Below are 72,089 nucleotides of genomic sequence, written 5' to 3'. Positions count from 1 at the left end.
CAATGAGTTTTTATTCTTATATAGCGCTCTACTTTCTCATTTTTGACCAATGTAAGATTTAGACTTACACTTAAATTCCTATTAATCACAAAGTGAACATGATTAAACACTATATAATATATAAGTTTTAAAATAATAATAAAAAACAACGGTACTGCCATAATGTACCACAGGGATGGAGTGTTCAAAACCTGTTATAACTCTTTTCCCCCACAACCTCACTATTTATCTTGCATTCTTTGTCTAATAGTCTAAAACACAACATATTGACGAGAAGACATACAAGAATATCGAAAAACAGCTTTTCCTGTTAGGTATTAAGAACTACCTAGAACTCTGTCATGAGATCCTTGAATTTTTTAGTCAAGGCAATGTGGTTTCAAGGAAGGTTTGGATTGAATTTATAGGAATATTCAGAATAATAATAATATAAATTGAATTAAAATATATCAATTTTCAATTTTAATTTCTGTAATTTTATAATCCTTGTATTGAACATGCTTTTCACTTTTTTATTTAATATTTTTTGTATATACACGGGCCGTTACTCTTTTGCAAAATGACAGTGCTAACGTTATTTATATATATATATATATATATATATATATATATATTATATAACAAAAAGTTGATTTGAAAGCACATGACTTTAGGAAAGTAGAGGGAGAATCAAATCACGACCAATATAAAACTTGCTATACTTCCATGACTAATAAGGACTCCCCTGCTCCTGCTGCTTATATCTCCCATTACTCTAAGATGATTCGGTTCTAAGTGATGAGTGGCCAACGAAAGAGCTTTCTGTGAACTTGCTAGGCAGTGTTATGAATGCATTAACTGGATTCTAGATTAAGAATGGGAACCTCATTGGACATTGCATAGTCGGCTTCTAAGATAAATATATTGTACATGCAGATGAATTTTCATCATGAGCTTTTTATTTATTGTGTTGATTAGTGTACCAAATAATGCACATGAACCGGTGTAACATACATGCAGGAGCAAGACCCGTTGAATATTAATAACTAGCCAGTTGAGAAAAGGGACATCATTTTTCTAGTGACAGAAGATGACCATGAAAAAAGTTACAAAACTCAAATTATCAAAGAGGATTAAAGGACTATATTAGCTAAGAATGCCGCAATGCTATTTTTAAATTTGTGAAACAAGAAAGTGTGAAAAAATCACAACACCTTTGATAAAATCAAAAGGAAAGAATGACAAAAACAATTTTTTTCATATCCTAAAAAAAAAATACTTGGCTAGATGATTATTTGACACTAATAGTAGGAACAACACAATGAAGGAAAAAGAACATATTCACAAGCTTTTCATTTTCGTACATACAATAGATATAAGAAAAGGGCTCAGTTGATCAGTATTTTCTAGTACACTACAATTTAGAGGTTGAATTTATTTATTTATTTATATCATTTATATACAGAACTATTCTCATAACACTTCTTTTAACATGTTGAATCACAGAAAAATAAATCTCACTTTCAGCCGAAAGTAGCAATAAGGAAGGATTTATAAATACTCATGAACTTGGCCACAAATGTTGCTAATGTAAACAAAATAAAAACAAGGCGGTCAATAAGCAATTTTTTAAGGCCTATATTCACTTTGTAATTGTATAAAGGCATTGCTTTAACAAGTAGATATAGAGTCCATTAAATAAATATAAACAGGGCCAGTAAAAGAATTCATAATGGTCAACCATAAGATGCAATTGTCAATCTGACTACCACACTCTATCAATCAAAATACCTTCATGTGAAAGATTGACTTCTGTTCAAGACGCATCTGATGCTCCTTATTCAAGTCATAAAGCTTCCCTCAAACTTGAAACAACCTAAGGTAGATGAGACAGAGAGATGATCAGCTCCATGAGAACAGGCAGAGAGGGAACAATCATTGGCATAGAGAGATCCATAGTGATTGATGTCAATGAAGTCTATGTTGTCTTTTATGAGTCTCTTCTCCTTAGGAGAAAACACTGGCAATTGATTTCACGGTTGAGTACTTACCCAAAACCAGGGGATCTAAGACCCTTCATTTAAAAAAAAGAGCAGGAAAAAATTTAAAAATAAAACTAAAAGGATTGTGTGTTGCCAATTCTCTTCAATAACAATGCCAATGGTTCCACCTTGCTTTGCCTGGATTAACACTTCAAGTAGTGAGATGATAATATTTTCGTTGTTTAGAGCTCATTGGATTTGATCGGATGAAATCTAGTGAGAGAGGATAGTTTGCATATGATTCAAAGTTATAACATTGTAGACAAGAAGTGAACGCTACCAGTAAAATCATTAATTACCCATCCACTTGCTTGTGTTTTCAACACATGTTCTATTTGGATTTGGCAAGATTCATCAACTGAGAAAGGCATCGTAGTTAAATAATGAATATAATTATGATGGGTTGTGCTACTATTACGAGATGATAGTGGGCTTCATGATGATGGCTCACGTTGGCAGCTTTACTACCCTCTCAAACCCCAATTGGAAGTTGGGGAACGCCTACTCCCACTCATCTAATAACATCCAATTAAAACAATAATCTCCCACACACAAATTCAGCCACATAAAAGAACGTTTGGTATGGTGGTGCAGGGAAACAGCTAAGCTGACCTACTCCACCATCAACCACAACCCAATCCCTCCCTCAACTCTACCACCAACAGAACTTCTAGCACTTCCAAGTCCTCCCGACAAAAATCCAAAATCGTTCCCAATTTATTTGTTTCCAATTAACAAAGGAAAATAGATAGAAATAGAGGAAGACAAAGATCTATAACAAGTAAACACAATAGAAATTGTCTTACCGAATTAAGAGGACGATTGGAGACCTATTCTCTTCGATTTCGATCAATCCAACCTAGGTATTTAGAAACAGGAATTTTCAACCTACAAAGAACAAAGGAGGGTCAATGTAACAACAATACAAAATAGCGTAAAAGGAAACTTACTCCAAACTTCGATTTCTCACTCCAATGTTAAAATGAACTCCGATTTGGAAGAGAGCACAACACGAACGTGAGCGAGAGAGAGTACGACGCAAAGTGAGCAAGACGGTACAATGCGAACTTGAGCGAGAGAGATGACATGAAGATGTGTGTAGTGAAAATTACCATGAAAATGACCAGAAAAAATGAGCAGGGAAGATACGTTCTTTAATCGATGATACAACAAAATAGTATAAGCCACCGAGAGAGAAAAAGATGAGCAAAAAAGGTTTTTCAAAATTATACTTTTTTTAATAATAATTTTATTTAAATTTTATATGTAAACTAGTTTACTGACCTCGTGTTTATTTTGTATATTAAAATAATAAAATAGTAAAAATATTATGTAATAAAATATTATAAAAATTAAGTTATATTGTTGTAAATGTTGTTATTAAAGTAACAAAATAGTAAATCTAAGTGATGTAATCAGTTTTAAATATAATCAATAGAATTGATATTACAATATAATACAGTTAATTCATTTTACGAAATGATTATAATAGCCTATAATCTATGCGAACATTTTTTTGTTTTTTTTATTCTAAATTTTTTTAGAATAATAATATAATTGTTATTATATTTATTTAACCATTAAAAATACTAATAATAATATTAATATAAATTATAAATTATAAAAAATTAAAAGATTAAAACTCTATTTAGCAAAAATATTTAGTATAACAACATTTTCTATAATTTAAAAAAGCACACTCATAATAATAACACCATTATGAATAATAATAATAATAATAATAATAATAATAATAATAATAATAATAATAATAATAATAATAATAATAATAATAATAATAATAATAATAATAATAATAATAATAATGATACCAATAATAATAATAATATTTATGCTATAAATATTAATATTAATGCTAATATTAAGGCTAATGTCAACTATAATAATCTATAATTATATATAAAGATATACATTAACAACAAAACAAATAAAAATGACAAGTAATTTAAATACAATCTTGTAATAAATTAATTTAAGATGTGTGTCTAACTATAATAATAATAATAATAATAATAATAATAATAATGCCATTATAATAATATCTCGTAGTGATAATAATAATAACTACATATATAAAGATATATACATTTGTTGGGTCCTCTTTTGTTAAATTAAAATAATTATTCATAATAAAAATTATTTGTCCATTTTATCATTTTAATAATTTTAGTAACTATTTTTTTAATTCAAATAATTACACAGATAAAAAAACAAATTGAACAAGAAAACAAATAAAAAGTGCAAGTAATTGAGATATGATCCCATAGTAAATAAATGTAAAATGTGTGCTTAACTATAATAATAATAATAATAATTATTATTATAATAATAACAATAATAATAATAGATAATAATAATAATAATAACACTAAAATAATATCGCGTAGTGATAATAATAATAATAATAATAATAATAATAATAATAATAATAATAATAATAATACAACTACATATATAAAGAGATAAACATTTGGTGTCTTTTTCTGTTTTTTCAATTTTATCCTCTGAATTGTTATATTTTAAACTTAAATAATTATTTAAAATAAAAAATTTATTTTTCAATTTTATTATTTTACTAATTTTAGTAACTCTTTTTTTTGAATTTGATATAATTATTCAAATGTAAAATGGTCAAGTAATTGAAACATGATTCACAGATAGTAAGTAAAAGTAAAATGTGTATGTAACCATAATAATAAAAACAATAACAATAATAATAATAATAATAGTAATAAAAATAATAATAATAATAATAACTATTATAATAATTATAGTTTTAATTAATAATAACAGTAGTAATAATAAAAATAATAATAGTAATATAATAATAGAAATAATTATAGTTAATAATGATAATAATAATACTTATAGTTGGTAGTAATACTGATCATAATAATTATAGTTGATAACAACAATTATGGTTAATAATAATAATTATTATTATTATAATTAGAGCTGATAATAATAATAACAATAATTAGCGTTATAATTGATAATAATAACAATAATATAAAAATAAAATAATGAATATCATGAAAATTAAGTTATATTGTTGTAAATGTTATTATTAATGAAATGGAGTTGTAAATTCAATTTTAAATATATTAAATAAAATTAATATCATAATATGGTGCAGTTAATTGATTTTACAAAATAATTATAATAGTATATGACTTGTGTGTAAGGCCCACTTACTTTACTACCTTTATTTTAAAGGATTGCCCTCTGACCCATAAGGAACCAAAGCCCCTAAACCAGCTGAAACACTTTCATTCTTCTCACTTTTAGAAAAATAGCCTCCTTTCTCTTAGAACAGTAACGTTCCTCTGCTAGGGTTTGGGGATCATCCAAGTTCAATTGAGTTCAACCCATTTCTTTCACTCACGTAAGTTACTTCCGATGCATACTCTTCTTTTTTTAGTTTAATCTTCTTGCTTGCCGTTACGGTTCCTCGTAATAATCTCATGCTTCCTCTGTATTGAGATTTTCAGCTCTTAAATATGCTCTTGGAGTTGTCTTGCTCATTTGCTTAAGGGTCAGGGTCGTTTTGACTAGTTCTTTCCAGGTAAGGGAAGCTAGAGTTTATGTTTTTAAAGTTATTTTGTCGATTTTTGGTCTGTTATATGGTTGTGATGCTTGAATGAGGTTGTTGGTCAAATAAAAATGTATGGTGTGCAAGTATGTTTGATTGATGTGGCGCTACTCTTTTTCTACACTGCATATTTTTCGTAAAATGAAGATTTCTACTACGTTAACCGTTGGATCGAGCTGCAATTTTAACAGCTGATCCTTAACACACAATTCTTGACTTTGACCGGTCGGATCTTTAATCGGAGCTCTGTAGTGAGAGCAGTTTTTATCGCAAGGTCACTGAATTTGTGTTGTTGACAACACTGCACACTTTTCGTAAAATGAAAGTTACTACTTCGTTAACCGTTGGATTGAGCTGATATTTTAACAGCTGATCCTTAACACATAGCTTTTGACTTTGACTGGTCCGATCTTGAATCAGAGCTCTATAGTGAGAGCAGTTTTTATCACAAGATCATTGTAGTTTGGTTGTTTCTCTGATCTTGAATGGTTATTACTGGCTTGAATCTAATTGTTATATTAAAAGCATGTGATAAATGATTATGCATGAGTGATGTGATTCATGGATTATAGATGATGGGTTTGGTATGAACTTGGCATGTGATTTAAATGAGATGGTTGGTATCAAGGAGACATGGTATTGATATGAAATACAAATATATATTCACTGTTTGGGAAGGATGAGTTGGTATGGATTCAACATTTGGTTATGAATGAGAATGGGTTGTAAAGGTTGGCATGAGATATTGTGTATGGTAGACATTACTTGATTGATTGAACATGATTGGTCTGTGGTCAGTGCGTAATTCCTTGAAATCTCTAGGTGAGATTTCAGGGTCGTGCTTTAGTGGTCGGGACGTAATTCCATGGCCCCTGTTAATGGGTGTCCATGGTGGTGCCCCATCTATATAATTTGGTAAGGATTCAAGGTAAGGATTGCATCCTGACACTCTAAGGAGTCAGTTAGTCTCACTTCGAGCGGACTGACTCCTGTGGTGAGAGTAGCAGGAGGTCTGAAATTCATTAAGGGTTAACCTTGTGTGTGAGGGAATTGATTCATTATAACACTTGTAACACATAACTCGGGGGTGAGCAGAGGTATCCACCACAAGTGCGAGCATCCGCTGAATCTGACCAGATTATATGTATCCGGATGAGTCGAGTCGAGTCTTAGTATATTGATTGGGAGGTCATAACATGCTTAGATGATGTATGTATATTGGACTGTGAAAGTATATCTGATTGCATGATAAAATCTTTTTGGCTCTAGCTTACCCTTTTGCTTGTTTGATTGCCTTATGTTGTTCTTCTACCGTTGCAATGATCATCAATTTATTAATGGGAGCAGATGCGAGAGGTGCTCGAGGTCAACAGAGAAGGGATGGTTCTGCTGCACAGTCTACTCGTGCTGGACTTCATGTCTCTTTGAGCTTTTCTTTAGGGCGAAGGCCCATGTATTGTATTGCCCTAAGGTTTTATTTTGAATACTGGCTATCTCTTACTCCTTTTGGGTTGTAGGCATTGTAGTGAGCTTTAATATTTCCTTTTAAGTACCTTGGATAACTGTAAGGAGTGACTTTATACTCCGCAACTTGGCTATTTATATTATTCGGTGTAAGATTTCATTTAATTATGTTATTATTTAGATGAGACTTTACAGTGTGCACACACTTTTTTTATTTATTTTAAATATGTTTAGAATAATAATATAATTGTTATTATATTTATTTAACCATTAAAAATAATAGCAATAATATCAATATAAATTATAAATTATAAAATTTTTAAAAGATTAAAAATCTATTTAGAAAAGTATTTAGTATAATAACGTTTTTATAATTAAAATAAAAACACTTATACTAATAACATCACTATGAATAATAATAGTAATAAAAATAATAATGATACTAATAATAATAAACAAATGATAATAATAATAATAACAATAATAATGTTTATGCTATAAATATTAATGTCAATGCAAAATACCAAGGCTAATGTTGACATACTAATAATATATAATTATATATAAAAATATATACATCAACAACAAAACAATTAAGAAGGACAATTAATTGAAATATGATTTCGTAGTAAATAAAATTAAGATGTGTGTCTAACTATAATAAAAATAGTAATATCATCATAATCATAATAATAATAATAATAATAATAATATCTCGTAGTAATAATAATACCACTATAATAATATCCCGTAGTGATAATAATAATAATAATAATAATAATAATAATAATAATAATAATAATAATAATACACTAACTAAATAGATAAAGAGATAAACATCTTTGGTGTCTTTTTTATTTTTATCAATTTTATCTTCTTAATTATTATATTTTAAATTTAAATAATTATTTAAAATAAAAAAATATTTTTCAGTTTTATTATTTTACTAATTTTAGTAACTATTTTTTTTAAATTGAAATAATTGTTCAAATGGAAAGATAAATGAACAACAAAACAAATAAAAATGACAGGTAATTGAAACATGATTCCTACATAGTAAGTAAAAGTAAAATGTATATCTAACAATAATAATAATAACTATTATAATAATTATAGTTCTTAATAATAATAATAGTAATATAATAATATTAGTAATATAATAATAGAAATAATTATAATTAATAATAATGATAATAATTTTTATAGTTGATAGTAATAATGATTATTAATTATAGTTGATAATAATAACTCGTGACTGATATTGACCAATAATTTTGGAGGAGCCAAAATAATTTATAGTAAAAAATTTTGAACTCATCAATAATTTATTCGGAATAAAAATCTCCAGTTATTCTTTTTTGAATGTAAATAACCATATTGTGTTCAAGAAATTCATCTTTCATCTTATTCCGAATTTTGTTTTGATAATGTTCGTTGTAGAAAATGAAACATTAAGAGTTAAATAAAATGAATTAGATAATCAATCAAGTAAAATACCTTTAATTTATTTGTTTTTGTCAAAGATTGACATAATTCGACAATGGTCGACAAATCTTTCAAATTTAATGGGTATAAACATCAACAATGAAATATTGGAGTAAAATTTTAAACTATATATATTTATCAATATACCTTTTTTTTTAAGTTAAGACAAAAAAGTAATTTATCATAATCTAATAAAAATTGAGACGTAATTACTAACAAAAAATATATAATAGTAATAATATTATATATTACAAATAAGAGTAATAACTTTACTACTAATAATGTTAATAATACTAATAGTAATAATATATAATAGTAAGATATAATAATAATTACAATTATTATTATTATTATTATAATACTAATATTTGTTATATACTACTATCACTATAAATAATATTTATAATAATATTATTATTAATAATTAGAAATACTAATACTTATAAAAATACTACAAATAATAATATTATAGTTGAAATCATAAATAAATGAAAAAATAAAACAAATTGACTTTTGTAGGATTTGAACCCGGATCCTTTTGTACCAGAATTTTAAAATGACGAAAAAACTAATTTTTATGACATGTGTCGATAAAAGAAAATGAGTATTGTAGTAATTTTGATAGTATTTTCTTTTCTTGATATGTAATAGATTCCGTACAAAAGGTATATTTTTATTTAGATACATATTTACATACGAAAAAGAAGAAAAAAATTAATTTGTCGTTAGATATAAAAAAATTCGTATGTAACAAAATTTTACATACAAACAAAAATTTATATATATGTAAAACTTAATTTGTCTACGTATATGGGAAGAGTCGCATGACTCTAAACTACCATTTTAATCAAAAAGAAAGAAAAAGGCGTGTTTAATGTGCGTGCTACATATAACTAAGCAAGTCAAAATGATTTCTTGTCACTATTTTAATATACTTTCAATATTTTTATGTTTAATTTCACTTAACACGTCCAGCCCTAATTTATCTGTTTTGTTCTTTTATTTGTTAACGATAAAGATATTAGGTGATATTTTAATTTATTGCAGTATTTAAGATTTCAAAAAACATTTTTATTTCAAAAATTTAAGTTTTAGAATGGTTTCATCCTTTTGTACCCAATTATTTTAATCAGATTGAACTAATGAAATTTAATAAAAAAAATTCATGAACATTAAGAAATATAATTTGATTTAAATGAAAATTTTAACTGAACTAAACTCAATCTAGTTCATACAGTTTTATATTTTGTTCTTAGTAATCGATTTTCTGTTCTTATACATGTTGATCTTTTAATGTCAATGTCTGCTTTTGTAGTTAGACATGTCATTGTCACAAAACTTAACATGTAGAGTTTTCTCTAAAATTTAAAAATATGGTATTTGTATGGTGAAAGACCATGGTGTTGTGTGTAACATATACAAAATGAAATCAACTTTATTTTTCTAAATTGTTAATAGAAAAGATCGAAACCACAATTTTCTCTTACCTATGACTGAATGTATTCAAGTACCACATTAGTTTTGTTGACAACTTTTAGGTTAGAGTTCCATATATTTCAACAGTAATTACCTGCAAAGATCCCATTTATTCACATAATTTGAAGACATAATTTGATGTCAATCTATATTTTTTGTGTGGTTTTTCAGAATTTGTCGCCCTTTAAATATTCATAAAGACATGTTTAGAAACTAAATATCATATTATGAAAGGATACTAGAATTAACTAAAAGATATGTCGTTTCTTTTAAAAGATATATTAACTAAAATTGTGTTTTTTCATTGTTGAAGGTTATAGTGTTGCAAATTAGATTTTTTATTACTATGGACAATTTACTTTATATTAAGAAAAGACGAGTAAGTAATTAACAATTAATTTTAATTTGAACATTAGCAAGATTAATATGAGTTCAAACTGTTGTTGTGACTTTAAATACACTCATTTTAATATTTTAAAATATATTAAAATAATTAATATATCAAGATCTATATATTTTTAAAATATTAGCAGAAACACAAATTTAATTAGTGATGGCATTTTTTAAGTTTTAAGAAAAATAAAAATAAAAAGTAACAGTAAGAAGTACATGAGTATTAGCATTTAAATATTTTTATTATTTATATATAGTGATTAACCTAATTGTCAGGAAAATTAAATCGGTCTCACTGAATTTAACCTAATTGACAAAATGAATTTAATTTATATTTAATCTAATTAAAAAAATCGAAATCTAATTAATCTATTTAAAATTAATTTAAATTATAAATCCAATACATTTGTTAGATCTAGATTGGATCTAACCATGAATTTTTTAAAAATATAGTTCATGTACTTTATTAATAAAGCAAAAAACTCCGACACATTCCATCATATTTTGTATCTCTAAGTCTCGTTTGTTATCAATTCTTCTTTTTATTCGCATTTTCTTACCAATCATTAATTGAAACGGGAAAATAAGTATTGTAACCTTGTTTGTTCCATAACACACGTTAAAGAAATGCATCACTATAACTTCAATATTCAAGGATAGATCTCAATCAAAGACAAATATCCTGTCAAAGGAGATATTTTGTAGCTTTGAAATTCTGCTTCTACAAACAGTTTCTTCCATTCTTCTTCACTTCTCTCTTTCCCATTAAAAAGACATGACATTGTCACATCCATGAGGAGCTTTAGTCCAGTAAGTTCGTGCTCATCTTGGCCTTCGTTTATCACAATTTCTATCAAAATTACTTTTCCTCTCTTACCTTTACCAGAAATAGCTTCTTTGCAATTTTCTAATATCTTCTTACAATCATTGTCATTCCAATCATGCAAAATTCACTAAAAAAAATATTTATAAATTTGTTAATAACATACCTCATGTCAATCCTAATAACATGAATCGAATAGTAAATTCGTAAGAAATTTGCAGTGTGAAAGAAGTTTAGGAAACATTTGTTTACCTTGAGTAGAATTGCATCAGCCTTGGGAATAGATTCGAACATGTCCCCACCGACATATGTCAAATTGTTGGTTCCTGACAAGTTCTCCACAACCTGTGGACGGTCAAACACAATGCACTTCACGTTAGGAAATACATCACATATAGCCTTGGCTGTGGTTCCGGTTCCACCTCCCACATCCACAATGGACTCCACTCCTTCGAACACCCAATTGCAACCTTGTAATGCCAAGTTCATCATCTGAGAATCACTAGCCATTGACTCATTGAACAACTTGTTATTTTCTGGGTTTTTACCAAGAAAGTCCCATATATTTGATCCTAGGGAGACATCACTCAGTGTAAGATCATCCTCATAAGTCCACTTCTTCAACTGAAACCATACAAATAGTGCACGTGGGTTAGTTAAAAGCTCTACCATTGGCGCAAGACTAAGATCATTGCCTTTGAGAAGAAGTTGTGATGCAGCAGTTAGAGCATATGCTTCCTTTTCTTGTGTGTTGTGATGGACTCTTACAATCTGAAGGAATCCATTGTGTGCCAGGTAGCGTAGCAGACTCTTCACACCTCTAACTTTAGTTGGTGGAATTTGTAGAATGGATACCAACTCTGAAAGTGTAATGGGTTGATCATGGTTGTGAATTATGTCTGGTATCCCAAGATCAATCATCCATTTAAGACTCATACCATCTAGTGGACATGCATTCAAGTGTTTGTACAAGTGAACTTGACCTTCAAAGATCTCACTTGCTTTAAGGCCATTATTTGAAGCCATAAGTCTGTATTTTGTGGTGGTGTTTCAGACTTTGTTGCCCTTTACATAAAGATTCAAAAACCTAAATTTGTATTTTCGCTTTTAGTCTATTTAGATTTGAATCCATGTTGAATTGATTATTTTCATAAGTTATGATTCGTTGTTTATTTCATTAAGTTTCAACATCTCTATGTATTTTCAGAAATAAAATATACCACTCGTTTTAGGTGCTACTCCGCATCCACTTGTTTTGTTAAAACAATTAGAAAGCCCGTCAATTCAGTCGTTTTCGATTACTTAAAAAGAATAGCTCTAGAAAGTTATACAACAAAGGTCGTTAAGAGAAAACAAAGTAAAAATAATAATTAATGTCTTTCGTTACTAAGAAAACCTATTATACTTGAATTTATACTTTATTTATGTCTTATTTTTTTTGAATTGTCCATTTTACAATAATCACGTTAGTCACAATAAAAATTTCAATGAACTTAGTTTATAAAGATCTATCTCTATCTATATATGTACAATATTATTTTATGTACTAGGGGAGAAGTATACGGAATAAAAAAAACCCACATGGTTTCATATATATTACAGTTCAAAGTCATTGGTTTGACGAATAAAAGTATACACTGAAAATATGCAAGAAAATTAAAAGAAAAACACGAGAAGTATAAAAAGTTATCTAAAAATTTATAAGAAGATCATGGAGATAATTAGATAGATAGATTTATAGTATATAAATAAATAAATTATTTTACAGATAGATTTTGTAAAATTAAATAAAATGAGTTAAACATAAAATCTATTTTTTAAAAGAAATCTATATTTATTTTACTTAATTCAATTTTATGTTAAAATTTATCTATTTTATAATAGGCTTAAATACCTTTTTAGTCCTCATTTTCGTAGTGTTTGTTGCAAATGGTCCTTATTTTGAAAGAATGTTTAAGATGATCCTCATTTTTACCGAATATTTAAAATGGTCCTTATTTTCGCAATTCGTGTTTTATTTGGTCATTTTCTGTAACGCCGTTTAAATCATTAACGGAGTATTATACAGGTGTCACAGTGTGTAGTAGGGTGTGTTAAGTGTATTGTATAGGTGTGGTAATTAACGTTAATTTTTCAATTTATGGGAAATTTTGCAATTAGGGAAATTTCTTCATCTTCATCTTTCTTAAGCTCGAATTTACAGAGGAAGCAGCTAATATTTGTCATTTCATCATTGGATTGTAGTTGCGCTCTTTATTTCAATTTTACAGATTGGACTTTAAAAGATTACACACAATAACGTGAACCCTATTACTAATTGCAGCTTCTTCTCAGCAACCTTCAATGACTTCTCCAAATCATTAATCTGCCTCATTTGATTTGTGTTATGATGATGACATCCTTTTCATCAACACCACCATTTGAAAACATTGCAACCCACATTATTGGAACCACTACTCTGTAAATCAATAAACTAAAAATTAAAACCAATTTATTATTAACACAAAAATAAAAACCAGATTGTACCCAAAATTTTCTACCAATATTCTTTGGAGTTCTTGCCATCCTCAAAGCTGTCATCTCTCTGCAGCTACAAATCGGGGTTAATCCATTTCTCGTTGAACCACCAATAATGCACGAAGTGATACAACACGGTTGCCTCCAACGATTACAACCAAAGGTAAATGAAGAAGATTGGGACCGTAACATACCTATATAATAGGATTGCAGGAAGAAGAAGATTAACTCGAAAATTGAAATGAAGAGTGTAAATGCAATCCAATGATGAAATGACAATTATTAGCTGCTTTCTCTGCAAATAATCTGAGCTTAAGATAGACGAAGATGAAGAAATTTTCCTAATTGCAAAATTTTCCCTAAATTGAAAAATTAACGTTAATTAGCCATATGTACAGTAGTACAATACACATAACACACCCTAATACAAACGTGCCACCTGTACAATGCTCCGTTAATGATTTAAACGGTGTTACAGAGAAGGACTAAATAAAACACGAATTGCGAAAATGAGGACCATTTAAAACATTCAGTAAAAATGAGGACCATTTTAAACATCCTGTCAAAATGAGGACCATCCACAATAAACACTACGAAAATGATGACCAAAAAAGTATTTAAGCCTTTATAATAATATTGAATTGAGTCAAACGAAAACTAATCATTTTATATAATATTGTTATGTTAGGGTGCGTGTATTTATTATAGGCTTTCATACGAATTATTTTAAAATCGATACTTTCTGATAGATTGATTGGTTGTTAAAAGTTTAGTCCTTAAATAACTACTATTAAACTCGATACACCAAAATTGGAGAAGATATGTGCTAATATAGCTGGTTTACGTCAACTTCTGATTTTTCTATATATAACTTCAACAATGTATTTATAAGTCGTTGTTTAGTTGTTTAGTCTTAAAGGGTAAACTATTCTAACAATATGTCTTTTAGATCTTCTTGTCTAGGCTAAAACTTGCTCACTTGTTATTCAAGTTATGATATACTTTAATCAAGTAAGTTTGGGCTCACATACTTGTGCATGTAGGTTCAATTCCAACGGAGGTATTGTGGATTGTTTGCAGTTTGGTAACAGGTTGTGTAATAAGCATGTTGTAACTTACAGGGGTGCTGGAACATGGCTGTTAGGTAGCAGTTTTCAGGAAACAAGCATGAATGAAGCATCTATTGGTTGATACATGAAAGAAATCACTAGTAGTATGGGATCAAAAGCGCATGAGAATTTTATGTTCAATCTTTTTTTCATGTTTTTGTAGTAGGGCCTAGTATTTGCTCTTGTATTTTCTTAACCTTTGTGTTATTTGAGAATGTCAGGTTTATGCACAGTAGATCTAATATGGGAGAAGAAACCTTAAAACCTTTGTTATTTTCTTTTTATAATGTGTATACGGGTTGAAGTAACCTAATTATCTCATTAATTTAATTTATTTATTTTTGTCGATAAAAAAAAAAAAAACTTCATCAACTTGCGAGGAATCTGATTTAAAATATTGCATGTTTGTATCATACCATTTTTCGTCATCGTAGTAGAATAATTAATAATGCTTCAATGAAGTATTTTATTAGAAGTCAGATTAGACCGTTTCAATGTTTTGTAGCTCTAGTTAAATAACTAAACACACAAAGCAAAAATCATTAATAAATTAAATTTTTTATCCTTTGAAATCCGTTGTCTTAACCCTCATCAATATGCTTTCAAATTTGAGTTTTCAGATATTAATATGATGACTTTGAAATCCGTTGTCTTAAGAAAACTTTTTTCCAGGTGTCATTTTCGTCTTTCTCTACGTGTTTCATATGTTTCATATGCTATTTGATGACTATATATTGTTTATTTTGTGGAAAAAGACGAACTTACATTCACACAATTGAAGAGATTCACAAAATTCGAATCTCACGTTGTGAGCCATATGACTCTAAACTACCATTTTAATAAAAAAGAAAGAAAAAGGTGTTGTATGTGATGAATAAAAAGAAAATGTTATATGAGTAATATAATTAATTAAGAAAAACTTTACGATGTGACTTGAATGATAAGGTTTACTACAATTGCAGTGTTTTCCTTTTTTTTTTTTTTTCTGTAAGTTAGATGTTTTTATCCTAACTCTGAATATGCACGTGATGTACCGAGTTGCCAATGACTTCTATTTTGAGAAAATAACAAATGTCGTTAGAAGTGGGTTTTAAATCTCGCTAGGATAACTTTAACTTGACCCTCATACCATCTTAGAAATGAATTTTAAGTCTAACTGAATCTCACAAAATCGGTTTGTAAGGTGAGGTTTGAGATGTGTAACTTCCAACAAATGCTAAATATTCAAAAAAAGAAGTGTGAGATATATTAGAGAATGCATATAAAAGAGATGGAAAATAATGTTTTGACAAATTGTTTTTTGACAAAGTTGACAAAGTTACTATAAATGAAATTAAAATAGATTATCATTTTATTTTTTAACCAAAATAAAATAATAAAATAATACTTTTTTACTTAAATTAGTAATTTGTCAAAAACTTTGTTAAAAACTTTGTTAACCAATCACTTCCCAAAAGAGATAAGCGTGTGAAACAAGTCGGCTTCAAACTCTCGTAGGCGAGCTTCAATATTAGTGTGGCTATGGTCAGATTCTAGCAACGACTTTGTTTTACTCATAACTGAATGCAGTGATTGAGGTGGGGGAATAAGATTGCTAAGGTAATTGATTTTGGTCTTGCTAGTGGATTTAATACACGGTCAAACAGTTTCATCCTTTTTTTCTTAGTAATAGCTTTGAGATGTCCATGTTCATGTCTGTTGCCAATGTCAATCTTAGTAATGTGTCTGGTTTTCTTAGTTTAGATGAAGTCTTTTTGAGTGATTCAGAAGTGGACGTGAGTTCCTGAAGCACATTCAGAAGACTGAACGTCTTCAAGTACCACATTAGTTTTGTTTACAGTTCCATATATCTCAACAGTAATTAGTACCTACAAAGATCTCATTTACGCCCACAATTTGATGTGAATCTATATTTTTTGTGTGGTGTTTCAGAATCTGTCGCCCTTTATATAAAGATTCATAAAGCTAAATGATATGTTTAGAAACTAAATATCATATTATGAAAGGATACTAGATACAAATACTAAATTTTGTTGACTATTGATCGTGGGGCGATTGGAGTTAGTATCTGCAGTGGCTGAAGGCAGTATGTGAAACAGCTGAAGGTGGTGTTAAATAAAAAACCTTGAAACAGGAGAAATGAATCTGCGATAAAAAATCCTTTAAAAAAATTGCACAGATCAATATCTAATAAATAAAAGAAAAATTCTTTCCACTACACTATTTATGTACTCTTGATTACTTATTCTTGAGTGAGATTTTTTACTATACTATATGAAATATAGATATGTCGTTTCTTTTAAAGGATATATTAACTTGTTTTTTTTTTTTTTTATCATTGAAGGTTATAGTGTTGCAAATTAGATTTTTTATTCTAATATTGTAAATAAAAAAAACATTGTGAGACTAAGATACAAATCTATTAGAAACTTAATTAGTCATAATATTATTTTTCTTTATTTTGTTAGGTCAAAAAAAAATATTATGATTTCATTCACTAAAGAGTTGACATGTCAACAAGTACTTGAATCGTCAAAGTGAATGAAACTAAAACTCATAAATTATTGTAATAATGGACACTCATCTCTACATGAATGATGATCTTTAACTCTGTGTCTCAACCCAAATTCCTTTTAATCCTTTCATTCATTTAAAATTTTATTCTATATTGTTATTGTTTTGTTATAAGAATTATTTAGCTTCATCAATATATTCTTTTATCCATATTTTTATTATTATTATTATTATTATTATTATTATTATTATTTGTTAGGAATACTCCAAGTGTGAGTCAAAGTCGCACATTGAATATAATAGACAAAGTTAAACATTATATAAGATGAAAGGTCCATAACCACATTGCCTTAAGATTAGGGTAAAAGTAACGTCAAATGTCTTATATGTGTAAGACCAATGTCATATATATAAAATCACAATCTCTCAATAACTATAACCATACCTCATATGAAACATAATCCAACTATAATCATAACTCATATGTAGGGATGTCAAAAAAATCTATACCCGTGAGTATCCACGGATAAAACTCGCAACGGGTAAAAAACGAATATTAAAAATGGATACCCGCGGGTACGTGTATTTTTGATACCCGCACGTTAACAGGGTGGGTATGGATATCATAGTATCCGTACCTGGGGATACCTGTACCCGCTAAATTTTAATTCACAAAAATACTTTCATATATATATATATATATATATATATATATATATATATATATATATATATTAGTAAAAAACATTCTGACCTAATTTTTTCTAAGCTGCACATGTTGTCTTTTGTTTTCATTCTTCCAACTTCAAGTATGCACATCTTATTTTTTGTCTTCATTCTTCCAACTTCAAGTATTGATACGTTGTTTTCTTCCAGATACACCCCTTGACATCCTTTTCTTTCCTTTTTTTGAAATTGGACCAATACATCAAACCCTATATAGATAGTGATGGAGTCTTACAATCTGAAGGAATCCATTGTGTGCCAAGCAGCGTAGAGACTCTTCACACCTCTAACTTTAGTTGGCGGAATTTGTAGGATGGATACCAACTCTGTCAGTGTAATTGGTTGATCATGATTGTGGATTATGTCAGGTATGCCAAGCTCAATCATCCATCTAATACTCATAGCATGCAAGTGTTTGTACAAGTGAACTTGACCTTCATACATCTCATTTGCACTGCACCCATGATTTGAAGCCATGATGCGATTTGATGTGAATTTGTATTGTGGTGTGGTGTTTCACACTTTGTCGCCCTTTATATAAAGATTCATAAAGGTAAATGATATATTTGAAAGGTAATAATATATTTGAAAGAGTGAAATAGTTGAAAAACAAAATAAGTCATGAGTTCACATTGATTTTGATTAGGGGTTGGTTAATTTTTGATATTAGAGTGAGGTTCGACATAAAAAAGACATGCAATAACACTTGCGGGGCTAATTTAATCCTGAAGAAGGATAGTGATTGGTGTTGGGTGGTGGTTATGAGAATTGAAGTGAGGTCCTTATCAGAAGCAATAGGTAGGGGGAGATGTGCCCTAGGGAGTCCAGGGACTAGTTTATGAACTTGACAGAGAAATTAAGAGCTCGGGCCCCAAACAGAAGGGTATAGTGGAGTTATTGGGTAAACACTTCAGAGTCATAGGTGTTATGAGATTGGAGGAATCAAAACCAAAACCCAACCTCAATCCATTTCCTTTTTTATTTTCTTTACAAAAAAATTATGTTCAAGATATGTTTGTCTCATTATGAAATACTATAATTCTATCTTGGTCTTTAGTGTTTCAATTAACTAACAGTGAGAAAAAACAGTTTACAGAACATAAGAAAAGATGCTAAAGTTTCTACTAGATTTAACGGTGGTTGGTAGTGAATTGTTGGTTCTGCAAACTGGTAAGGTGTTGATACTGATACCATTCATGTGTGCTGTGGAATACACATCCTAACCTAAGAAAAAGGATGAATTGGAGTAGCATGGTCCTGTGGTACCCCACCAATAGTTAGTATTTGGTGTGAGCAGTCGACAGAGGATTTGAGAAAAGAAGGAAATAGTTGAAAAAAAAAATTAAAAGTGGGAAAGAAGATTACAAGAAATGGGGAAAAAATGGCATATATCAACATATAATTTTTATATTTTTAGGATTATTATTTACTATATATCAAGATTGATAATATTAAAATTATACGTAATATAAAAAATTACTTTCATATTTCTATTCTTATCCAACTTAAAATAATATAAATAACTATAAATAATTCAATAAAAATATTAAATATTATATTTTTTGAAGTGTATAATTAAATTAAATTAAATATTTCATATTTTTTAAATAAAATAATTACATGTAATTTAATTTTATTTATAATGTGTTATTAATAGTTTATTTAATATTGTCAATTTGATAAATACATTAACATATAAAAGAAATTACAATATAAAATATAATAATCTTTTAGTAAAATCAGTAAATTAATATTTTTTTATTTGATTTGGCTAATAAGCGGAATCAATTCTTCCCTTAATTTTGCGTACTTGTTTGGCCTTGTGTTAAATCACGACAACTGAAAGAATACACCCATGCATGAAAATAGGGAGAATCGATTCTGCGTGCTTTATCACAACCCCAACACATCTAGTCATTATTTCAATACCATATCTACTCATGTTTGCTAATAATCTAATTTATCCATAAAAACATATCTTTTAATCTATCATATTTTATAGGGGTGAACAAAAAATCTAATTTTTTTTATCCAATCCACTTTTATTCTGATCCAATCCATTTAAAATCCATTTTATTAAAAATCTAATCCATTTAAAATCTATTTTAATGGATCTGAATTTCAATCTAATATACATTTTATATATTTTATGGATTGGATATCCATTCTATAAATCAAGATTTCCAAATATGGATAATCCAAAAAATCAAATCCAAATTTTCAATTTAAATTTTTAGTTGCGTAAGAATAAAGGTTAAGATGGACTAGGCTAGATTCAAACTCAGATCGGCCTTGTTCGATAACCTGTACGGACCAGGAAAACCCAACGACCTTGAAGGGTCGGGCGAGCCTAAAGACATGAACAGGTTAGGCGGGCCTGACAAACCAGATGAGTCGATCGGGCCCAACGACACGAAAAAATCGGGTGAGCCCGGTGACCTAAACGGGCCAAGCGGGATTGATGACCCAAATGAGCTAGGTGGACCCGATGACCCGAACGGGCTTAGTGGGCCTGATGACCTGAACGGGCCAAGCGGGCCCGAAGATTCGAACGGGTCAGACAGGCCCAAAGACCCGAACGGGCCAGGCAATCCTGATGACCCGAACGGGCCAGTCGGGCCCGATGACCCGAACGGGCCAGTCGGGCCCGATGACCCGAACGGGCCTGTCGGGCTCGATGATCTGAATGGACCAATCAGGCTCGAAGACCCGAACAGGCTAGGCGGGACCGATGACCCGAATGGGCCAAACGGGACCGAAGATCCAAACGAGCCAGGCGGGATCCATGACCCGAAAGGCAGGCAGGCCTGAAGACCTAAACGAGCCAGGCGTGCTTGATGACCCGAACGAGCTAGGCGGTCTCGAGACTCAGATAGGTTGGAATGGGTCGACTCAACGACTCAGACGGGTCGTGCCCAATGACATGTATGGACTAGGTAGGCCCGACGACCCTAATGGACTGAGCGAGCCCGACGACTTGGACGGATCGTGCCAATCAACCCGTACGGAGCGGGCAGGCCCGATTACCGAACTAGCTAAGCATGCCCAAAGACCCAGATGGGTTGGGCCGAGCTAGGCTGACAATTTGGACGGGTCGTGCCCGACGACCTGTATGGACTGAGCAGACCCGAGACCCTGATGGGTTGAGCGAGCTAGACGACCCGAACAGGCTAAGTCGTGTTAGCCTTAAGGACACAAGTTTTATAAAATTCAATTTAAATTTCTTTTATAAAAAATGTATTCTAGATTTTGAACTTGATCCAAATATTTGGACTGAATTTAAATCTTGATCCAAATATTTGGATTTGGATTTTAAAAAAAATCCAAACTAGTTTTGCTGAAAAAATGAATTTGGGTCGAAAATCTAGTCAAATTATTTGGATCTATTATAGATGTAGATTGGATCATTAAAAATCCAATCCATGTCCACCCGTAATATTTTACCTCCATTATTATTATTATTTAATGAGTTACATTTTTCGTAAATTAAGAAAAGTAATAGGGATATTTATTGAGTTACATTTTCGTAAATTAAGAAAGATAGTAGAGATATTTAATCATTGACATTTTTGTAAATAAAAAAGGTAGTAAGGGTATTTAACGAGGAACATTTTCATAAATCAAAAAAGGTAGTAGGAATATTTAATGAGTGATATTTTCATAATCAAGAAATGTAGTAGAGGTATTTTGGGCAATCGAAAAATAGTTTTGGGTGAAAAATGACATAATAACCATTAAATGAAACACATGTCAGACTAAGGAGAGTTTTTTTTTTTAAGGTATAGGGTAATTTTCATATGTTATTTATAATTTTCTTTTTTGTTTATTTTTTATTTCTCATTTCTTACCACTCGAATTTATATAGAGCTAACAAATATTAGCATTAGCTTTACGATAAATTGAATGAAACATTAAATATTAATTTAGTAGAAGCACAAACAACATCTTTAATAGAGCAAACACTTGAACACATTCTATGAAATTTCAGATTTTTAGAATCTTGTTTTCTATTAATTCTCCTTTTTATTGGTATAAAAAAAGTAAACGCTGCAACCTTATTCGATCCATACATTCAAGGAAGAAACTACTAAATGCATCACTATAACTTCAGTATTCAAAGACAAATATCTTGTCAAAGGATATATTTTGTAGCTCTGAAATTCTGGTTCCATAAATAGTTTCTTCCATTCTTCTTCACTTCTCTCTTTTCCATTTAAAAGACATGTCATTCGCACATCCATGGCGAGCTTTAGTCTAGTAAGTCCATGCTCATCTTGGCCTTCATTTATCACAGTTTCTATCAAAATTACTTTTCCTCTTTTGCCTTTACCGAAAATAGCTTCTTTGCAATTTTCTAATATTTTATTACAATCCTCGTCATTCCAATCATGCAAAATCAACTAAAAAAAGATCTATAAATTTGTTAACAACATACCTCATGCCAATCCTAACAACATAAATCGAATAGTAAATTCATATTCTAATATACAAAAAATAAATTTGTTGTAGTGAAAGATGTTAAGGAAACATTTGTTTAGAGATGCCTACCTTGAGCAGAACTACATCAGCCTTGGGAATAGATTCCAACATGTCACCACCAACATATCTCAAATTATTGGTTCCCGACAAGTTCTCCACAACTTGTGGACGGTCAAACACAATGCACTTCACGTTTGGAAATGCATCAGAGACAGCCTTGGCTGTGGTTCTAGTTCCACCTCCGACATCCACAATGGGCTTCACTCCTTCAAACACTCAATTACAACCTCTTAATGTCAAGTTCATCATTTGAGAATCACTGGCCATTGACTCATTGAACAACTTGTTATTTTCTGGGTTTTTACCAAGAAAGTCCCACAAATTTGATCCTAGGGAGACATCAAACAATGTGAGTTCATCCTCATAAGTCCACTTCTTCCATTGAGACTAAAAATAAATTAATTTGCAAAAAGATATTAGAAGTCGCCACCATAGTTTATTTTGAAAAAGTATGGAAAATCATAAAAATAAAATAAAGTCTGCGAAAACCAAATATAGGGTCTGGGAGTCGGTTACGTGTAGGTATTAGCACCCTACAACGTTCGCCCAAAGGCGGTACCTTTAATTAAATTTGCAAAAGAGATGTGTTTATTTTATATATTTATTTTTTCAAAAAATAAGAAATTTGAACAAACATATATTTTGAGTGAAAAAGGACCCGACAAGGGTTAAAACCTTAGTCCTACGTATTCTCATTAAAAATGAGAAATCAAGGCTACGTAGTTCTTTATAAAACTATTTGAAAGTGATTTTGAAAACTTTTTGATTTTTGGGAAGTGAACCTGACAAGGACTTGCTCTGCTCCTACGTATCTCCATTCACAGTGGAGAATAAAGGATCACGTAGTTCTTGATAGAACTTGATTAGAATATTTAATTTTTAAAGTTATTTTTTTACATTATTTGAAAAAGAGTGTCGTGTGACGTGAGCGGTCAATTAGACACCAAAATATTTATCTGATGTTTTATATTTTTGAAAAGGAGTGTCGTGCGACGCGAGCGATTCGACACCAAAACTATTTTTATAATTTTTGTATTTTTTTAAAAAAAGAAGTGTCGTGCGACACGAATGGTCGATTAAATACCACAACAATTTTTTAAATTTTTTTATTAGAAAGAAGTGTCGACATGAGCAGTCAATTAGACATCAAAACAATTTTTATAATTTTTTTATTTTAAAAAGAAATGTCGTGCGACGCGAACGGTAGATTAGATACTAAAAGAAAAAAATAAAGAAAATAATTTCTAATTTTTATTTATTCTTATTTTTATCATTTTTGAAAACTATTTTAATTTAAAATATTTTTATTATTTTTGAAAATGATATAATTGAAATGTGATATTTTATTTAATTAGAAAAAAGTAAAATTGGAAATAGAAAATGAGAGTGCATAAGTGATTATGTGGGTGCAATGAGAAAAACTACCATATATAGAAAAGAGGTGCATAATAAGAAAAAACTTAGCTCATAAAGTAAACGCATCCTAGTATAAGAAAAGAAATTAAAGGAGTGGGATGTGCGCTTAGTGAAAACACAAATACATAAGGTAAAATAAGGGGTATTGGATTATTACATTGGAAAGTGCATAAAGTAAATAAATAACAAGAACCCAAATTAAAAACAGGGGTGTGCAAATTAAATTATGGAGGTGCGTGAAAAAAAAACTAATCTGCCAAATCAAAAAAGAATGAGAAGAAGGTGTGATAGTTAATTACGAGGGTGTGTGAAGAAAAATGAATCTGCCAAATAAGAAAAACAAGAAGAAGGTGTGATAGTTAATTATGGGGTGCGTGAAGAAAAAAATGGAATCTGCCAATCCCTAATCTAATTACCTTCCCAACACCTAATAATATAATTTCCCCCCAACTTCATCTTCTTCCTTCGGCTAAAGCACCAACGCCGCACCAACGCTGCCCACCAACGTTTGCTCTTTGCACGGCCACCGGCGACAGCGCCAACCACCATCGGAAGCCTTACCGCCGCCGGTACAACTCTTCACAGCGTCTAAGCCTTCCATGCTCGCGCGAAGTCGAAACACCGTGTCACAGTTACTGCCGATGACGCCACAACGCTCAAACAAAGTCGCCGTCAATGCCACTCGTGCGAAACACCTCAGCGTCGACCTCTAATGCCGTCACCATGCCAAACCGCCACCCACCGTGCCTCCTTGATCCATTGTCGGAATCACCACGCCAGCGTCAACAAACCTCTCGTTCTCCTCTATTCCAAACTTCTGATCTCAATACACCAGTAGATTATTTTTCACTATTGAATTTGATTCTTTGAATATCTTCTACTGCTCACTGTTGAATGACTATGGTCTTAATGAATTGAAGATGTGTAGATAAAGATGAGGATGAACCAAGATTGGAAGAAGTGTGTGTTGAATATCTATAAATCACGATATACAAAAGTTGAAGATGTATGGAAATGTGAAGTTTGATGATGGCGAGGGATGTTAGGAAGATGAAAGTCCTTGCACGTAATCAATCCCTCCAAAAATTCTCTCCCCTTTTAAAATAATAGTTCACTAATTTAATAAAAAACTGTCCGTGCAATTGTGAATTACGTGAGCGGCACTTGAAATCGTGAGAGAAGTTGAAACCATCGGAAAAAAACTGTTTTTGTGTTTTTTAAATTTTTTAAATTTTGAATTTAATTAATAAAAAAGGAAAAGTAATTAATAATAAATAATTTTTTTAATTTTTTAATTTTTATTAAATCTGATTTTTATTTTAATTAAACAAAACGAAAAATAATATTTTTTAATCTAAAAAAAACCTTATTTTATTAACTTAAAATTTAAAAACATAAATTAAAAAAACATTTTTAAATCCTTTTTATTATAAACAATTTTTTTATTATTTTTTAATTAACACTTATTTTTGGTTGTTTTTTTTTTAAATATTTTTATTCATCCGGACGAAATTGGGTATTGAGAAGACCATGCATGTTCTGCATGTGGTTTAGTTAAAAGTTCAACCATTGGCGCAAGACTAAGGTCACTGCCTTTTATAGCCCAAACATTATAATTAATTTTAAAGACCAATTTATAGTGACTAATTGTAATATTTTATTCATAATAGTGACTATTTGAGTGATCAATAATTTTTAGTTTTGTAAATTGGTATATAAATTGGTCACTATAGTTATTAATAATTATTGATTACTATAGTTAATAATAATTATTGGTCACTAAAATTCGTCACTATTTAAAAATTGTCTTGTAGTGGAAACTCGTGAAGTAGCACGTTTCAAATTGTTTTTGTTTTGATAGAAAACTGGCATAATTATTATTATTATTATTATAACCAATGAACACACATATGCTCTACATGCACATGTGTTCACTTTTTCTATAAAATAAATGTAATGAAATTATAATTATGAAAATAAATGTAAACAATTTTTACCATTCAATTTAGATAGTTTTATTTATTTTGTGAATAATTTTTATTTATTTAATTTTAAAAAAGGTACATAAATTAAAAAAAGCTATTAAATTTAAAAAATAATTAAATTTAAATAAAATAATAATAACTTGAAGAGTAAAAATGGAAAAAGAAAGTAGTAAACATGTTAAAGCGAGTCAAATCTATCACTCCGCCAAGAAAAGGACGGAACGAGTTGGATCCACTATTAGAATTTAAGTCTCTTTTACTTACAAATAAATTAGTATAACATAATTTCACTGTCAATCCTTTCATGTATCACTTTAATCTTATGCTCTAACAATTTCTCTAATTTTAATTTACAATTTCATAAGTCATAACAATGAAGTATATTTGAGTGTAAGCACCTACCATTAAAATAGATTTTGTCTGCATATCCCAAACTTGGGATGTAGATTTTACACAACCTCTACACTGCAAATGTTCAAGTGCAATTATTTTTGTTAATATTAGTTAGATAATTTATAGTTTTTTGCCTTTATAAGCTACGCAAAGCATTTGACATTTGCATCACCAAAACACTTATAAGAATCAACAACAACGAACAAAACCTCATTACCCTAATGGTGTGTTTGGATGAGGCAATTCAAGAGGGTGATTCATTTATTTGGAGAATTTGAAATTCTTTGCAATGAAATGCTTTGTTTGGATAAAGAAATTAAAAAGCATTTAAAATGCATGCATTTTTTTGAAGTATTTCAATTAGCTTAATTAGAAGAAATTCAAATACCCTAAAAAATGTGGAATTTGAAATTCTTCTCACTCAACCTCAAACGGACCCAGCAAAGCCGACAACCATGACAGGTTGGGTTGGCTAGACGACCAGACGTATCAGATTGACCTGATGACATAAACGAGTCGAGCAGGCTCGACAACCACGATGGGTGAGACGACCCGACAATCCAGATGGGTCAGACAGGCCCAATGACCTGGACGGGTTAGAGGGTCTGACGACCCAGATGGGCCAAACAAGCATGATGACCCAAACAGGTCAGGCGGGCCTGACGACCCAGACGAACGAAGGTGACTAGATGACACATATGGGTCGGGCGGGCTTGACAACTAAAATAGGTCAGTCAAGCCCGACAACCCACACCGCCCAGGTAGGCCCGACGACCAAGATGTGTCGGGCTGGCGCAGCGGCCCATACGGACCTCACTGGCCCTACGACATAAATGGATCTGGCGGGCCTAACAATCCAAACATGACTGACGATCCAAACGAGCCGAGTGGGCTTGAAGACAAAGACGGGTTAAACCGATCTGACAACCAAGACGAGTCAGCGGGTCCGATGGCCCAAGCAGGACGGGCGAGCTCAGCGACCCACACGGGTTTGGTGGGCCAAACAACCTAGAGCATCGGGCGGGCCTGATGACCTAGACGTATCGAGTAAGCTCAACGACCCGACCGACCCGTTGACCCGACAAGCCTAACCGACTCATGTCTAAATTTATCATGAACTCAAAACATAATTAAGCCTAAAATAAATATTGATAAAATAAAATTTTATCTCACAAGAAATTCAATTGTTTTATCGAAACAAGAAATTGAAATGTAAGGTATTTTAATTTCTTTATCCAAACAAATTATTTAGAAAATGAAAGAAATTTAATTGCAAGCAATTCAAATACAATGCATTTCAATTTCTCAGTATTGTCGAAATGCTTCATCCAAACAAAGGTAAATATATTTTTGATTGCATAAATGATAATGACATGGTGTTATCGAACTCAGTTAAAATAAAGTTCTCGTAAATTCATCACGAGTTTCCATTTTTAATAGAAAGTGAAAAAAAAATACAAATTTTGAGGTATAATTCAAATTTATATTGCTTTAAATCCATTTAAATGGATTTATCCTAAATCCAAATAAGTTCTTTTGGATTTTAAATCCAATCCACTTAGTTGAACTTAGATTGGATTATTAATTTTTGGATTTCAAAAAAATAAAAATCAAAGTGGATCTAAGTCGAGTAAAGATGAAAAAAGGTTAGGTCAAATCAAATCAGTCAAGGATTTAAGGATGAGCAAGGTTCACTTGGAGCAAATGATGAGCGGAGTCAGCCTAAGACAAAGGTCAAGTCAAGTCCCACATCGACTAGAGATAAGGACAATTCACAATATATAAAGAGGTGTAATCCTCACCTTACAAGTCGATTTTGTAGGGTTGAGAGTTAGGCTTAAACCCACTTTTAATATAGGATCAGAGCTAGGTTAGAGTCTATCCTAACAAGAGTTTTTGGACATTTTATTTCACCCGCTATCAAGCCACTAACGGACCACCCATTAATTTCAAGTCTCAGAGATGTATACCTCGGGATGTGTTGGAAGTCCCACATCGACTAGAGATAAGGCTAATTCACAATATATAAGGGGAATGCAATCCTCACCTTACAAATCGGTTTTGTGGGGTTGAGTTAGGCTTAAAACCCACTCCTAACAACCTACTTAAACCCAAGTCGATCTAAGTCAAAGCTTGAGTCAAGTCAGTTCGAGCTGAAAAATCGATCCTAGTCGGTTTGAGTCAAAAGTCGACTCGAGTTAACTCAATCCGTGGATATAACTTAATTGACAAAATGAATTCAATTTAGATTTAATCCAATTTAAAAAAAAAAAAAAACTCAAAATAAAATTAATCTATTTAAAATTAATTTAAATTATAAATCCAATACATTTAGATCTAGATTGGATCTAAACGTGATTTTTTGAAAAATATAGTCCATGTCCTTTATAAATAAAGCAAAACACTATGACACATTCCATCAGATTTTGTATCTCTGAGTCTTGTTTCTTATCAAATCTTCTTTTTTTATTCTGGTCGCATTTTTTACCAATCATTTATTGAAACGGGAAAATAAGCATTGCGACCTTGTTTGTTTCATAACATGCTTTTAAGAAATGCATTAGCATAACTTTAGTATTCAAGGATAGATCTGAATAAGAGACAAATGTCCAGTCAAAGGAGATATTTTGTAGCTCTGGAATCCTGCTTCCACGAACAATTTCTTCCATTCTTCTTCACTTCTTTCCTTCCCATTAAAAAGACATGACATTTTCACATCCATGAGGAGCTTTAGGCCAGTAATTCCATGCTCATCTTGGCCTTCGTTTATCACAGATTCTATCACAATTACTTTTCCTCTTTTGCCTTTACCAGAAATAGCTTCTTTGCAATTTTCTAATATCTTCTTACAATCCTTGTCACTCCAATTATGCAAAACCCACTACAGAAAGATTTACAATTTTTTTAAGAACATGAATCCAATAGTAAATTCGTATTCTAATTTATAAAAGAAAAAGTTGTTGTAGTGAAAGAAGTTTAGGAAACATTCGTTTAGAGATGCCTACCTTGAGTAGAACCGCATCTGCCTTGGGAATAGATTCGAACATGTCACCACCAACATATTTCAAATCGTTGGTTCCCGACAAGTTCTCCACAACTTGTTGACGGTCTAACACGGTGCACTTCACGTTTGGAAATGCATCAGAGATAGCCTTGGCTGTGGTTCCAGTTCCACCACCTACATCAACAATGGACTCTACTCCTTCAAACACCCAATTGCAACCTCTTAATGCCACGTTCATCATTTGAGAATCACTAGCCATTGCCTTATTAAACAAGTTGTTTTTTTCTTGGTTTTTACCAAGAAAACCCCATGCATTTGATCCTAGGGAGACATCAAATAGTGTAAGATCATCCTCATACGTCCACTTCTTCAAGTGAGACCATACAAGTCCTCCACTTGGGTTAATTAAAAGCTCTGCCATTGGAGCAAGACTAAGGTGAGTGTCTTTGACAAGAAGCTGTGATGCAGCAGTTAGAGCATATGCTTCCTTTTCTTCTGTGTTGTGATGGTCTCTTACAATCTCAAGAAATCCACTGTGTGCCAGGTAGCGTAAGAGACTGTGCACAGCTCTAACTTTAGTTGGCGGAATTTGTAGAATGGATACCAACTCTGTCAGTGTAATTGGTTGATCATGGTTGTGGATTATGTCAGGTATGCCAAGCTCAATCATCCATCTAATACTCATACCATCTAATGCATAAGAATGCAAGTGTTTGTACAAGTGAAGTAGACCTTCAAACATCTCACTTGCTTTAAGGTCATTATTTGAAGCCATAATTTGATGTGAATCTGTATGTTGTGTGGTGGTGTTTCAGACTTTGTTGTCCTTTATATAAAGATTCAAAAACCTAAATTTGTAAATTTCGCTTTTAGTCTATTTAGATTTGAATCCACGGTAAGTTGAATTGATTGTTTTCAGAATTATGACGTCGTTTTTTATTTCATTAAATTCTTAACATCTCTATGTGTTTTCAGAAATAAAATATACCACGAGTTTCAGGTGCTATTCCCCGTCAATTTGTTTTGTTAAAATAATTAGAAAGCCCCTCAATTCAGTTTATAAAGATCTATCTCTGTCTATACATGTACAATATTAATTTATGTACAAGTGGAGAAGTTTACGGAATTAAGAAAAAAAAAATCCACTTGGTTTCGTATATGTTACAGTTCAAAGTCATTGGTTTGGCGAACAAAAGTATACACCGAAAATATGCAAGAAAATTAAAAAAAAAAAATACGAGATTGTATAAGAAGTTATCTAAAAATTATAACAAGTCGTGGAGAGAATTAGATGGATAGATTTACAATATATAAATAAATAAATTATTTTACAGATCAATTTTGTAAGATTAAATAAAATGAGTTAAACATAAAATATATTTTTTTAAAAGAAATCTGTATTTATTTTACTTAATTCTATTTTATGGTAAAATTTATCTATTTTATAGTAATATTGAATTGAGTAAAAGTAAAATTAATCGTTTTATATAATATTGTCATGTTAGGGTGAGTGTATTTATTATAGGCTTTCATACGAATTATTTTAAATGGATACTATCTGATAGATTGATTAGTTGCAAAAAGTATAGTGCTTAAATAACTATTAAATTCAATACACAGGAAATTAGAGAAGATATGAGCTAATATAGCTGGTTTACGTCAACTTCTGGTTTTTTTATATATAACTTCATCAACATACGAGGAATCTGATTGATTTAAAAAATTACATGTGTGTTTTCAATTATTATATTATATTAATTATTATATATTAATTATTATATATTAATAATTATTATTATTATTATATATATATAACATAATTTATTATATATATATATATATAATAAATTATAATAATAAATGATATATATTTTTATATATAATAATAATAATTATTATTATTAATATATAAATATATATAGATATATATAATACTAAAAATATTTTTAAAAATATAATGATTAATATATTAATATATAATAATTAATAATTAAGAATATATAAAATAATAATTATTATTAATAATACATGTATATAATAATTAATAATAAAAAAAATTATACATAAATATGAATAATAATTAAAATATTATTAAAAAATAATAATATATAATTATTATTAACATATGCATATAATAATTAATAATAATTAAAATATTATTAAAATTTAATATTTTTTAATTTGTTTAAAAAATTATTTTATTTTATTTTTATCATAAGGGTAGTTAGGTAATTATAAAATTTTTTATTATAAAATTAATCAATCACATCACTTACATCATCCAATAACTTTCACAAAATTCATCTTCAAATTTACTCACTTTATCCTTTAAATCCACTAAATAATTAAATAAATTTAAAATTTTATTAAATTTATTTCAAAAAATATAAAGAAGAACCTCTGTACAAAAATTTCTCTCTTTGCTTAGTTAAAAAAACGTTCATCTCTATTTACAAAACAAAGTCAAAATAATAATGTCATTTGTTATAAACAAAACTTATTATACTTGAATTCATATTTTATTTAATTTCTTATTTTGTTCGTTTTTTGAATTTTCTATTTTACAGTAATCATCTTGCTCACAATAGAAATTTCAATAAACTTAGTTAACAAACTATAATAATAAAGTTAAGTCCCTCATCAATATGTTTTGAAAATTGACTTTTCATATATTAATTTTTAACCTTTTTTCAAAATTTTTGGCGAAATGTCCTTTAACTAAATAAAGTTAGGTTCCTCATTAATATGTTTGAAAATTTGAATTTTCATGCAATAAATTTTAAATCCTTTGAAAACTTTTGGTGAAGTGTTCTTAAAGTAAACAAAGTTAGGTCCCTTTTAGAAAATTGACGTTTCATATATTAAATTTTATCCTTTAATAATATTTTGGTGAAATGTTAAATAAAGTTAGGTCTCTCATTACTCTGCTTGGAAAACTTTTGGTAAAATATCCTCAAAATTAATAAAGTTGCGGGTGAGAGAAGAAGAAATGGAGAGAAAGAAATAAAGTGGAGAAGTAAAAAAAATTGAGATATATAAGTTATTTTGTTTAAAAAGATAAATTGGTGCTTTTGAGAATGTATTGTAAGGTTGAATACACTCTATAAAATACTAATGTCTTGATATTTGTTTTTTGTTTTCAAATTAGTCCTAATCTTCGTCTCGTTTTCGACTTCAGGTTTAATCTCGTATAGGACTCAATCTTGATCTTTTCAATTGGATACAAATAAAGACATTTCAACATTTTGTTTAATTTAGAGTTTATTCTCAAAAAGATAACTATTTTATCCTGTGTGCTTACCTATTTATACTATGTTGGATTTTTCATTATTTATAATTAAGGAAATTACTATTTGAGGTTATATCTTCCATCTAATTTTGCTTAAGTGTTAATTCTAGTTTTAGTTGTGATTTCAACTCTCATGTCAAGGTGTTATGTTGATTTAGCCGGTGGTGGTAAAGGGACATGTTGAGATATCGAGGAAGCTTCCGATCATGCTAAGGGCCAGGGGGTTGAAATAGTCATGTGCCTCCGTGTTATCACGTGATGAGTTGAGAGGTTGACATCATCATAATTAGATATTTAACCCTTGAGAGACTGAGATCTATTCCAGTGAACATGACGAGATACTGAGTATTATTTAGATTTAGAAAATCAAGATTGAGTTATTGTAACTATTTGATATTATGTTATATCTTACTCTGTTTATAGAGTACATAAATAATAATAATTAAAAAAAAAACAAGTTCTTCTACACAACATATCTCATATTTTCAACTACCCTAAAAAAATCCTAGGAATCGCAAATTCAAAAAGTATGACATTGTATTAGAAAGTAAAGCAAAGAATTTATTCTTGCCCATGGAGAATCGATTCTTACCCATGGAGAATTGATTTTTGCCTAAAGAGAATCAATTATTACTCAAGCATAGACATGTTAAAGTGAGTTGGAACCTGTGAGCCAATCTGGCTCACCACGGGTTCAAGTCGTGTCAAGTTAAAAAAGAATAAGATTTTTTGTGGTTATGGGTCAAAATGGTTTGAACTCACTTAACCCACGACTTATTGAAAATAGATACCATGATAACCAAATTAGCTAGACTATATTGTTGATTAATTTTTGTGTTGTTTATTACTTTTCACTTTCATCACTTTAATTTGTGATGAATGTAATAAAGATAATTATAGATTAAATAAGGATCTTGTCAGCTTGGTGCATCATGTTGGGAAATATTTTTCTTATTTTATCATGCTTTTTTCAATTATTTAGCAGATGTCAAATTTGAACTTTAATGCTTTACCTTTTCTAAACCATTAAACAATGCAGGGAAGCTTTTGTTTCATGTAGTTCATGTGGAACACCATGTACTTTGAGAACTGCACATACAATTGATGTTGGTGTTGGCAAAAGTTGTTAAACATATGTATGTGCAGATAGCTCCTAATTAGCTTGTTGATTTATCATAATTGCAAACTAAATATCATATTTCATTTATAGAGAATTTCAAATCAAGATCTCAATTGGAAAAGCTAGAAAAACTAGAACATTGGCAAAGGGAGTTAAAGTATTGGAGGATGCACGATTGAAACAACCATGTTATGAACAAAATTTTCTAAATTAGCATGATAAAAATGTACAGTATTTTCATTTATGTTTTGTTGAATACCATGACAAAAACTGCCTAGTATTAGCCTTGTTATCTTGGACATGTATGAACATTTTCTTGAAAACAATTTATCAAATATTTGGTAGTGAGCATGATAAAGACATTGGTACTTGATTTTACTGTAATTGTCATCTCATATGAGCCGGGTTTGGGACACTCATTTTTTGACCCAGCCCGTGGTGAGTTAAAATTGGTTACTAAAAATTAGTTACCTAGGTTTTAGCTACCAAAATGACTTAGTTACTAAATTGGTCTCTAATTAATTAGTGACCAATTTAGTGACCAATTATAATTTTTTATTTATAATAGTGAGTATTTTAGTAACCAATAATTTTTAATTTTGTAAATTGATATCTAAATTGGTCACTATAGTGACTAACAACTTTTGGTTACTAAAATTGGTTACTAATGAAGTATTTTCTTGTAGTGCAAGAATAAGTCTTGCAAATTCTTTTGCGTGAGCACTAGTCATACAAGAACAATCAGAATGTAAAATTAATTTTTTTTAGACAATCTCAAAACAATATGCATAATATGGTAGTATTACAGGCATATTTCTCTTGGAATGTCAATCACTATCTATAATAATATTACTCAATGTTCATTATTTATTAATTAGAGAGTAACTTGATCTATCCATCTAACTGTAATTTAGTATTTGGAAAGAAATATTAAAGTAGAAGAAAACAAAAACCTTCATCCAAGAACAACTTAGCTTTACCCAAATGAATTGAATAAAACATTAAGTATGTATTTAGTAGAAGCACAAACAACATGTTTAATAGAGCAAACACTTTAACATATTCTATGAAATTTCATATTTTGAGTCTTGTTTCTTATCAATTCTCCTTTTTATTGATGCTAGAATACTAAATGCTGCAACCTTATTCGATTGATCCATGTGTGAAAGAAACTACCAAATGCATCATTCTAACTTCAGTATTCAAGGATAGATCTGAATAAGAGACAAATATCCCGTCAAAGGAGATATTTTGTAGTTCTGGAATCCTGCTTCAACGAACATTTTCTTCCATTCTTCTTCACTTCTCTCTTTTCCATTTAAAAAACATGTCATTCGCACATCCATGGCGAGCTTTAGTCCAGTAAGTTCGTGCTCATCTTGGTCTTCATTTATCACAGTTTCTATCAAAATTACTTTTCCTCTCTTGCCTTTACCAGAAATAGCTTCTTTGCAATTTTCTAATATCTTCTTACAATCCTTGTCATTCCAATCATGCAAAATCAACTAAAAAATATTTATAAATTTGTTAATAACATACATCATGCCAATCCTAACAACATGAATCGAATAGTAAATTTGTATTCTAATCTGTAAAAGAAATTTGCAGTAGTGAAAGAAGTTTAGGAAACGTTTGTTTACCTTAAGTAGAACTACATCAGCCTTGGGAATAGATTTGAACATGTCGCCACCAACATATGTCAAATTGTTGGTTCCCGACAACTTCTCCACAACATGTGGCTGGTCAAATACAGTGCACTTCACGTTAGTAAATGCATCACAGACAGCCTTGGCTGTGGTTCCAGTTCCACCACCGACATCCACAATGGACTCCATTCCTTCGAACACCCAATTGCAACCTCTTAATGCCACATTCATCATCTGAGAATCACAAGCCATTGCCTCATTAAACGACTCGTTAAATTTTGGCTTTTTACTAAGAAACTCCCACATATTCGATCCTAGGGAGACATCAAATAGTGTAACACCATCCTCATAAGTCCACTTCTTCAAGTGAGACCATACATGTGCTGCATTTGGCTTAATTAAAAGCTCTACCATTGGCGCAAGACTAAGATCAGTGCCCTTGACAAGAAGTTGTGATGCAGCAGATAGAGCATATGCTTCCTTTTCTTCTGTGTTGTGATGGACTCTTACAATCTGAAGGAATCCATTGTGTGCCAGGTAGCGTAGGAGACTTTTCACACCTCTAACTTTAGTTTGTGGAATTTGTAGAATGGATACCAACTCTATTAGTGTAATTGGTTGATCATGGTTGTGCATTATGTCAGGTATGCCAAGCTCAATCATCCATTTAATACTCATACCATCTACTGCATGGTCATGCAAGTGTTTGTACAAGTGAACTTGACCTTCAAAGATCTCATTTGCATTGCACTCATGATGACCCATGATGTGATTTGATGTGTTTGATGTGAATTTGTATCGTGGTGTGGTGTTTCACACTTTGTCGCCCTTTATATAAAGATTCATAAAGCTAAATAATATATTTGAAAATTTAATAATATATGGATATAATATATTTGACGGAGGGAAATAGTTGAAAAAGAAAATAAGTCATGAGTGCACATTAAAGATGACAAATAAGCCTGTCCCCGTGGGTATTGCCTGAACCTGTTCCCATTTTGACGGGAAATCCCCGTATTGACTGGGTATGGATATGGGGAAGCCCCGACTTTTTCAATTGGGTATGGGATGTATATATCCCGGCCATAATACCCGTCCTGCCACATCTCCCTCCCTATTTAAATTATTAAAATATTAATTAATTAAGTAACCATATATATATATATATATACTTTCTATTTTTTATTTATTCTAATTATTTGGTTTGTCTTGAAATTCATTCACATCTCCAATATATTTTTCATCTTATCATAATTATGTTAAAATGATGTATATCAATTAAAAAAAATTATGTCTCACATTTGATTATTTCTATTATTTTTTAATATTTTTATTTATTATATATTTTCCTTTAACATGAGAATGCTTAATACTCTCAATTTAATTGTTTAATAGCATAAACATTTCATTTACTAGTAATAAAAAAATTATTTACTTACTATTATTCATTTTTGTTTCATTTGAAGAACTTTTTTGTTTCGCTAAAACAATTTTCGTTATTTCTCAACCATTGAGTATATATGTTAATATTTGAAAATTTTTCTTAGATCTCTAAGGTATTTTTCATCTTATCATACCCTTCATTATACATTTATTTTTCTTTGTACGATTTTTTTCAATAGCCTCTCAAATTGTTTTTAAGACACATTTGTTAATTTTTTTATATTTTTATTTGTTGTTTATTTTCATCATATAGAATATTATTTCGATATATTTTATCTATTTTTTTTTATTTTCTAACTTATTATCAATCATACTGTAACTTTTTCACTATAAATAAATAACTTTTATTTACTACAATAAAAATTTAATGTAATTGTCATGAATATTTTTTTATCACCATCCAATAAATATTGGAGTTCAAAACATACAAGATCTATGTCAAAATTTTATTATTATGTTTATTATTTGTTCTTTGCGTCATTTTGATCAAGTGATGTATTATATCTTTTATTAGTATAAGAAAGAGATTTATTAGAATTTAAAAAATTGAAGTAAACAAACATTTAAAATGTATTTTAATTTGAATATTTGTTTTCCTTTAATATTTTTTTAAAAATATTTTTAAATTTTATCAACAAGGTTTCATTAATGTTTGCAAATTTAATAAATATTTTAGTGCTCATCAAAATTTATTTGGTATTCTAATCTAAAATGTAAACAATTATAATTTATTTTAAAGTATTTAATATGGAACAAAGAATCATCATCCAAAAATTGAATATTTGATAATATTCTGTTTCCTTTATGTAATTTTTTATTGTTTTATAAAAATTAATTAAAATTAATATTGAAGTATAAGAAAACGGGTATGGATATCGGTATGAGATTATACCCGTTATCTGGTGGGGATGGGAATAAGACAAAAGTTCGATACCTGTTGAATTTGGGTATGAAAATGGAGATGAATTTTTTCTACATGGATAAGTATGGGATAGCGAAACTCGTCTCTACCCCGCCCGTTGCCATTCCTAATGCACATTGATTTTGATTAGGGGTTGGTTAATTTTTTATATTACAGTGAGGTTTGACATAAAAAAGACATCAATAACACTTGCGGATTGGTGTTGGGTGGTGGCAATGAGAATTGAAGTGAGGTCCTTATAGGAAGCAATGGGCTACATTTCATAGAGGGAGATGTGCCCTAGGGTGGTCAGGGACTAATTTATGAACTTGACAGATAAATTAAGAGTTCGGCGCCCCAAACAGAAGGGTATAGTGGAGTCATAGGTGCTATGAGATTGGAGGAATCAAAACCAAAACCCAACCTAAATCCATTTCCTTTTTTATTTTCTTTACAAAAAAGTTATGTTCAAGACATGTTTGTCTCATTATGAAATACTATAATTCTATCTTGGTCTTTAGTATTTCAATTAACTAACAGTGAGAAAAAACAGTTTACAGAACATAAGAAAAGATGTTAAAGTTTCTACTAGATTTAAAGGTGGTTGGTAGTGAATTGTTGGTTCTGCAAACTGGTAAGGTGTTGACACTGATACCATGCATGTGTGCCAGTGGAATACACATCATAACCTAATAAAAAAGATGAATCGGAGTAGTATGGTTCCGTGGTGACCCGTACCCAACTAATATTTGGTATTTGGTGTGAGCAGTTGAGAGAGGATTTGAGAAAAGAAGGAAATAGTTGAAAAAAAAAAACTAAAACTGGGAAAGAGAACTACGACAAATGGGAGAAAAATGGCAATATCAACGTATAATTTTTATATTTTTAGAATTATTATTCACTATATATCAAGATTTGATAATATATATTAAAATTATACGTAATATAAAAAATTACTTTCATATTTCTATTCTTTTCCAACTTAAAATAATGAAAATGTATAAATAATTCGATAAAAATATTAATATTATATTTTTTGAAGTGTATAATTAAATTAAATACAATATTTCATATTTTATAAATAAAATAATTACATACAAATTTATTTTTTTTATAATGTGTTATTAACAGTTTATTTAATGTTGTCAATTTGATAAATAAATCTATTACATATTAAGAGAAGAAGATACCACCAAAATTACTACAATACCCATTTTCTTTTATTGACACGTGTCATCGAAATTAGTTTTTTCGTCATTTTAAAACTCTGGTACAAAAGGACCCGGGTTCAAATCCTACAAAAATAAATTTGTTTTTATTTTTTTCATTTATTTATGATTTCAACTATAATATTAATTATAAATAATATTATGTTTGTATTATTTTTATAAGTATTAGTATTTCTAATTATTAATAAAATATTATTATAATATTATTTATAATGACAGTAGTAAAATTATAACAAATATTAGTATTATTATTATATGTTATTATTATATATTATTACTATTAGTATTATTAACATTATTAGTAGTAGAGTTATTATTCTTATTTGTAATATATGATATTATTATTATTATATATTTTTGTTAGTAATTACATCTCAATTTTTATTAGATTATGATAAATTATTTTTTTGTCTTAAACTTAAAAAAAAAAGGTATATTGATAAATATATGATTAGTTTAAAATTTTACTTCAATATTTCATTGTTGATGTTCATACCCATTCAAATTTGAAGGATTTGTCGACCATTGTTGAATTATGTCAATCTTTGACAAAAACAAACAAATTAAAGATATTTTACTTGATTAATTGTCTGATTTATTTTATTTAACTCTTAATGTTTCATTTTCTACAACGAAGATTATCAAAACAAAAATTGGAATAAGATGAAAGATGAATTTCTTAAATGCAATATGGTTATTTACATTCAAAAAAGAATAACCGGAGATTTTTATTCCGAATAAATTATTGATGAGTTCAAAGTTTTTTACTATATAATTTTAACTATAATATTAATTATAAATATATTATTATTTGTATTATTTTTATAAGTATTAATATTTCTAATTATTAATAATAATATTATTATAAATATTATTTATAGTGATAGTAGTAAAATTATAACAAATATTAGTATTATTATAATAATAATAATAATAATAGTTATTATTATTATTATTATTATATGTTACTATTATATATTATTACTATTAGTATTATTAACATTATTAGTAGTAAAGTTATTACTCTTATTTGTAATATGTAATATTATTATTATTATATATTTTTGTTAGTAATTACATCTCAATTTTTATTAGATTATGATAAATTATTTTTTTGTCTTAAACTTAAAAAAAATAGGTATATTGATAAATATATGATTAGTTTAAAATTTCACTTCAATATTTCAATGTTGATATTCATACCCATTCAAATTTGAAGGATTTGTCGATCATTATTGAATTATGTCAATCTTTGACAAAAACAAACAAATTAAAGATATTTTACTTGAATGATTTTCTAATTCATTTTATTTAACTCTTAATGTTTCATTTTCTACGACGAAGATTATCAAAACAAAATTCGGAATAAGATGAAAGAGGAATTTCTTCAATGCAATATGGTTATTTACATTCAAAAAGAAATAACTAGAGATTTTTATTCCGAATAAATTATTGATGAGTTCAAAAATTTTTACTATAAATTATTTTGGCTCCTCCAAAATTATTGGTCAAGATTCGTCACGCGTTATTATTATCAACTATAATTAATAATCATTATTACTATCAACTATAAATATTATTATCATTATTATTAATTATAATTATTTCTATTATTATAGTACTAATATTATTATATTATTATTATTATTAAGAATTATAATTATTATAATAGTTATTATTATTATTATTATTTTTATTATTATTGTTAGATACACATTTTTAGGGATATCAACAGGGCGGGTAGGGTACGAGTAGTAATTCCCCCATACCCTACTTGGATAAATATCTGTCCCGTATTCGTACCCATATCCGTCGGGTACCCGTCTATTTTTTCATATCCACATGTATCCACAGGTACCGTGAATATTTACAAAATTATTTAAGAAACAAATATTTAATCATAAATTCAAATAAAATAAAATAAAATATATCACTGTCATAAATTTTAAATAAAGTTCAAATAAACTCAAGTTCATACAAGTCCAAATAATTATAAAAATAAATATAAATGACGTTCAACACAATGAAAATTTGTTAATTAGTGCTTTTATCAATAAACTCACTTTCTCCGATTGATTCCTGAAAAATAAACAAAATAAACAAATAATAAAACTCAACTGCCACGTGTTAAGTATTTTTGTTTTGATTCCATCATTTGACAACAAACATACTATAAATGTCACTGTCTATATAGGGTTTGATGTATATGCCCAATTTTAAAGAAAGAAAAGAGAATAATGTCAAGGGGTGTACCTAAAAGAAGACAATGTACCAATACTTGAAGTTGGAAGAATGAAGACAGAAGAGAAGACAAGATGTGTAGCTTAGAAAAAATTAGGTCAGAATTTTTTTACTAATATATATATATATATATATATATATATATATATATATATATATATATATATATATATATATATATATATATATGGGTATTTTTATGAATTAAAGTTTAGCGAGTACGGGTATCCACGGTACGGATACTATGATATCCGTACCCACCCTGTTAACATGCAAGTATAAAAAATATTTGTACCTGTGGATATCCATTTTTAATATTCGTTACCTACCGTTGCAGATACCTGCGGGTACATTTTCGTACCCGTGGATATTCATTTTATCTCTATGTCTTGGTATTTTTTGAATTGAAAAAAAAATAGTTACTAAAATTAGTAGAATAATAAAACTGACAAATAATTTCTTATTATGAATAATTATTTAAATTTAATAAATAATAATTAACAGGATAAAAATGTAAAAACAAAAAAAAGGACATAAAAAATGTGTATCTCTTTACATATTTAGTTAGTGTATTATTATTATTATTATTATTATTACTATTATTATTATTATTATCACTACGGGATATTATTATAATGGTATTATTATTATTATCACTACAGGATATTATTATTATAATGATATTATTATCATTATTATTATTATTATTATTATTATTATTATAATAGTTAGACACACATCTTATTTAATTTACTACGAGATCATATATCAATTAGTTGTCCTTCTTAATTGTTTGGTTGTTGTTGTATATATATTTATATGTAATTGTAGATTATTAGTATGTCAACATTAACTTGGTATTTGCATTGCCATTAATATTTATAACATAAACATTATCATTATTATTATCATTTGTTTGTTATTATTAGTATCATTATTATTTTTATTATTAATATTATTACTATTCATAGTGATGTTATTAGTATAAGTGATTTTTTTAATTATAAAAAATGTTATTATACTAAATATTTTGCTAAATAGATTTTTAATCTTTTAAAATTTTTATAATTTATATTTATATTATTATTCTTTTAATGGTTAAATAAATATAATAACAATTATATTATTATTCTAAACATATTTGCAATAAATAAAAAAATGTGCATACACGCACGGGTCATATACTATTATAATTATTTTGTAAAATCAATTAACTACACCATATTGTGATATTAATTTTATTTATTATATTTAAAACTGGATTTACAAATTCATTTCATTGATAATAATATTTAAAACAATATAACCTAATTTTCATGATATTTATTATTTTATTTTTATATTATTGTTATTATTATCAATTAAAACTCTAATTATAGTTATTACTATTATTATTATCAGCTCTAATTATAATAATAATAATTAATTATTATTATTATTATTATTAACTATCATTATTATGATTAATATTACTACCAACTATAAGTATTATTATTATTATTATTAACTACAATTATTTCGATTATTATATTACTATTATTATTATAACTAGTGTACACATAGGTGTTGTCGCGCCTGTGTGTACGCATTCTTTGAATATACGTGATATTATAGTAAGTGATGATAATATAATGTTATTAAGTTATAATATATAAAATAAAAATTATATTTATTAAAAATAAAGTGAAATATATCAGAAAAGATGTGAGAATAACTGTTGATAAATAGAGAAAAAGGGAAGAGCAGAGATAGACGATTTTATAAAAAAGTTTGTAAAAGTAACGGTCAATTTTCAAAAATTTTATAAATAATTATATTTTAAAGGGTAAAATTGGTATTTAAAATGTGGATACAAAAGAGAAAATTCTCTTTGTATATTGTTATAGATTATTATTATTATTATTACTATTATTATTAATTAGAACTATAATTATTATAATAGTTTTTATTATTATGTTCACATACATATTTTACTTTTACTTACTATCTATGAATCATCTTTTAGTTACTTGAACCTTTTATTTGTTTTGTTGTTTATTTATTTATCTCTTTATATATATGTAGTTGTATTATTATTATTTTTTATCATTACACAATATTATTTTAGTGTTATTATTATCTATTATTATTATTATTACTATTATTATTATTATTATTATTATTATTATTATTATAGTTAAACACTCATTTTACATTTATTTACTACGGGATCATATCTCAATTACTTGCACTTTTTATTTGTTTTGTTGTTCATTTTATTTTTATATTTGTGTAATTATTTGAATTATAAAAATAGTTACTAAAATTATTAAAATGATAAAATATACAAATAATTTTTGTTATGAATAATTATTTTAATTTAAAAAATAATAATTAAGAGGATAAAATTATATAAACAAAAGAGGACACAAAAAATGTATATATCTTTATATATGTAGTTATTGTATTATTATTATTTTTATCACTACGAGATATTATTATAATGATATTATTGTTATTATTATTATTATTATTATTATAGTTAGACACACATCTTAAATTAATTTATTACGGGATCAAATTTCAATTACTTGTCATTTTTATTTGTTTGTTGTTAATGTATATCTTTGTATATAATTATAAATTATTATAGTTGACATTAGCCTTAGTGTTAGCATTAATATTAATATTAATATTTATAGCATAAGTATTATTATTATTATTGGTATCATTATTATTTTTATTATTATTATTATTACTATTCATAATGGTGTTATTATTATAAGTGTGCTTTTTCCAATTATAAAAACTGTTGTTATACTAAATACTTTTGTTAAATAGAGTTTTAATCTTTTAAATTTTTATAATTTATAATTTATATTAATATTAATATTAGTATTTTTAATGGTTAAATAAATATAATAGCAATTATATTATTATTCTAAAAAATTTTAAAATAAAAAAAAGTAAAAAAATGTTCGCTCAATTAACTATATTATATTGTGATATCAATTCTATTTATTATATTTAAAACTGAAATTATTATTGCATCACTTAGAGTTACTATTTCATTACTTGAATAACAACATTTATAATAATATAACTTAATTTTCATAATATTTCATTACAATACTTTCACTATTTTATTATTTAATATACAAAATAAAACAAATACGTCCCGTGCGTACAGGTCAGTATACTAGTTAATATATAAAAGAAATTACAATATAAAATATAATAATCTTTTAGTAAAATAAGTTAATTAATATTTTTCATTTCAAATAATATTGTTTTATTTAAACATCATTTATAATTTTCAAAAACTATCTAATAAATATAAATTATAAATAAAAAGTTATAAATTTATATAACTTTTTCGTAACTTTTTATCATAAAATTGTGATAAATAAATTAGTGAGAAAATAATTTGATATTATTTTCTCACCAAAATATAAATTTTATTAGTTGGCCAAAAAATTATTTCGTATCACCAAAATGAGTTTTGTGAGAGAACAACAACAGAATGACATTCTTTCTCAAACCATAAATTAACTTTAATGTTGTGTTTGTTGTAAGCGGTGATTTGCACTCTTCACCCTCAAAAGCAAGGAGAAGTGAAGAGAAAGCCACGTCGGTAAGATGAAACTACAAATGTCGCCGAAATGCAATTAACTTACGGAGGATGATATTTTGATTATTAAATTTTGACAATTTTTTTTAGGGTTAAATATATTTTTGGTCCCTTAATTTTCAGTAAAATTTGGAATTAGTCTATTTCGAAACTTTGGACCAATTTAGTTCTTCATTTTTTGAAATGTGTGGATTTAGTCCTTTTAATCAAATTTTGTTAAGTTTATTTGACATTTCAAGTACGTTTCATAATAGTATTTGACTTAACATTAAAGTAAAAATGTGTCAAATAGTATAAACAATCCAAATACAATCCTGAAATGCATACGAAACATCAAATAAACCTACCAAAATTTGATTAAAATGACTAAATCCATGTATTTCGAAAGATCAAGGACTAAATTGGTCCAAAGTTTCAAAATAGACTAATTCCAAAATTTATTGAAAGTTAAGGGACCCAAAATATATTTAACCCTTCTTTTTATAACATAATGTGTGTTTTTCAAGTAATTTTAAATATTGAGAATGAAAAAATAAAAAAATGAAAAATTACTTAAAAAATGTAACTTAAATTGTAAGAGAAAGTTGTCAAAATTTAGTAATCAAAAATTCAATTACCTTAAGGTATCCATACTATTCCTTGAGTTACATGCAAAAGATCGATCGAGATCATGGTAGGAAATAGATTATAGGACGAAGAAATCGATTCTTCTATGTGAAAAATATGCTAAACTGGTTTGTGAATCAATTGTCTCTCACTTCAGAATCACATAATCGATTATAGTCTCTTCTCAAAAGCAGGGAATTGATTCCCGTCACTTATACTCATCTCATAACTGATTTGGCTAATAAGGAGAATCGATTCTCCCCTTAATTTTGCGCACTTGTTTGGCCTTGTGTTAAATCACGACAACCGAAAGAATACACACATGCATCTATAACTATATATAAAAAAGGGATTCTCTCTTTTGTGTTCACATTTCATAATTTTAATTTTACCTTTTATAATTTAATTATTTATTAAATTTTTAAAAATTAACGATTACTTTTATAAGTTTTTATAAAATTATTTAATTATCTCCTTCTTTTTTTCTCTTACCATTCATCAACAGTTATTTTTTCTCATATTTTCTCCATATATTTTACGTTATTTTTTATAAATATACTTTTATTTTATTTATTAACTTAATAACATTAGAATATCATCAATTATTAATATAATTCAAAAAATACATACACAGATACTATGATAGCGTCTATGTTTACACTAGTGAAAATAAGGAGAATGGATTCTCCTTGCTTTATCACAACCCACCACATCTATTCATTATTTCAATACCATATCTACTCACGTTTTGGTAATAATCTAATTTATCCATAAAAACATTTTTTAATCTATTATTTTCTTATTTTCTTATTATTATTATTATCGTGGTTAATGTTAATATTTAATAAGTTACATTTTCGTAAATTAAAAAAAGTAGTAAGGATATTTATTGAATGACATTTTTGTAAATCAAGAAAGATAGTTAGATATTTAATCATTGACATTTTTGTAAATAAAAAAGGTAGTGAGGGTATTTAATGAGTCATATTTTCATAATAAAAAATATAGTAGAGGTATTTTGGTCAATGGGATAATAGTTTTGGATGATAAAATGACATAATAACCATTAAATGGAACACATGTCAGACTAAGACTAAGAAGAGTTTTTTTTTAGGGTTTAGGGTAATTTTCATATATTATTTATAATTTTCTTTTCTGTTTATTTTTTATTTCTCATTTCTTACCACTCGAATTTATATAGAGCTAAGAAATATTAACATTAGCTTTACGATGAATTGAATGAAACATTAAATACGGATTTAGTAGAAGCACAAACAACAAGTTTAATACAACAAACACTTTAACATATTCTATGAAATTTCATATTTTTAGAGTTTTGTTTCCTATCAATTCTCCTTTTTATTGGTACTAGAAATGTAAACGCGGCAACTTTATTTGATGCATACATCACGGAAGAAACTACTAAATGCATCACTATAACTTCATTATTCAAGGATAGATCTCAATCAAAGACAAATATCCTGTCAAAGGATATATTTTGTAGCTCTGAAATCCTGCATCCATAAACAGCTTCTTCCATTCTTCTTCACTTCTTTCTTTTCCATTTAAAAGACATGTCATTCGCACATCCATGGCGAGCTTTAGTCCAGTAAGTCCGTGCTCATCTTGGCCTTCATTTATCACAGTTTCTATCAAAATTACTCTTCCTCTTTTGCCTTTATCAGAAATAGCTTCTTTGCAATTTTCTAATATCTTCTTACCATCATTGTCATTCCAATCATGCAAAATCAACTAAAAAAAGATTTATAAATTTGTTAATAACATACCTCATGCCAATTTTAACAACATGAATCAAATAGTAAATTCGTATTCTAATATACAAAAAAAATTGTTGTGGTGAAAGATGTTAAGGAAACATTTATTTAGAAATGCCTACCTTGAGTAAAACTGCATCAGCCTTGGGAATAGATTCGAACATGTCACCACCAACATATCTCAAATTGTTGGTTCCCGATAAGTTCTCCACAACTTGTGGACGGTCAAACACAGTGCACTTCACATTTGGAAATGCATCACAGATAGCCCTGGCTGTGGTTCCAGTTCCACCTCCGACATCCACAATGGACTCCACTCCTTCAAACACCCAATTGCAACCTCTCAATGCCAAGTTCATCATTTGAGAATCACTAGCCATTGACTCATTGAACAACTTGTTATTTTCTGGGTTTTTACCAAGAAAGTCCCACAAATTTGATCCTAGGGAGACATCAAACAGTGTAAGATCATCCTCATAAGTCCACTTCTTCAATTGAGACCATGCATGTACTGCATGTGGTTTCGTTAAAAGTTCTACCATTGGCGCAAGACTAAGGTCACTGCCTTTGAGAAGAAGCTGTGATGCAGCAGTTAGAGCATATGCTTCCTTTTCTTCTGTGTGGTGATGGATTCTTACAATCTGAAGGAATCCACAATGTGCCAGGTAGCGTAAGAGACTCTGCACACCTCTAACTTTAGTTAGCGGAATTTGAAGAGTGGACGCCAACTCTGGAAGTGTAATGGGTTGATGATGGTTGTGGATTATGTCTGGTATGCCAAGCTCAATCATCCATTTAAGACTCATTGAATCTAGTACATGGGCATACAAGTGTTTGTACAAGTGAATTTGACCTTCAAAGATCTCATTTGCACTACACCCATGATTTGAACCCATGATTTGATTTGAATCTATATTTTTGTGTGGTTTTCATAATTTGTCGCCCTTTATATATAGATTCAAAAACCTAAATGATATATCTTACAAGGAAAATTGTTTTGTAATAATTAAATTTTTACAACTTTCTCTCACAATCTGATGTGACATTTTATAAGTGATTTTTCATTTTTTCATTTTTTCATTTCTCTATCTTCCAAAACAAATTAGGAGATGTCACCTTACAAGAAAAAATTGTCAAAAATTTAGTTGTCAAAATATAATTGTCCTATCTAAAATATAATTGTTCATCGTAATTACAAAAATAAATTAAGATTGAAACCAACATCGTAAATGAACGCAATAAAATATAATAAATATTTTTAATAAATACAAATTCAAAAGTTATTGTCTAATTATTAAGGAAATAATTTAAAATACAATTTCAAATCTTTTGTTCAATTACATATAATTACTATGATTAAAATAATTATATTCACCATAATTATAAAAATAAATTAATATTGAAACTTGACATTGTAGGTCAAAGTAATAAAATATAATAAATATTTATAATAATTAAAGGAATAATTTAAAATAAAATATATTTATTTATTCAAAATAACGAATCATCGATCAAAATTTCATTCATAATTAAAGAAATTTAAAATAATTAATAAATTCAATCCATTAATAAATATCTTTAAAAATTAATTATATAATTATTAATTGCAACGGTATAAATTTAAAAGATTTTAAAATATATGAATAAAAAACAACTCATTCATAATTAGAAAATTAAATTTAATTAATAAAATTAATTGGTGAATTAATAAAAAAATTTAGAAACATATTGCATGGTAATTGATTATAAAAATAAATATCTTTATTAATTAATCATATAATTATTAATTGCATATTAATTGCAACGGTATAAATTTTAAAGATTTTAAAACATATAGAATAAAAAACAATCCATTCAAAGTTAAAAAATTAAATTTAATTCTTAAAAGGGTTAAGTATGTTTTTAGTCTCAAGCTTTGGCTCCCTAAAAATAAATATCTTTATTAATTAATCATATAATTATTAATTGCATATTAATTGCAACGGTATAAATTTTAAAGATTTTAAAACATATAGAATAAAAAACAATCCATTCAAAGTTAAAAAATTAAATTTAATTCCTAAAAGGGTTAAGTATGTTTTTAGTCTCCGAACTTTGATCCAAAATTGGGGTTCCTTTCTGTCTGAAACTTCGACATATTTTGGTCTCTAAACTCTAGAAATGAATGAATATACTCCTTTTAACCCAATTACGTTAACTTTCTTTGAGGTGTCGAATGCTTTTCATATTAGTATTGATTGGAGTTTTGTACCCTCTTTGACACATTCTTAGTTCAATATCTACTGAGAATTATGTTCGACACCTAAAAAAAAACATAATTGAGTTAAAAGGACTATATTCATTCATTTTTATACTTTAGGGAGCAAGATATATGAAAGTTTCAGACAGGGACAAATTCCCAATTTGGAACAAAGTTCAGGGATTAAAAACATATTTAACCCTTCTTACAATTAATTGGAGAATTAACATATTATATAGTTATTGATTATAAAAATAAATGTCTTTATTAATTAATTATATAATTATTAAATGCAACTGTTAAATTTGAAAGTTTTTATAACGTTTGGAAAAAAAACAACCAATTCATAGTTAGAAAATTAAATTTAATTAATAAAATGAATTGATGAATGAACGGAAATTTTTAGAAACATAATATATAGTTATTGATTATAAAAATAAATTTCTTTATCAATTAATCATATAATTATTAATTGTAACTGTATAAATTTAAAATATTTTAAAATGTATGGAATAAAAAACAACTCATTCATAGTTAGACATTTTAATTTAATTAATAAAATTAATCGGTCAATTAACGAAAAATTTTAGAAGCATATTATATAGTTATTGATTATAAAAATAAATGTTTTTATTAAATAATCATATAATTATTAATTGTAACTGTTAAATTTAAAATTTAAAATTTGTTAAAACGTATGGAATTAAAAATAACTCATTAAAATTAAATTAATTAATAAAATTAATTGGTGAATCAACGAAAAATTTTAGAAACATATTATATAGTTATTGATTATAAAAATAAATGTCTTTATTAATTAATCATATAATTACTAATTGCAACTGTTAAATTTAATTTTTTTTAAAACATATGACATAAAAAATAACCCATTCATAATTAGAAAATTAAATTTAATTAATAAAATTAATTGTTGAATTAACGAAAATTTTTAGGAACATATTATATAGTTATTGATTATAAAAGTAAATGTCTTCATTAACTAATCATATAATTATTAATTGTAATTGTATAAATTTTAAAGATTTTAAAATGTATGAAATAAAAATAACCCATTCATAGTTAGAAAATTAAATTTAATTAATAAAATGAATTGGTGAATTAACGAAAATTTTTAGAATCATATTATATAGTTATTGATTATAAAAATAAATGTCTTTATTAATTAATCATATAATTTTTAATTGCAACTGATAAATTTAAATTTTTTAAAACGTATGGAATAAAAAACAATCAAAATTAAATTTAATTAATTAAATTAATTGGTGAATTAACGAAATTTTTTTAATACATATTATATAGTTATTGATTATAAAAGTAAATGTCTTTATTAATTAATCATTTAATTATTAATTGCAACTGTATAAATTTAAAATATTTTTAAATGAGTGAAATAAATACGATCCATTCATAGTTAGAATATTAAATTTAATTAATAAAATTAATTGGTGAATTAACGAAAAATTTTAAAAACATATTTTTTCAAATTGTTAGCACGAATGATAAGTCCACAACTTTTTTCTCCATATTCTTCCTTTTAACTAATGTATATATTCATTGCTACACTTTTTTTGGTCGCATTTATTATATGTATATATTTTTTCTTTCTAGAAAACTTTAATTATCTATTTATTACAATAAATTAGAGTGGTAAGAAATAAAAAAAAATAGAAAAATAACATATTGGATAGTCCCCAACTAATTAGAATACGAGACTAATTTTATCTAGTGTTAATAATCGTGAAAGTGAATATATATTATCAAAACTAAGGAAAACATAAGATTATCGTGTTTATGTGTTTACATTTTTTTAATTTTCCTAAAAATTTAAGTTTAGATCTATAATATTTATTTTTTAAATATATAATAAAATTTTAAAATAATTATTAAATAAAATAACTGTTAAATTTTTTTTTAGAATAACAATTAAAAATAAACTATTAATAAAATAATTAATTTTAAAATAATAAATAAAATAAAATATGTATAAAAAAATTTGTAAAATAACTGTTAAAATAAAAGAATTTTTTAAAATAATAGATAAAAGTAAATTATTTATAAAATAATTAATTTTTAAAATAATAATTAAAAATAAAACTAAAAGACGAAAAGTAAACATAAAAGAGGATACTAGTATATTTTTTTTATATATTATTATGAATACACCACACAGCCGGCGAATTTTGTTGGTTTTCACATCTCGTTATAAATAATTATTTATTGAAAAATAATTTTTTAACTATTAAATTTTGAAAACTTTGACTTATACTTTTAGGTAACATCTTTTAAGTGGTTTTCTATTTCTTCATTTTCTCATTTTTAATATTTCAAAACTACTTAAAAGATAACACATCATATTATAAGAAGAAGTTATCAAAATTTAATAGTCAAATTCTTATTTATTTTGACTTCTTACCATGCACCCACAACAGTGTCTTCAATCACTTGCTGCCACATCTTTATCTGCGAAAATGAATATAGACAATGGTAATTTCATATTAGGATTTTTTTTTTTTACAACAATTTGATATATATTATTTATAAGAAAATGATATTTAACAAAGTATTTTTTAACGATGACAAATTATCAATTTGAGTAAAAAACGAAAAGTACAACGCCATTATTTGATTATGATAATATGGATTGACGCCTATAGTTCCCTTAGTCCATGCATAACCCTTCATAAAAAATTTCTTGAAACAGATCCATGACATGTTTGTTCAGAGCTAGCCCAACTTCAACACCACCTTTCTCTTCTTTGGTTTCTGCCAAACCAATGGTTAAACCTCTATCTATGGATGTTATTTCCACCTTCGCTGGCTTTCCCCAACCAAAATCAGTTTCATAAACACCAAATCGATTGGACCCTGAAACACCAATTCCCTTAAATCCCTTTCTTAACATAGCTGCAAACCTAGGAATCACTGTATCTATTCCTTCAGTAAGAACCTTCTCCAACATTTTTGTTTTACTCCAAATCCTCTTGGCAACAACAACCACCCCATCCTCCTTTATAAAGTCATGTGGCTCTGTATCCACTATATGTGAAGCCACGCAATTTCCAAAGTAATTCTCAGGAATTGGAGGTTCTAACCGAGCTCTGCAATCAGCAGTGAACGCTAGACAAAATTTATCTCCATTTTGAGCTTCATGAGTGGCTTTCGCGATGCAGACAGACACATAAGCACAACAAGCAACAAAGGTAGACAAAGTGGTTGGTTTTGAAAAACCTGAAACTGTTTCTTCCCCCACTAACTCCCACTTCGATAACACCCTTTTCTTTATCTTCTCCAAATCTCCTCGTTTCAGATCAAACGTGGCTCGAACTAGGTTTTCCTGGGTTGGTAGTGACATAATCCTTAAGCTTCGCCCGTTGCTTGTATCAGAAGGGTCTATTTGGGATGCCATTTTGGCCCAGGTATTGATGATCGCAGTTTCAAGACCAGTTGGATCTTTGATCAAATCCCTATCAAATAAAGGCTCTAACTCCGGGTTCAAAGATTCATCTTCGCATGATTTACATGCATAAGCCCAAGCCTTGATGAACATGGTTGACGATTTTCCATCAAGAACAGCATGGTGAGAGTTGATGCCTATGGAAAAGCCCTTGTTTGGAAAAAAAGTTATCTGCAAAGACATAACTGAGGCATGAGAATCTGATGATTCCAAGTGCGGTACCAAAGAGCGCGATTCGGAGGCATCACGGGGCGAATTGTCCAAACTGTGATTGAATTTTGCGTCATCGTTGCACTGTGCTAGGACCAATAACACGCCATCACCAGGGTTGAATTGGATGAAGGGTTTGCCTGAATGAGAAGGCCAAATGATTTTTCCTGCTAAAGGTGGGAAGTGCTGAAGGGTACTAGAAAGTGAAGTTTTGAGATTTGGAAGCACTTTGTGAAAGAAAAAAGAAGGGTTAGAGTGAGGAAGGGGAAGAGGGTAGAAGAAGATTCGCTCAACTGGATGAAACCTTAGCCAAATAAGATCAAAGAAGGTTAATGGGAGAGAGAAGTGTGTTGCAGATGCAGAAGAAGGAGAAATGAAGCACTGCTCGTAGATTTCCATGGAGTCGTAGGCCAAAGTCATGTGAGAACAAAAGACAGAATGGAGGTTGTATGGTAGAAGGTGAGATTGCTGCATACATATACATTGAATAATAAATGAGATAACATACTTTAATGTTGTCTTTTATTTTATTTTAAATTAACTTTTAAGATGAATTAAATAATAGATCTAAAAAAATCTTTAATATCTATTTTTTAAATCCTCGAGCTTGTATATGGTGGTGGAAGGTGAGATTGCTGCATGCATATATACATTGAATAATAAATGAGATGACTTACTTTAATGTTGTCTTTTATTTTATTTTAAATTAACTTTTAAGATGAATTAAATATCTATTTTTAAATCCTCTTCATTAATATATATATATATATATATATATATATATATATATATATATATATTAATAATTACGTTAGTATAAAAACATTCTTACTTAGAGATCCACACAAAAATTTATTTCTAAAAAAATATTTATTTTATGTCTGATCGTTTTATGTCTTAAAATAAAGCTAATAATAAAGAGAAAAAATAAAGAAAGAAGAGAGAATGGAAAAAGTTTGTTTTGTGTTTTATTGTTGTTATAAAAAGTTTTATTTGTAGATACAAAGTGTAACATGATTAATTGTAGCAAATTAATGAATCATATGAGTAACTTTAAATCAACCGAAGACTATTAATTGATAACCCTCCTTTTGGGTCTCCATTGATCGGTGAATGTGTCTTTTTAAAATCTTATTAAGAAAAATCTTGAAATAAAAGTCTAGTAAAGGGAAAAAGTACAATATTCTGTATTTTATAATATAATATTATATTGTTCATTACTTATTATATTTTTCCAATCATATAAACTCTCATCATTAAGACAGCGAAGTCCAAACTTGTGAATCATTTGTTCAAAAGTTCTCATTAACAAAGACTTTATAGATAGATCTGTCAGATTTTCACATGAACTAATCTTTTGGATATATCGTCTTTTCAATTTAACAATGCATTATCAGTTGGCTTTATATGGTTGTTGATTTCATCTTTTCCGATGATGGATCACATGTTTGTCATACATGTTGAATTACAGATCTTAATCAAACACAATCACGACTTACGTCATGTAATGCTAAAAAATTTTCATGATTTGACGACATTATTGTTATGGTTTGTTTCATAGGTCATCATGGAATCATTATACTACCACATGTGAACAAATATATCGTTTGTAATCAACCATTGTGACATTATGAGAATATGATAAACAACATGCATCTACATAACCCATTAGATCTGATTTTATATTATTTGGATAAAATAAACTTAGATTTGTAGTATCATTAAGATAACGAAGTATATGTTTTATCTCAATTCAATCTTTTGATAGGTGAAGCAACGTCGGCTCACATATAAAGCAAATAAAGCACTCGCTTTATATCTCTAGAAAAAGAAGGCCTCAAAAACTTTTTTGCTACTAATATTTCTCTATTAAATTAATTATAAAATTATGTTTAAGAAAAAAGACTTCAATTTTTTTATTAATATATCTTTAATTATTTCTTTAGTTATTAGTCAATAAATTTTAAATTAATATTTTTTTAAATTATTTATTATATTTTATTACTTTCATCTATAATATTAGTTTTAACATTAATTTATTTTTTTAACTATGGGACACAAATTGTTTTAATAATAATTATATTTAATTTTGAATAAGATCAAAGAGTTCATTCGCATTCTCTTCCTTAATTCACAATAAATTTATCATTGCTATTATTGATATTATAATTTTATTCCATAATTGTATTTTATTTTAATATTTTTTAATTTTTAATTTTATTTTAACTATTATTTTCGTTAACATAATTATGATCAAAGGTTATTTTTATTGGTTTTATTATTATTATTAATAAACAATTCTTATACTACAAATTTAGGAACAACACCAACAAAAAAATTAAAACACTTCATTTAATATAACATTTAACTAAAAAGTCTAATTAAAAAATTTAATCATATAACTACGAATCACTAAATATAAAAAATATTATATTTATAACTATAATAATGATAACACTTAAATATAACTATATAATTAAATTATTTATTTAAATATAATAATAATTATATTATTCAATTAACCAATAATCAATAACCACACCAAATTGTAAATTTATTTTAAATATTGGTTTAAGTTTTTATTTTATGTTTTTCTTAACAAATTTTCGTCTTGTATCTATTTTGGATGAGATCCCTAATGATTAGAAATATCTTTAAAGAATTAAAACATTTACTTTTACAATTAATAATTTGATTTTTTTTCCTTAATTGACCATTTTATTCCATTAATTGTTTATAATTTTCTAACTATGAATGATTTTTTTATTGTATATATTTTTAAATTTTTTAAATTTATACGGTTGTAATTAATAATTATATAATTCATTTCTAATTTTTTTGTCAGTGAGTTGATTCCATATATTATTTTTTATATTATTGATGCTAACAATTGATTTAAAATATTGGTTTAAGTTTTATATTTATGCTTCCGTTAAGAAATTTTTACATCGACTTCTTCCTGTATTTATCTTGTACAGGATTCACAATTTACATTATATCTATATTTTATTTTAACAATATATTTATTTTAATATAATATACAACTCAAAAATTTAATTATAAATTTTAATTATACAAATATATTGTTTTACCATACATAACTAATAATATATTACTATTAAAATAGCGATTTAGAATTACGATTGAAGTTAAACTATTTATAAAATAGTTAATTTTTAAAATAATAAGTAAAATTAGAAGAAAAAATATGTACATAAAAAATATTTTTAAAATAATTATGAAAGAAAAATGAGACTTTTGGAATAATGTTTATAAATAAACAACTTTTAAAATAAAAATTAAAAATAAAACTGAAAAAACAAAATGTAAACACAATAAAAAAATCTCTTTATATATTGTTATAAAATTATTACATTAATATTGATATTATTAATATTATTTGGGATCATAATACAAAATATGATATGTTATTATCCATCTAACATAACCAAATTTAAACTAATTCATTAAAAAACATAATAGGATGTTATTTCATCTAACACAAAATCTATTAATAATAATCATACTATTATTTGTAATCAATTTTAAAGAAATCTATTAAAAAATATAATATATTGTTGTTCATTTTAACACAATATCTAAGAAGTATATACTAAGACACTATAAAATAATTATTTAGAAAACATTAATTACTAGATCCATAGTTTTAGTTCTTAACAATAACAAATTCTAAAACTTACTTATATTTTAATTACCTAAAATTTTAAATAATTATTAGGTCTATTATATTATTATCTATCTTTTATTTATATCTTAATTACCTAATTCTATATATAATAATTAAATCAATTGTATTATAACATGTCTTTTGTTTATATATTACGTAATTACGAAATGATTTGTATTATTTAATTATGTTATGTCAAATACGTACAATTGCATTCAAATATTATTTGTCTTCCATTTATACAAATTTTAAAAAAATTATTAAAACCAAATATTGTCATTTTAAATATATTATCACTGTAAAACATATATCAATAATTTTTCTTAACACTAAGATATTAAATTTTTTTCTAATAATAAAAACTATAAATTAACGAATTTAAAAAATGAAAACAGCACGCACAATATAAGACTAGTTATTAATATAAAATTACTCCGTCGATGCATATATCTAAGTGCACAGCAAAATTTACCAAAATTCGTAATTATAAATTTCATTTCAAACAAGAAAAACAAATCTCAATTTTAGTGAATTGATTAATGCAAATAATATATTTTTAAAATATATGTATTGATTAAAATATTACAAGAAAATATAAAGCAAGTGGCTCAAAATGTACATGTAAAAAGTTTAGAATTCCTTACAGATGTTTAAAATTTATTAGTAGAAAATATTATATAAATGTTTGCATGCTAAAATTTGATAACAATTTTTTTTTCAAACATTAGAACATTTATATGGTGAGATAACTCATTGTACACATGTGTAAACTCAATCAAAAAACCTCACATAATGTAAGTAATGATTCATGGAACAAATGCATTTACCTCAGTTTTGTCTTTAGTTGAGTCTAAACCAACAATTAAATAACATCATAAATAAAGTAAGTTCAACCTCTGTATTGGTCATGTCAGTGACCAGTCATTACAAGCAGTTCAAACTAGTAATTCTCACTAAAAAAGACTAAAATGTGAACACTAAAAAGAAGACTAGAAATGTGGAAATGTGCACATTTCTGGAAGAAAAACAAAACACAATTTCAAACTGGTAATTTTCAATAAAAAGACTAAAATGTGCACAGTAAAAAGAAGACTAGAAATGTGGAAATGTGCACTTTTCTGGAAGAAAAACAAAACACACGACAACAAGAGACGGGTCAACTTTGGCTTGTGTCACAAACCTTCCAGAGAATCCTAACACCAGTGGTAAGGTTATTATGAGAAGTAAAGTGATATTTTATTTATTATTAGATTATCACAACCGAAAAGAATCACAATAGATAATTTAATAGTGATCGTAGTAAAAAAGTTAAAAATAAAATATCATTATTTTTTATCAAAATAAAATAACAAAGAATATACTTTTCTAAATCAACATATATTATTATTATTAGTTTTATTTAACCGATGCCATTTGTAGCCGTTGCCAAGTTTTCTGTTTGCCGTCTGAGACGGAATTTGGAGCAAAGCAACAAAAAATTTTGATCATCCCTCACGTCATTGTATATACGTTAAGAATTAAATATAAACAGTATTCATCCCATTCTTTTGTATTTTGTTATCATGTCACTTATTGTATCGTACTCATCGATCGTTCTGCTTTTTATTTATGTTTTAGAAGAACGTAAGTGTTTATCGTTTTCTAGATGGATTTAAATGGTAGAATAAAAAAGACAAAAAGTAAAGAAAATAATGTAAATAATTAATAAAGTAAAATACAAAATATTAAAGAAAACATATTTTGAGATACCCATTTGTTTTTTGTTGTAGAAAAAAAGTAAAGACATTTGGGATCAAATTAATCAAAAGGAAAAAACTGGTAAAGAGGTCAACTACAGTTTCACAGTGACTTTTTTAAGTTAACTTTTTCCTATTTGATCAATTTAATATGACTTTTGGCGTAAAATTATAACGTAATCATAGATTCTATTAATATGTAATACAATATATTTTAAATTAATCAACAACTGGGTAATATAAAAAAAAATTGAAATGACAGGATTTCAGTATTTGATTATATTATGTAGGTGCGTGTAAATATATTTATCAAAACATGGAAATAAATTTATAGTACAGTTTTCTTGCACCAATATTATCGTTATTAGGAAAATATGATATTGTGTAGTTTATTTATGAATAAGAGAGCAAAATTAAAGTATAATATACTAACAAATATAAAAAGTAATAACATTTTTTTTATTTAAGATTAATCAAAATTTTACAAAAACGAAAAACACAAATGATTCAAAAATCAAACACCAAATATTAAAATTTCATATTTAATCAAAATTTACTCAATCTATTTAATTTTTTAATTATAATAATTTTTTTAACTAAACGGCTAACGTTCAGGAAAGAATATTGGGTGCTGAGAATTAGTACGAAATATCAATACCCTTCACCATTTTCAGTTAACATAGGAAATCAACCCAGTTTGCAAAATTTGTTTGTGGCTTAATTAAATTAATATTTGGATTTCCTAATTTGTGGGTTTTGTTTATTTTAGTCTTTTTATTATTATTTTATTTAATTTGATTTTTTAATTTTTTAAAATGGTTTAATTTGATTTTTGCCATTAAATTGATGTTAATATTGTTTTCAATGTTAATGTTGTTTCCGTCATGTGTTATGGGTGAAATTTTCAATTTTTATAATTTTTAATTTTTTTTAAAAACTTTTTAAAAGCAATTAAACTATTACATGTCATTTTTGTGACAAGTATTAATTTGAAATTTTTTTTATTTTTAATAAAATATTGTCACGTAAGAGATCATAATCATACCACGTATCAAATTAACATTAATTATTTTTAATTTATTTTTTATTTAAAATTTTAATTTAGTTTAGTCTTTAAAATTTTAAAATAATTTAATTTTTTCTTCTATCATTTAAGTCTAAATTTATAATTAAGTTTAATTAGAATTTAGTGAAACACATATTCCCCTCGGCGTATGCAACCTTCTTCACCATAAAGCCGAAACTTCAGCCTTGTTATTTCCAATCTGGAAAGAAACACACACTCTGTACTTTCCTTCACATGGCTTCCCACAACCTCAAAATCCATGAACAGTGCAATGTTGCTCCTCCCTCTGCACCCCAAACATCCCTCCCTCTCGTATTCTTCGACCTCTTCTGGCTGAGGTTTCACCCTGTGGAACGCATCTTCTTCTATTCCCTCCCTGTAACCCATTCAAACCCATCCATTTTCTTCACCCAAGTTGTTCCAAACCTCAAAACTTCACTCTCTCACACCCTCCAACACTTTTCCCCTCTCGCCGGCAACGTCCTGTGGCCCAATGGTTCTTCCAAACCCGTCGTTCAGTACACCCCAGGCGACGCCGTTTCAGTGGTGCTTGCAGAATCCGAAGCCGATTTCGACCACGCGTTGGACAACACACCCAAAGAAGCGTCAGAGTCACGTTGTTTGGTGCCCCACTTGGAATCCTCTGTTTCTCATGCCTCTGTTATGGCTCTCCAAATCACTCTGTTCCCTAACAGAGGGTTCGCCATAGGAATCAGCACTCACCACGCTGTCCTTGACGGAAAATCTTCAACTCTTTTCATCAAAGCTTGGGCTTCTCTGTGCAAAACCAATGATGATGACTCTGAGTCATCACCATTATCAACACCATCTCTGGCACCAGAATTGGAGCCTTTCTTTGACAGAACAGTCATCAAAAGCCCAAGTGAGTTAGGGTTCAACTTATCAATCGATTTGGCTGAGGTCTTAACCAAATTGTTCCCAAGTGAAAACAGCGACGGAAGATGCCTAAAGCTTCTACCTTTCCCTCCAAGATTAGAGGATCATGTTCGAGGGACATTCGTGCTCACGGGAGCAGATTTAGAGAGATTAAAGAATAGGGTGCTGTCCAAGTGGGACAGTGTAGACATAGTTGAAGCAGAATCAAACTCAAACTCATCGGTTTCTTCAAAACCAACCAAACTATCGACTTTTGTTGTAACTTGCGCTTATACTTTTGTTTGCATTGCGAAGGCCTGGCACGGAGTTGAAAAGGAGAAAAATAAGTTTGCTTGTGGGTTCACTGTGGATTGCAGGGCCAGGTTGGAGCCTCCAATTCCTGAAAACTACTTTGGGAACTGTGTGTGGGGGCATTTGGTGGAATCCAAGCCATCGGCATTTATAGAGGAAGAAGGGTTTGTTATTATTGCCAAAAGTATTCATAGTAAAATAAAACAGATGATAGATGAGGGTGTTTTTCATGGGGTAGGTGATGCGGCTCCTAGATATGCAGCTTTGGCAAAAGAGGGAGTTGAAATCTTAGGAATTGCAGGGTCAAACCGTTTTGGGGTTTATGGGTATGATTTTGGTTGGGGAAAGCCTTCAAAGGTGGAGATAGCATCGGTGGATAGAGCCCTAACAATGGGATTGGCAGAGAAGAGAGATGAGAAAGGTGGTGTTGAAGTTGGGGTTGTTCTGAAGAGACCAGTGATGGAACTATTTGGCTCTTTGTTTCGTAGAGGATTGTCAGATGAGTGATTCGACACTGGACCGGAACATGTCATTTTATTGGTCCCAAAACCAAATGCACAACATTTGCTACAAAAGTTCTCTTTTTTGTTTTTTTTTCTTTTTCTTTTTTTAATGATTGATTTGAACGGATGAATAGATAGATGCTAGGGACACAGCATAATGTTTTTTTTAAGGTACCAAGATGTGTAAGTGACATATTTGAAGTTAAAGTTTATGAAAAATTGTAATTTACGACCGGTTCTTTTGAGGGAATATGATTATTTAATTGAATTTAAAAGTGGGGAATTATTTTTTAAACGTGTTTCATTTGACTGATTTGAAGTGATACGTGAACGCTGATTTAAGGGATTGATAAATTATTTCATCCACAATAAAAGCAGAGATAAATGAGTATTTGGAGACTATTTACCATATTGCCCTTGCCTTTTGTTTCTTCTCAAACCATGTGAGAGGTGAGTTATGGTGTGTGATTGTTGAGTGCGGAAGGGGAAGAAGATGAGGTGGTTTGGGGTGTGGTTGTGGTCGTAAGAGGTGTTGTGGTGGTGTCGTAAGCGGTGTTGCAGGGTTGCGTTTGGATGGCATGGGATGGCACCGGTGTCGTGTTAAAGCTGGGATGCACCGGTGTTGTGTTGTTGAGATAGAGGGAATGACACCGGTTACGTAACCGGTGCCTTGTTTTGTGAAGGACGAAACCGGTTACCACACCGGTGTGGATGGTTTTAATTTTTTTTTTTTACTTTTCTTTACTCTTTTTTTGAACTTTTTTTTAAACTTTATATAAATTTTGTTTAAAATTTAATTGTTTAACTTTCTTTTAAAATTAAATTGTATAATTTTTTTTACATTCATAAAAAAATAATTTTTTTTATTTTAAAATTTTATATAATTTTAATATTTTTTAATTTGTAACATCCCATTTAATAGTTTCTCACACTATCAAACAAAACATTATATCATGATCAAACATAGCAGATAGTAGGGATAACAGTCATATACACATAGTATATAAGTCTGGTACAGTCCTTCAAAAGTCACATGCAGATACACAAGGTGAGAGTTGGCGTAAAAGATACTAAGCTACACAAATCCCAACAACAAGACAGTAGCAACCTACAACTATAGTGAACACTCCTAGCAAGGCTTCAATTCCTGCTCAGGAGGGAGTATCTCCATCTGGTTTTTGCTCTGCTCACACCAACCATAGGTGATCATTGAAAAAGGATAATATGCAAAAGCATGCAAACACAAACAAGAAGTGTAAGCCAACTGAAATGAGAAACACCGTTGCACTTCACAATTTAGAAATATCATTCATAGCATGTAATTCAATCATAAGTTCTAGACTCGATATCCGGATTGTGTAAGCAACGTTGGAACTCTTGGTGGCTTGCACCTGCAACGGTTCCCAAACTCTGCAGAGTCTGGACGCATGGAGTATTCACCCGACCGTTCCCAGGGTAAGTCCCCTTCATGTCTAAGACTTGATCAAGTCCAACGACGAGGACCTCCTGCTACTCCTCACGACATAATCTATTCTGCTCTATCTGAGCTTGAATGATTATTGGAGTTTCAGGATACCAACCATTATAGATTCCTTACATCCTTACACACACTACAATACCAATTGGATTTCCCTTGAAATTCCATTTTTACCTCATCTTCTCATGATTTGTATTCATCCAATTTAATCATACAATACTCAATGGTAGCATTCCAACCATACATGGCCTAAGTTGCACAAGGATACATTAAAACATATATTTTCACCAAAGAAAAACAGAATTGGAGCACTACTACTGCATTAGCTCTCGCTCAGGCTAAAAAGTCTAGCCTAGGCGAGAGGTTATCTCGCTCAGGCGAGCCAGTCTCGCATAGGCGAGACACTAACAGTGGCAAAAAAAGAAAACCTGGGCGAACTCTCGCTTAGGCTAGGCTGGTTCGCCTAGACGAGATCGTCTCTCGCTCAGGCGACTCCAGCTCGCCTAGGCGAGACTTCGTGCAGGAACAGAGGTGCGTCTCCTGGTGTTTTCGCTCAGGCGAGACTCACTCGCCTATGCGAAAATACCAGGTCACGAACTTGTTCCCACATGCAGTAGATCAGTTTTCCTTCAACACAATTCAATTACTCACCAAATCATACAATTCAAACATCAATTTATCAATCAATCATGCAATTCAGACTCATTCACGGATTCTCTATGAAATTTAAGAAAAGGGGGTTAGCTTCCCTTACCTCTATAGGTTTTTAACTAGTTAGAATCCTTTCAACCCAGAGCTCTTCAATTGTACAACCTAATAAGCTGGAAATGCAGGTTCAGAGAATGAGAATGATAATGGTTCCCAAAATTGACTCAATAGCAAGGGAGTTCTACAAATTTCGAATTAAAGAGGAAAAATGTAAAGGTTAGGAACAACTTACATGGAGGAAAATGAATTGTAACTGAGAGAAGAGATCATGAACTAGCCTCAGGTTTGGACTCTGCAACAGAGGAAGAGTGAATTCAGATTTTTGGTAGAGAGAAGGCAGAGGAAGAGGAGGGGGAGAAGGGTGCAAGTGAAGTGTAATGAAATTCAGTGATGTGGGTGGCAGATAGAGAAGAGAGATTAAGGGCTGAAAATTTGGGTTCTCACATAATTCGTATTAATTATAATTATTTTTATAACATCAAATTACAAAATCATTCTCTTTTTCCATCAAGGGTATTTCGGTAACTTTCTAATTCTATCTATTTTTACAATTTATTTTATCTATCACATCAATCAAATCTTTCACTAATTTTCATAAAACTTATCTCCAAATCCATCTACTTTACCCTCTAAATCCACTCAAAAAAATGCAAAAATTCATCCACCCAAATCTACACAAATTCATCCTCACACTCTCTCCCATATACATCCCCCTAAAGGAACACACCCTTAGGGTGTGTTCTTTTGAGATGATAGATTTGAGAGAGAGTAATTGGATGAATTAAAGTGGCTTTAGAGGTCAAATTTGTGTTGTCTCTTTTACGTAGTGTTCGTTTGTGTGAATTGCACTATTCAACCAGATTTGAGAGAGCTGATTTTAGTGATATAGTACATTCGTTTTCGATCATTTGAACGGATATGGGAGAGCGTATTAGGGGGATGGATGGATTAATCCATCCCCTCAAAACTGCGAAGATAGTACATAATGTTTAGACAGATGACGAAATTGTCCCTTTGCTCTCATTTCCATGCAAGTAGAGCACATGTCAGATTCCTTCCTCTACCAAGATTCCCTGGTCAACTGATCAAGATTCCGTCCTGCACTATTTAATTTTGGAAGATCAGTTTATATTGGAAGCACCAGTGTGATTGTGAATGATGGCCCGACTCACAGTGGTGTTTTGAGAGGTGAGTTATGGGGTGTGTGTGTGTGTGTGTGATTGTTGAGTCCATGGAGGGGGAAGAAGATGAGGTGGTTGGGTGTGGTCGGCGAGAAAGAGGATGAATGGGTGGTTGTGGTTGCACGAGGTGGTGGGGTGGTGATATGCACCGGTTAGCTAACTAGTGCTGCAAGTGTGTGTTGAGTGGATGACACCGGTTACGTAAGCGGTGCCTTGGTTATGAAGGGAATGGCACTGGTTACGACACCGGCGTTGTTGGGTATTTTTTTTTTCACGTTCTATGTTGTTTTTTTTTGCAGGTGGAAGAGTTGCTTGTAGGTTGCCGGAGTTGTCGGAGGAGTTATGTGTCTCCACAACTAGTGAAGGTGGTCGGTTGGAGCTGTTGGTTTCTTCGTCGGAGTGAGTTTTTTTTTTGTGGGGTTTTGGGTGCAGGAATGTTTGTCATTTCTCTATTGTTTGTAGCGTTTGCTGCTATAGGTTACTTTGCTTTTGGTGAAGAAACTCAAGGGGTTATCACTACCAATCTTGGACCAGGTTTGGTAATTGCTTTGGTGCAGTTGGGTCTTTGCATCAACTTGTTCTTTACTTTTTCGTTGATGATGAATCTGGTGTACAAGTTGGTTGAGAGACATTTGTGTGATTCTAAGTACTGTTTGTGGTTGAGGTGGTTGTTGGTGTTGGGGTTAGGGATGGCAACGGGGCGGGGCGGGGACGGGTTTCGCTATCTCATACCCATCCCCGTAGAAAAAATCATCCTCATCCCCAAACCCAACGGGTATCAAACTTTTATCTCATCCCTATCCCACCGGTAACGGGTATAATCTCGTACCCATACCCATACCCGTTTCCTTATTACTTCAATATAAATTTTAATTATTTTATAAAATAATAAAAAAGTACGGTAAAGGAAACATAATATTATCAAAATATTCAATATTTGGAGGATGATTGTTTCTTCGATATCAAATATTTGAAATAAATTATAATTGTTTACATTTAAGATTAGAATACCAAATAAAATTTCATTAGAACCAAAACATTAATTAAATTTGCAAACTGCAAACATTAATGAAACTTATTTGATAAAATTTAAAAATATTTTTAAAAAATTTAATGGAAAACAAATATTCAAATTAAAATATATTTTAAATGTTTGTTTACTTCAATTTTTTAAATTCTAATGAATCTATTTTTTTATACACTAATAAAAATGATAATACATCACTTAATCAAAATGACACAAATAACAAATAATAAACATAATAATAAAATTTTGACAAAATATTATATCTTTTGAACTCCAATATATGTTAGATGGTGATAAAAAAATATTCATGGCAATTACATTAAACTTTGATATTGTAGTAAATGAAAGTTATTCATATAATTATAGTGAAAAAATTACAATATGATTGATATAATGAGTTAGAAAATAAAAAATAATTAGATAAAATGTAATGAAATAGTATTCTACATGATGAAAATAAACATTAAATAAAAATATTAAAAAATTAACAAATGTGTGTCTTAAAAATAATTTGAGAAACTATTGAAAGAAATCGCACAAAGGAAAACAAATGTATAATTAAGGGTATGATAAGATGAAAAATACCTTAGACATCTAAGAACACTTTTCAAATATCAACATATATACTCAATGGTTGAGAAATAATTGTTTTAGCGAAACAAAAGAGTTATTCAAATGAAACAAAAATTAATAAAAATAAGTAATTTTTTTATATTACCTAGTAAATGAAAGGTTTATGCTATTGAACACTTAAATTGAGAGTATTAAACATACTCATGTGAAAGGAAAATATATAATAAATAAAAATATTAAAAAATAATAGAAATATTCAAATATGAGACATAAAATTTTAATTGACATACATAATTTTAACATAATTACATAAATGTTATGATAAGATGAAAAATATATTGCAGATACAAATGAGTTTCTTAACAAACCAAATAATTAGAAGAAATAAAAAATTGAAAAAAAAAATATATATATATATATATATATATATATATATATATATATATATATATATGGTTACTTAATTAATTGTGAATATTTTAATAATTTAAACGATGATGGAGATATGGCGATGACAAATATTATGGCGGGGATATGTACATCCCCATAACCATCTCCATACCCAATTGAAAAAGTCAGGGATTTCCCGTCAAAACAGAGACGGGTTCAGACAATACCTACGGAGACGAACTTATTTGCCAGGAGACGAACTTATTTGCCATCTCCATATGGGCTAACTTTGGTGGCAATTTTTGTGCCTAACTTTGCAGATTTTTTATCATTGGTTGGTAGTAGCGTCTGTGTTATTCTTAGCTTTGTGTTGCCAGCTACGTTTCACTATTTGGTGTTCAAAGAAGAGATGAATTGGAGTTGTCTGGTTTGTGATGGGGCAATTGTAGTTTTTGGGTTGGTTATTGCAGTCACAGGAACCTGGTCTTCGTTATTGCACATGCTTCGCTAAACAACACAAAAACTCTTCTTGTTACCAAATACTACGTACTTAGTCAAGAGTTTCATAAAACAGAGGCAATTTATTTTTTGGATGGAGAAATTTTTGAGTTGCTGAGACCATTTTTATTGGAAGTGCTTTTTAAGGGTTTTTCTATTAATACAAATATTGTTTTAACACAACCTTGTACACATTTTTTTAAAATTAAAGCGAGCTGGTTTTAGAAACGCTACTATTATGAGGTTTCTAGGCGAGATATCAATGATATCATTTTGGTTCGTAATCGTGTATTGTTTACTTAAATTACTGATCATAGTAAACCAACTTTGTAAAAGGTTTGACTTTTCTCTCAAAGGGTAAACATGAATTGTATCTATTTCTATATATCATAATAATGGTTCTAGTTCAAATATATGATATATTATTTTTTTTTACCAACTTTTGGTATAATAATTTTAATAATATATTGACATTATTGATGATTATTTATTTTATTATATTTAAGAGATATATTAAACTTCTTAAACATAAAACTACGAAAAGATTAACATTTTATTGTAGTACTTTTTTGACATTAATAAAAATTGAAATTTTTTATTTTTCATTCTTCAGTTAATTTTAATTATTTTTATGATTAAAATTAATTAATTTAGGAATTATTTTAAGAACATCAATTAAAAAAATTTATCTCTTTTTACACAAGGGTATTATGGTAACTTAATAAATATATCTATTTTAACAATTAATTTTATATATCACATTAATCAAATCTCTCACTAACTTTTATAAACTTATCTCAAAATTCACTCACTTTATTCTCTAAATCCGTTCAAAAAAATACAGAAATGCATCCACCTAAATCTACACAAATTCATCTTCTCACTCTCCCCCATAGAAACAAAGCCTTAAAGAATTTGGAGGTGAGAGTGAGTGAATTTGTGAGTGAAGTTTATGAGAGTTTATGAATGAATTGATTAATATGATAAATAAATAAAAAAGTTTTAATAGGTTAAAATATAAAATTACCATTTTACCCTTAAGATAAAAATCAAGATATTATTATAATTATATATATATATATATTATTTATTATTATTATAAACCTAATACATAACACTACACCACCCACTATGTAAATCCAAACTCACACTCATGGGTCACCACAACACAACGCAAGCAAAAACAAAAATGAGTCTATGCACATGAAGAAGAGATTACACTATAGGGATATAATAGTAAATCAGTGAATAATTCCTGCAAATCACTTCTAAAGTGGTGAGATGAAATAAAGAGCATATCTCGCAAATCAACTGTATTCCTCTCTCTCCTGAGTTCATTCAAAAGAACACAAAATCTCCTAAATCCATCTCTTCTGATCACTTCAAACAAAAAATTAATAGGAACGAACACACCCTTAATGATATGATAAATAATTTTTTTAATAGATAAAATTTTTAGAATACATTTTTTAATAAATATAATGTAATTATTATTATTATTGTAAATAAAACACAAAAATAATTTATATGATATCCCTTTCAAAGTTGAACACAAAATCAGTTTTCATGTGAGGAGAAATGATTCTCTCTCAAACTCACAGCCAATAGAATCGGTTCTCATGTTGTGGAATTCAAAACCAGTTTCTCTACACCCGGTTTCTCCAACTCTCTCTACACCTTCATAATCGCTTCTCATTGCATGCCTTACCTTACCAAGATATACGCCGAGAATAGAGAGCAACGCAAGGATGTAGGAAATCTTTCTATTTCACGAATTTACATGCATCCAATTACTATATGCATAGTCAAAAGCATCTAAGATAAGTTAAAATTTTTCAAATAAGTAACAAAAATTTATGTATATGCTTAGGTTCTTTCTTTCTTTATATTTTCATTCATATGAAAATCTTTCATTATTTCTCAAAGTATATAACAATCTCTAATCCATATCAATCTCTGAAAACAAATACAAAACTTACTCGCTCACTCACCCTTAAAAATAGTATATCACTTAAAGCAAATACAATATCAATGAATTTTATTATCGTCTATTTACTTTTTTCTTTCTCAATTTTACATTCTTCTTCTTTTTATTTGTCCATCTTACAAAATTGTTATTATTGTATTTAAAAATATTAGCATCACTAATTATATATATTATGTGATTAACATTAAATTATTGAGTTTGTTGTATTTTTCTGCTAATAAGTCATTCAAAGCACTGTAAATATCAAGACACTCAAAGTTGCTGAATTGTTCGGAACCACAAATGATTTTCCTAATAAACTTTGTAGTCCTACATATATTTACAATAATTATATAAAAGTAACTATTACTAGTAATATATAATAAACAAATTTGCTTCTTGAGCAAGTCATAAATCTTTGAGTGAGTCGTAACTCATTGAGTGAGCCTATGAAAATAGGCTCTCAAGGATATGGTCGTTAGGCGAAAAAAATGGTTGTTGGATAGAAAGTAAATTTTAAAAAGTTAGTACCACAATGTGATTTGGGGTCATTAGGTGATAACTGAGTCGTTGGGTAAAAATATGAGATTTTCTCTCTAGTGGAGGGTCGTTGGTGAGACAGTTCCCCATTGGACAAAAATTTATTTAAGAAAAAATGTAAATAGCTTCCGGGTATCGGTCATTGGGTGAGCAAGAAAAGTCGTTGGGGCGAGCATGTTATTTGATAAGGCTATTGTATATTATCGTTAAACAAGGTGAAGTGTCACTTGGTGAAAGAGAAAGGATTTTAGAAGGGAAAATGAGATATCTTTTGAAGAGAATAAGTGTTATGAGCTAAGTAGAGCCTGGGAAGTAATAGAACCTATTTTGTTGTGAATAATGGTTATGTATGGAATATGTATAAGGTATTTCAAAGGAAGAAATGCTATAATGTGTGATTTAGGTGGTGTATTCAATAAATGATTCATTGACGAAATTATTCAGACTCTACTATATCTATTCTAACTCACATAGAGGAGGAAAATATCTAGATGGGAAGAGTCGATGAAAGTTCCTATAGCAGGATTCAGTGTGAAAAAGAACTAATCTTGCAGGCTATAATGAACTAACCCTATAATGTAAAGGAGATCGAGGTCTTGACATCTTTTTAGATAAAATAGGATGTGGTAGTAATTACCAAAATTTACTGAGCGTTCAAATGATAAGTGCATAGTCTTTGATATTTGATTCAACGCGTAAGTCTTCCGAAAGTAGTCATATGGCAAGTCATTTGTATTTACATGACATGAATGTAATTGATGAAGTTAATTGCTGCTTGTGATGTATATTATTAAATGTTTTATATTTACTAGCTTACCTTAATTTTGTGGTGATTATTTTTATCTAATATGATCCTATATTACACGAGAGTGAAAAATCATGTAGATAAAAAAAATTTCAATAATCAGAAATTGAAAAGGCTTCACAGAGTATAAATAATTTTGTCTGTATATATAGATACCGGAGTATGATTTTGTTTATATTTTGTGTTGAAAAATTTTATTTCATTAAAGGAATGTAAACTAATATATATATATATATATATATATATATATATATATATATATATATATATATATATATATATATATATATATATATATTACCGGTGTAGTTAAATTAGGTTAATATCGATGAAGTAACTCTTAAAATAAGGATGTTACAAAAGTGAACCTCGATTGTAATTAATAATTACTGCAAACAATTTATTTTTTAAATATAATTTTTTTACTAAAATTTTATGCAAAAATATATACATGCAAAACAAATGTTTAAAATTCATGATAGAAAACATTATACAATTGTTCCATGTTAAAATTTGATAACGATTTTTTTCAGACATAGACATACTCTCTCTACACGTGTGGAAACTCAACTAAAAACACCACCACATGGTTAGTAATGTTCAACCTCACAGAATTGTTCATGCAATTCAAACTGGTAATTTGCAATAAATATACTAAAATATGGACAAAAATAAAGGGCTAGAATGTGGAAATGTGCACATTCTGGAAGAAAACGAAATACGACAAGAAGAGACAGGTCAACTTTAGCTTGTATGACCAATATGACCAATCCTTCCAGAGAATCCTATAAAGAGGAGTAAGGTTATTTACCAAAAAGAAAATTATTTGCTGACTATTTTTTTTGATAAAATTTTTATAAATAAAATTAAATAGATTAATTTTTATGTTTTAATAAAAATGAAATAATAAAATATTACTTCTTTTCTATCTCAGAAAATAGTTTCTCAAATTTTGTAAAAATATTATTACCCTTACCAAAATAAAACAGCAAAGAATATACTTTTCTAAATGAACATATAACATCATTATTGTTTTTATTTAACCAATACTATTTGTAGCTATTGTCAATTTTTTCTGCTTGACTGTCTGTCACGGAACAAGTTGCACAGCAGCAAAATTTTGATCATCCCTCACGTCATTGTAAGTTAAGAATTAAATATAAACATTATTTATTCCATTTTTTTTTTCTATTTTTCTTTATCATGTCACTTATTGTTTTCATCGATCGTTCCCCCTTTTATTTTATACTTTATAAAAAATGTAAATGTTTATCCCATTCTAGATATATTTAAATGGAGGAAAAATAAAGAAATTAATGTACATAATTAATATAGTAAAACATAAAATAATAAAAAAATTATTTACAGATACGAATTTGTCTTTTAGTCGTAGAAAAAACGTAATGACAGTTGGGATCTAATTAATCCAAAATAAACAAAAAACTGATAAAAGATCAAATAAAGTTTAAAAGTGACTTTTT

At 28.4% G+C, this 72,089-nt stretch overlaps 6 protein-coding genes, 1 long non-coding RNA gene and 1 pseudogene across 8 annotated transcripts in view; 1 reads left to right on the top strand and 7 right to left on the bottom strand.

Moving 5' to 3' along the window:
* The window catches only part of LOC114183757, a 4,343-nt gene extending 1,144 nt beyond the window's left edge, over positions 1–3,199 (bottom strand). The window contains exons 1-3 of one of the 2 annotated variants that reach the window (XR_003604516.1): positions 2,992–3,199; positions 2,828–2,909; positions 1,771–1,855 (exon numbers count right to left, since the gene is read on the bottom strand). This is a non-coding gene — a long non-coding RNA (uncharacterized LOC114183757). The remainder of the gene's footprint in view (positions 1–1,770; positions 1,856–2,827; positions 2,910–2,991) is intronic. The other variant, XR_003604517.1, reaches the window with a different exon arrangement.
* Positions 3,200–10,986: 7,787 nt separating this feature from the next.
* Positions 10,987–12,367, bottom strand: LOC114185882 (annotated as a pseudogene).
* Positions 12,368–22,196: 9,829 nt separating this feature from the next.
* Positions 22,197–24,645, bottom strand: LOC114186125 (isoflavone 7-O-methyltransferase-like). The gene is made up of 3 exons (XM_028074154.1): positions 24,513–24,645; positions 22,690–22,886; positions 22,197–22,541 (listed from the first exon to the last, which is right to left on the bottom strand). Exons 1-3 carry the CDS (start codon positions 24,643–24,645, stop codon positions 22,197–22,199), a joined length of 675 nt encoding a protein of 224 aa, XP_027929955.1.
* A 4,248-nt stretch (positions 24,646–28,893) lies between these two features.
* Positions 28,894–30,266, bottom strand: LOC114186064 (isoflavone 7-O-methyltransferase-like). The gene is made up of 2 exons (XM_028074067.1): positions 29,480–30,266; positions 28,894–29,355 (listed from the first exon to the last, which is right to left on the bottom strand). Exons 1-2 carry the CDS (start codon positions 30,251–30,253, stop codon positions 29,053–29,055), a joined length of 1,077 nt encoding a protein of 358 aa, XP_027929868.1. The 5' UTR covers positions 30,254–30,266; the 3' UTR covers positions 28,894–29,052.
* Positions 30,267–34,916: 4,650 nt separating this feature from the next.
* Positions 34,917–36,319, bottom strand: LOC114186248 (flavonoid 4'-O-methyltransferase-like). Its single transcript, XM_028074291.1, has 2 exons — positions 35,528–36,319; positions 34,917–35,392 (listed from the first exon to the last, which is right to left on the bottom strand). Exons 1-2 carry the CDS (start codon positions 36,296–36,298, stop codon positions 35,090–35,092), a joined length of 1,074 nt encoding a protein of 357 aa, XP_027930092.1. The 5' UTR covers positions 36,299–36,319; the 3' UTR covers positions 34,917–35,089.
* Positions 36,320–46,921: 10,602 nt separating this feature from the next.
* LOC114182971 (isoflavone 7-O-methyltransferase-like) lies at positions 46,922–48,234 on the bottom strand. The gene is made up of 2 exons (XM_028069783.1): positions 47,461–48,234; positions 46,922–47,315 (listed from the first exon to the last, which is right to left on the bottom strand). The coding sequence occupies exons 1-2, from the start codon at positions 48,232–48,234 to the stop codon at positions 47,013–47,015; spliced, it is 1,077 nt and encodes a 358-aa protein (XP_027925584.1). The 3' UTR covers positions 46,922–47,012.
* A 3,913-nt stretch (positions 48,235–52,147) lies between these two features.
* On the bottom strand, positions 52,148–53,829 carry LOC114184896 (phenolic glucoside malonyltransferase 1-like). Its single transcript, XM_028072285.1, has one exon. The coding sequence runs from the start codon at positions 53,734–53,736 to the stop codon at positions 52,258–52,260; it is 1,479 nt and encodes a 492-aa protein (XP_027928086.1). The 5' UTR covers positions 53,737–53,829; the 3' UTR covers positions 52,148–52,257.
* Positions 53,830–59,919: 6,090 nt separating this feature from the next.
* Positions 59,920–61,675, top strand: LOC114184898 (phenolic glucoside malonyltransferase 1-like). The gene has a single exon (XM_028072287.1). It carries the CDS (start codon positions 59,987–59,989, stop codon positions 61,445–61,447), a length of 1,461 nt encoding a protein of 486 aa, XP_027928088.1. The 5' UTR covers positions 59,920–59,986; the 3' UTR covers positions 61,448–61,675.
* Positions 61,676–72,089: the final 10,414 nt, after the last annotated feature.

Source organism: Vigna unguiculata, chromosome 5, assembly GCF_004118075.2.
Source record: "Vigna unguiculata cultivar IT97K-499-35 chromosome 5, ASM411807v1, whole genome shotgun sequence".
NCBI classification, from domain to species: domain Eukaryota; kingdom Viridiplantae; phylum Streptophyta; class Magnoliopsida; order Fabales; family Fabaceae; genus Vigna; species Vigna unguiculata.
Note: the sequence above shows the minus strand (reverse complement) of the source record. Positions and strands in the feature narration are given on the sequence as shown.

Coding starts and splice junctions, on each gene's coding strand:
- LOC114184896 (XM_028072285.1), bottom strand. CDS start 53,736: ATGCAGCAATCTCACCTTCTACCATACAACCTCCATTCTGTCTTTTGT.
- LOC114186248 (XM_028074291.1), bottom strand. CDS start 36,298: ATGGGTCATCATGAGTGCAATGCAAATGAGATCTTTGAAGGTCAAGTT. Junction 35,393..35,527: donor CTGATGTAGTTCTACTTAAG/GTAAACAAACGT, acceptor AATATTTTTTAG/TTGATTTTGCATGATTGGAA.
- LOC114186064 (XM_028074067.1), bottom strand. CDS start 30,253: ATGGCTTCAAATAATGACCTTAAAGCAAGTGAGATGTTTGAAGGTCTA. Junction 29,356..29,479: donor CAGATGCGGTTCTACTCAAG/GTAGGCATCTCT, acceptor ATCTTTCTGTAG/TGGGTTTTGCATAATTGGAG.
- LOC114184898 (XM_028072287.1), top strand. CDS start 59,987: ATGGCTTCCCACAACCTCAAAATCCATGAACAGTGCAATGTTGCTCCT.
- LOC114182971 (XM_028069783.1), bottom strand. CDS start 48,234: ATGGGTTCAAATCATGGGTGTAGTGCAAATGAGATCTTTGAAGGTCAA. Junction 47,316..47,460: donor CTGATGCAGTTTTACTCAAG/GTAGGCATTTCT, acceptor ATCTTTTTTTAG/TTGATTTTGCATGATTGGAA.
- LOC114186125 (XM_028074154.1), bottom strand. CDS start 24,645: ATGGTGGTTGGCGCTGTCGCCGGTGGCCGTGCAAAGAGCAAACGTTGG. Junction 22,887..24,512: donor TATTATTAGGTGTTGGGAAG/GTAATTAGATTA, acceptor GAGTGTTTGAAG/GAGTGAAGCCCATTGTGGAT. Junction 22,542..22,689: donor CTGATGTAGTTCTGCTCAAG/GTAGGCATCTCT, acceptor ATCTTTTTTTAG/TTGATTTTGCATGATTGGAA.